General features: G+C 35.7%; 6 protein-coding genes across 7 annotated transcripts; 5 read left to right on the forward strand and 1 right to left on the reverse strand.

Moving 5' to 3' along the window:
- Positions 1 to 4543: 4543 nt before the first annotated feature.
- On the forward strand, positions 4544 to 5988 carry LOC121423302 (fascin-like). Its single transcript, XM_041618644.1, has one exon. The coding sequence runs from the start codon at positions 5091 to 5093 to the stop codon at positions 5958 to 5960; it is 870 nt and encodes a 289-aa protein (XP_041474578.1). The 5' UTR covers positions 4544 to 5090; the 3' UTR covers positions 5961 to 5988.
- Positions 5989 to 6137: 149 nt separating this feature from the next.
- LOC121423201 lies at positions 6138 to 12652 on the forward strand. The gene is made up of 4 exons (XM_041618522.1): positions 6138 to 6168; positions 6219 to 6405; positions 11292 to 11593; positions 12096 to 12652. Exons 1-4 carry the CDS (start codon positions 6138 to 6140, stop codon positions 12326 to 12328), a joined length of 753 nt encoding a protein of 250 aa, XP_041474456.1. The 3' UTR covers positions 12329 to 12652.
- A 3775-nt stretch (positions 12653 to 16427) lies between these two features.
- LOC121422751 (centrosomal protein 20-like) lies at positions 16428 to 22253 on the forward strand. The gene is made up of 5 exons (XM_041617929.1): positions 16428 to 16514; positions 19518 to 19715; positions 19953 to 20037; positions 20829 to 20968; positions 21858 to 22253. The coding sequence occupies exons 1-5, from the start codon at positions 16487 to 16489 to the stop codon at positions 21920 to 21922; spliced, it is 516 nt and encodes a 171-aa protein (XP_041473863.1). The 5' UTR covers positions 16428 to 16486; the 3' UTR covers positions 21923 to 22253.
- A 2892-nt stretch (positions 22254 to 25145) lies between these two features.
- On the forward strand, positions 25146 to 33587 carry LOC121422295 (mitochondrial glycine transporter B-like). Of its 2 annotated transcripts, none has more exons than XM_041617237.1 (10): positions 25146 to 25270; positions 26449 to 26780; positions 27486 to 27707; positions 28212 to 28282; positions 29268 to 29373; positions 29845 to 29914; positions 30355 to 30453; positions 31204 to 31364; positions 31971 to 32063; positions 32760 to 33587. In XM_041617237.1, the coding sequence occupies exons 2-10, from the start codon at positions 26709 to 26711 to the stop codon at positions 32784 to 32786; spliced, it is 921 nt and encodes a 306-aa protein (XP_041473171.1). In that variant the 5' UTR covers positions 25146 to 25270; positions 26449 to 26708; the 3' UTR covers positions 32787 to 33587. The 2 variants fall into 2 exon arrangements, with proteins under 2 accessions (XP_041473171.1, XP_041473172.1); XM_041617238.1 differs by lacking the exon at positions 25146 to 25270 and adding an exon at positions 25272 to 25288.
- A 3947-nt stretch (positions 33588 to 37534) lies between these two features.
- LOC121422296 (ribosome biogenesis regulatory protein homolog) lies at positions 37535 to 49654 on the reverse strand. The gene is made up of 11 exons (XM_041617240.1): positions 49441 to 49654; positions 44344 to 44416; positions 43033 to 43071; positions 42505 to 42543; positions 42206 to 42307; positions 41603 to 41681; positions 41111 to 41218; positions 40221 to 40333; positions 39722 to 39763; positions 39434 to 39532; positions 37535 to 38720 (listed from the first exon to the last, which is right to left on the reverse strand). Exons 1-11 carry the CDS (start codon positions 49596 to 49598, stop codon positions 38553 to 38555), a joined length of 1020 nt encoding a protein of 339 aa, XP_041473174.1. The 5' UTR covers positions 49599 to 49654; the 3' UTR covers positions 37535 to 38552.
- On the forward strand, positions 49599 to 58521 carry LOC121422297 (60S ribosomal protein L18-like). Its single transcript, XM_041617241.1, has 6 exons — positions 49599 to 49691; positions 49816 to 49902; positions 53785 to 53892; positions 55364 to 55586; positions 57330 to 57399; positions 58345 to 58521. Exons 1-6 carry the CDS (start codon positions 49689 to 49691, stop codon positions 58418 to 58420), a joined length of 567 nt encoding a protein of 188 aa, XP_041473175.1. The 5' UTR covers positions 49599 to 49688; the 3' UTR covers positions 58421 to 58521.
- The last annotated feature ends 13568 nt before the right edge of the window (positions 58522 to 72089 follow it).

Consider the following 72089-nt stretch of genomic DNA (forward strand, 5'->3'; position numbering starts at 1 on the left):
ACTGGGAGTCAGATGCTTTGAGAGAGAGAGGGATGGGAGGGATGGGGGCATGGCCCTGGGAAGAGGGGGTGATTAGACAGTACCTCCTGATCAAAAATTGTTCCCCAGACACTGGGTGGGGAGAGGATGCATTTGAAGTGGTCACTTGGGGTTTTGTCTCACCTGCATAGCAGAGCGAGACTATAGGCGCCGCTTTTATAAATATATGAACCTAGTTCATGAAATTTTGACATAGGAATATTCAAGTATTACTAAGCATCCTGCCTGAGTATCAGGTCACATGATCAAGGTCGAAGGTCATTTAGGGTCAATTTACTTAGACCATGTTGGGGGACTCAATACCGAAATCTTAACCAAGGTTAAGTTTTGAAATGTCATCATAACTTAGAATGTATATGGATAGTAGTTCATAAAACTGAGACATAAGGGTGACAGTGTATCACTGACGATCTGAGTTTCAGGTCACACGATTAAGGTCAAAAGTCATTTAAAGGTCAATAAACTTTGACCATGTTGGGGTTATATTTGAGGAATTGTCATCATAACTTTAAAAGTTTATGGATCTAGCTCATAAAAACTTGGAAATAAGAGCAACTATGTATCCCTGAATATCATAATATCATGTGCGAGTTGACCGAGGCGAAAGGTCACTAGGGTTAAAGGAATTTGGTCATGTTGGGGATATTTGAGGAATTGTCATCATAACTTAGAAAATTTATGGATCTAGCTCATGAAACATCGACATAAGGCGTAATAAAGTATGAATAATTGTTTGCACACGTCTTAGGTAACATGATCATGGTCGAAGTTCATTTTGGGTCAATAGACATCATATTTGATTATCATATTAGTGTTTTCTTCTGTGAATAATTATTCATTAGCTGTTTTCAAAGGCAGCTCTGCATGCTGCTATATCGAATTGCGTAATGCAGGCGAGACTGCCAGAGGCGTTCCACTTTTTTTTTTTTAATTATTATCATTGATGTGTGTTTTCTCTAGTCATGATATTTCATATAATTCGTAACAAACCAAAGGGATTGGGGGGGGGTAGGGGCAGGAAAATAAACTGAATGGAAAGGATGAATCGAGGATAATGAGCGTTGTCTTTGGAACTCGATTATCCAATTCTGCTAATGAAACTAGGTAACCACTATTGATCGTGACTATGGCTGAGTTCACGTGACAACCGAAGGCTTTCAGACTCCAGGATCCCGTAACACGACGAAAGTGATTAATCGCAAAAGTCACGATGGCTAATCAAATTCCCAGTTTTATTTCCCTTTCGTTCAACGTAATCCCTACCAACCAATCTAAATTTATATCTGAAACTTGCATCCGAATGTCAGAATCTTTGTGATACTGGTATCTGAACTGGGTAATTTTGTTAATTAGCTCCATTTGATGTTAGACTTCAGACTTTATTGAAATAAAGCTATTGTGACGAGAGGCCTTCAGCCTACTATAATTAACCAGTCAGTGACTGCATTATACGGCTCACAAGGGCACATATCATAGCTATTATAAATATAAACAAATAGCATCGGAAAAGAGTCAACAATTTTGATCGAGACATAATGTGGTATGTAGCAGCACATGATTTGCCTTATTGGGGGAGGGGGGGGGGGGGGGGGTAAAGCAACAAAGAAAAAAGATCAGGTTAACTGGGAAAGAAATGAATCATGTCAACATTATTGGGAGGGTAAAACACAAAATGGGTACTTACACTGGCGTATGCAAGGAGACATTTTGGGGTAAAAAGGCGGAGAGTAAAGAATACCATTGAGTCCACTTCACATCACTGCATGGTCTTACCCTTACAATTTTGAAAGGAAGGTAAAACAGGTTTTTGAAGTACGTCACAATTCCATTCTATGCCGAAAATTGTATTTTTCTCGCTCGGTCACTACACTCCCTCGCGCGAGTCACCAAAAAAGGCCACGTTGTAAGTTAAATATACAACAAACTTTCATTTGTAAGCAGTTCAAATTGTCTTCCGAAGTCAGCTACGCTCTCTCGCTTTTTTTATAGGGATGTTGGTCACAGACCTCCATCATGTCCATAAAGTGTCATTCTCGTCTCCCTACACTGTAAAAACTGTGGTGTTGAAACTGACACCAATTGGTGTTAATAGAGGACCACACCCTGAGGTGTTAAAATAACACCCTATAGATTGAATATAACACCAGAGTGTAAATGTAACAACCATATAGGTGTTGTAATAACACCTATATAGCTGTAAAACTAACACCACCAATTTAACACCGGTGTAAAATAACTGGTGCTGTCCTCTATGTACACCGGTTAACACCACAGTTTTTTCTGTGTATTACTCATAATAACCAAACCACCTCCATGATTTAACAAATTAGTATAAAAACCTGATTTTCCTCCCATGAGAAAATGTTACAAATATCTCTATCATAGGATAGCCGATACACGGCTGACATATCATCATTATAATTATGTAATATTATTTATTTTTATGTCTTTGTGGCATGCTTGATGTTTTTCATTTTGGCCCTGCTGCGTATATGGAGAATGTAAATGTTATTTTATTTTTATTAAAAAAAAAAGACGTATTCAGGGCCGTATAGTCATTTCTTGAGGGGTGTCCTTTTCAAGTCTCTGTGCTTATGACTGTCCCCTCCCATGTAATGATTGTTCTGATATTTAAATATTGTTAATTCGTTTTATGTTGTATGTTCAATTGTTGCATGGAAATAAAATAATCAATCAATCAATCAATATTGCTATCCCCACACACCCTTTCGAGTGTCAATTGTTCCGCTCCCTCAACCACACCATGGACCCCACAAACCCCTCTCCAAGCAAGAGCTAAATACAGTCTACTATTTACCTCTCAGCATGGTCAGAGTCAGGTTGAAAAAAGAAGTATTAATTGAGTAATATAGGCCCTGTACGAATTCTGAATATTTCGGAATTCTTTTTTTTTTTTTAGATAAGCATTACTGATGGGTATTCTTTTCCCTCTTATTGAAAACCTGATTATAACCAGACTTTGACCACGTTGAGAGGAAAATAGTATACTGTATGCAGCTTTTGCTCCGCTCTATTCTACATGTATACTGATAGAGGCCTCGGTCTCGGGGAAAAGTGCAAGGCCTACATTTTGGATTACCATTTTGACAGCAAGTCCATTAATGTAATTGATATGTGTGGGGGTATATGCTGAATAATACATGCAAATGAAGTACCTAGCCACCGCGTAGTTTCAACAAATGATTAATTCAAACGATTTGTTAAATATCATTTATCATTGGCGCATAAGTTGACATTGTTGTCAGCAAAATTAAACATCGAAAAAAGATTGGGCATATCTCTAACAAGTTACGTAATCATCACAGGACTAGATTACGGTCATTTAAATTTCAAATTTTATTTGGGGGACGCTATACGTATTTGCTAAAACAGATCTAAACACAATAATAAATAAATAAATAAATAAATGAATAAATGAATAAATGAATAAATGAATAAATGAATAAATGAATAAATGAATAAATGAATAAATGAATAAATGAATAAATAAATAAATAAATAAATAAATAAATAAATAAATGAATGAATGAATAAATAAATAAATAAATGAATAAATAAATAAATAAATAAATAAATAAATAATAAATAAATAAATAAATAAATAAATGAAAATAATAGGTTCATTATGTGTAACATAAATTGCGCAATATGGTTTCTCTAACTGTTTTATGGACAGAGAGAGAGAGGGGGGGGGGGACTCCATCAAGAAAATAAACCATGATAGGGGAGGCAGTGACTGATTCATGGAAAGGGCAAACGGAGATGTTGGGAGCAAAGGCGTTTATTATATTTTCCCCATTTTTTTTCTCAGAATTTCTAGGGCGGCAAACTGGGGGCGGAGCAACGCTTCTAAAGGGGGAGTGGGGGTAATTATCCCCATCCTCCTTAGTGCCGGCACTGAGCAGAAGGAACTAAAGGAGAAGGGAGAAATAATTGGAGAGGGGAGAGACATACAGTAGTGAAAGATATAGCGAGGGGTGGATAATAGGCTTAAAGAAGACCCCTGATATAACCATCTTGGCGTTTAGAAACTAATTTGTTACTATAACTTTGAAATGATAGACAAATTCAATATACGAACTATGCCGGGGAGTGGGTTACAAAATTGTGTTTTTAGCAACAACAAATATGGGGGGAAAATGGAAATTACTGTAAATGGGTGAGCGAGTGGCGTTCTATTTAGATCCAGATCTTAACTTTAAGAAAAAGAAAAAATGTGGCCTATCCACCCCCCTAGCCACCCCATTCATGTTCCAACGATACCTGATCCAGCTAAAAAATAAAAATAACGAGAAAGTCTTTGTGAGTCTGAGATGAGTGTCAATATTTCGATGTTTGAATAATAATTAATTTATATTTCAATGGCACCCCACGATCTGCTTCGACGCGGATGAACGCTTTCCCTTGTTGATCTCGGCCCGTTTCCCGTTGTCATGACAACATAATACCGCATCCATTGGTACGAGAAGAATGAGATGAGAGTGCTCATACTCTGGGCATGACGAACTATTCCACTTTATTGGCAGCGGAATCAAGAGACTCTTGGGGATAAATTGATTTCGAGTGATAAAAATGATATGTTTGGATTGATCATGTTGCATACCGTCTCGACAGCTTTGAGTACATGAAGTAAAGGATACACCACCGGTTTGTGTTAAAACAAGTCGTTCGGTCGTCTGCTGTGGTATGGTCAATCTTGTAGTGATATTCAAGTAGTTTTATACCATTCTTCGACACCTGATCTTTTTACAAAAGAACAAATAATAGAGAAATAATATCAAACTTCTTGCTTTCAATGGATATTCCTCTTCAATAAACCAACTCGACTGGAACAAGAGTACCACGATGACCATGAGCCAATTGTAAAACTTCGATTCAATTTTCATACCATCCTTTAGATACGTGAAGGCGAGTCGTATCATGTATGACGTTCTTCTATTCGGATTTACGGAGTGACGTTATTAACTGATGGTCAAGTCCACAATCAGTCAAAACAAAGTTTTCTGAATGAGAAATAAAATTCGATAAGGATGGCTTGCCATTTCGGTCTCTTGTCATCAAATACTTCCGGTAAATACTTAACATCTGATTTTGATGGTAAAATCAGTCTTAGTCCTCTGGACCCATCGGTCAACAAACTATCCAAAGGTCAGCTGTGGAGTCTCGAAGTCGACCCCAATCCAGGTGAACAACAGAGAGAACCAGAAGGATGTTCACAGACCCACTATGCCCTCTATTCTACCAATGGGTACCTATCGGTTGATAAGTCGGGCAAGGTATCAGCAGAAGCAGAGCAGATTGGAAAAGAACAACTCTTCGAGATCGACGTGGGAACCAGCGGTAGCGGCGCTTGGGTCATCCGCAGCGTCGCTCATGACACGTACATGGGTATCAAGAGCAAGAAGATATTCTTCAAGAAACGTGAAACGTCGTCTTCGGACCAACGTTGGTATGTGCGACTTGCCATCCACCCACACTGTTGTTTGCTGAACGTCAAATCGGACAAGTATGCCCATGTGCCGCAGTCAGGACGTTACATGACGTTCGACGCTGCCGTTCCATGGCGATCGGACACCTTACTACAGCTTACATATAGCGAGGGATATAGTTGTTTCAAGACTACCACGGGACGATACGTCACCAGGGAAGGAAACTTCGTTACTTCCCTCGTTCCAGACTGTCTCTTCGTCCTCCAAATCACTGGTGATCAATTCGACCTTAAAGACTATAGAGGAAATTTCAACTCTGTCAATACCAGAGGACGATTGATGTGTACGAGTGGGAAGGATAGAGCTTCTTTTAAACTAAAACCCAGCTATCCTCATGTTACGTTCCACACAAAAGTTAAAGGAATGTGGATGAAACTATTTGCTAAAGAAGGTGAGTTGTTTGGAAAGTAATATGGGAAAAAAATACACGAGCGGAAAAAAAAACGTTGGTTGCGTTTTGTCTTTTTTATCAACGATGGCTATTATGCAGTTATTCCTTTTAAGCAATCGCAGCCATTTTTTTTCCATTTTTTTTGCATTTCAAATTCTTTCCACAATATTTTGTTTTCTTTTCATTGCTTGTTATGAATGGCGCCAGTTCAGAAACAAACAAAACATTGTATTATGATATGAAATGCAAACATCCTTAAATGATCTTTTGCTAAATAGGTGGCGGTGAGCTCACAACCATTGAAACAACAAAGATTGATGAACACGAAGACGAAGTGGTCTTCGAGCTATCTCCTCTGTGTTGCTCGACCACGGCCAACTCCAAATGGGCCCTCGTCACCGTCGATGGCCGTTTCATCAATGTAGATCATGAGAGTCGATTAAGTGTCGCGTCTAAAGCAACACAGTAAGTACCCTGAGTTTTCTTATTGCCTTATGCATCGAGATCGCATAGGCAAGAGTATTATCAAATGCCTTCATGGCAATGAACAAGCAATTAAGAGTTTTTTGTCGAAACTTGGTAAAGCAAAACTGCAGTTTTGTCCTGAACTCTGGAAAATGGCATATTTGCACTTTTTTTCCGTCAGTTCCGACACTTAGGATGAAGATTTTTATTTTCGACAAAGACCTCCCAGCTGTTCATTGCCATTAAGGCATTTTCAATACATTGACTGTGTTCTTAAATCCGTCTTGTGTCGCGGAGCAAAATTTTATCCCCATTTTGAAAAGCTCTTTCGTCGAAATCTTTTTCAAGATGAAAGTTAATTTGTATAAGTTTTAAAAATGAAAGAAAGACGAATCTAAAATATCAAAGACATTAAAATGACGAGAAATTCCGAATGACCGTCGAACATTACGATGTTAAAAGGCAAAAGCAAGAAAAGTTTCTAAATAGACGGAAACAATAGATAGGTTTACGTCACAATATGCGTTTTATTTCCCCCTTCTCTGCTTGTTATGACTTTTACCAATTTCAGTGTGCACAATCCCTTACAAAGTCAGTTGCTATAGATTTCAAGCCCCTTAAAAATACATTTTCTATTTCATGCTCAGGTGTATTCCCATGAAATAGCTTCTCATATGCTTTCGAGAACCGACCTAAATACATGAAGAAATTATAAAAAAAACAAAATGAAATTAAAGAAACCTGTTGCGTTGGTATCTCTTTTAAAACGAGCGAAGCCTATGTTCGAGCAGAGGAAGGTTAAACCTGATTATTTGTCATCATATTATGTCATATGTATTCTTAGGTGATGTAATGCAATTATTATCCTTGGTGACCTAATTAGATTAATTGCTGATGGCGTAAAGCAGGTTAATTTGAAATGATCGAGAGAATGGTCATTAATTAGATTATTTATGTTTAGCGAGGTATATACTAAGAAACTGGCGCGTTACTAATTACAACCATGTGATGAACGAGAAACAAAAAGCCAGACAATGTTGACTTCACGGGAGTCTAGGTGTAACATAATATTCAACATTTCTACCAGACCATTACGTGATGAATTTTGTTCGTGTCATTTTATTATTATTATTATCATTTATTTTAATGTCTGTTGTGTTTTGTTTTCTATTTATGCAGCCCAACACGGGCAATGGCAGATTTCCTTAATTGGCAACCCTGTTTGTTTTCATAGATTTCAAAGAGTAAATCATATAGAATTAAACTACTTCACAATAATGAAATTATTTATAATCATGATAGTAATCTCCGGTAGATATCATATACAAACTAATATCAATAAAACAAGCTCTTTAACACCCGAAATATTTGTTTTTAATAATTTGAAGAAAAAAAATATTTCGGGTGTTAAAGAGGTTAATAAGTATGTACATTCACAAGTTTCAATAACTGCATACGATGTAAGAACTTCAGTTCCGCCCTTAAAATATGACACATGTCTAATATTGTTAAAAAGGACAAACGGCTGAGGAAAAGCTCTTCCTAAATATACAACTTCTGCCCAATATTATAAATGTAGGGTGAACCCCCTCCCCCACCCGCCAGTGCTCGGTTATACCTCCTCGCTCGCTTGATGATGCCCCCCCCCCCTCTTTTCAAAATCCTGGGCTTGTCAATGCCTGTTATCATGGTTCAGACCCCGAATAGCTAAACAATCTCATGAGGGCCAAGTTTATTGATAATGTTCAGAAGAGAAGATTAAGAAATAAAAAATATATTTTTCTGAGGCTTAATTGCATCGCAGAAGGAGTTTCAGTTTAAAGGTGGCTCCAAACTGAAGTCGAACGCAACTTTCTTTTCCATCAGAATTGAAAGTGTGCATTTCATAATATATATCGTCCCCCCTCTCTCTATCTTAAAGTACATTTCATAATAGATCATATCAATTGGGGGTAGATACAACAGTTGCATGAAACACTAGATTTTTAAACGCAGGCCCTACCAATAAAATGGGGGGAAAAGAGAAAATAATGGAGGGTCTGCAGGGAAGCAAAGCTTGTAAGCTGCAGACGCCCTATAATAATGAAAACAAAAAATAGTAACAATAAAACACAAGAATATTATGATCAAACCCTATAATTCTTGTAAAGGCATGTAGCACATGAGCCGCTTTATGGTCCCCTTCACCTGACCCCCTTTCAATCAATGTGTCAATCATTGCGAACTTCGATCCAATATTTTATGATCAAGGTCGTCGATTGTGCCTGAATTTTTATCCAAAATAAACCTCATGCAATTAATTCCGACGTATTTCAATAATCGTGATTATCATATAGCAACCAATGGATGTGGCCATTGTCATAGGCCTTACTCGCTGTTATATAAAAGTGAATAATGGACTCCCTTTGTCAGGTATGGTCATTATAATGAGCGTGCGTGCGATGGAAAAACCATAGACATGATAGAGGAAAAAACGATGGTACCGTCGAGGGGGCAAACAAAAAGTGGGTTAGGTTGAACATAATCGAAGAAGGTGGTATAGTCAGGGGCTTCGGAACGGTTTTAAGAAGGAGAGGACTGAGTCAAAACTAGGAGAGGTGACCATGTAAAAAAAAAAAACACATAAAGATTTTAATTTCCTTCAATTCTAGAATCAAATATAAAGAGGACTACAATAAGTAGTATACGTGAACTGACAAAACATCAAAACAAAATGAAATTAATATTTAAAACCTATTCAAAGAAAGATATCACTGAAACTAATTAGTTTAATCACGCTTTTCATTACCTCCCTAGATGTTAATGTCCTTATACCGATTATCTAAATTTATCCGTCAGAGTAGGATTTCTAAACAAAGCAACTAATCAGTAAAAGTAGGACATTGTTCATCTGTTTATCAAATACCACGAAACGTACAATGATTACATTAAAAAAAACTCGGCTAAATATAGTTTTGTATACATGTAATTGATAAATGGGAATGTATAGAGCTGTAACATGCAAAGGCTTTGTACTTGTTTTAAAACAAGAAATTCACATTTTACAATCCCATGATCATCTACTCAGTATTGATTCTATTGAGAAATCATAATCAACAAAGTATTGGAGAGAGGACTTTATTTTTGTTCGAAAAATTGATCAGACCTTATATATATATATATATATATATTGTTACTCATCTCGAATGCGCATAATCGTGAATATACCCATATGCATCAGTGGTGAAATTAGTAAACTATAACCAAGGAGATGAGCTTTGGATACGGCAACCATTTCTAAAACATTGCAAAAAATGTAGCAATCGATAGGCGAAGGGGTAAAGGACCAGACTTTGAAATATCATTTTCAACCATACAGTATAAGGTGTTGTAAAACAAGAAATGCAGTTGTTATGAAACCCCTGGCCCCCATCCCCCTCCTACCAGTACGTCAGTAACCAAAGCAACCATATTTTTGTAATGCTATGGGCATTTTAATTGAAACTAAACTGACTGCTTAGAATAGATATGACTTCTCGTCTATCTGGTTCAGTGTACTCTTCTGGCATGTCTGGCATACATGTACGTCATTGACTATATCGTAAAGGAATGGAGCGATGAACCAAAATAATTCACCAGGGATATTGTTTTGTAAATCACCACGGAGATATACGTTTGAAAACGATTTGATATGAATGATAAGACATAACCACATAATGACATATCTGCGTGATTACAGACAAATCCTCTAAAATTTAAATCAACATCATCAATTACTTCATCATCATTATCATCATCATCATCATTACATCATTATCATCATCATCATCATCATCACTATCATCATCATTATCATCATCATCGCCATATCATTATCACCACATTCATTATCATTATCACTATAATATATCCCTTCTTATTCTCGTCGTCGTCGTCCTCCTCATCGTCATCATCATCATCATCGCCGTATTATTATCACCACATTTATCACCATTATCACCGTAATATATCCCTTATTATTCTCGTCCTCTTCCCCGTCCTCCTCCTCCTCCTCATCATCATCCCATCAAAGTAACAACCACCTCCGACTCTAGCAAACCTCACCGCATATCCTACTACCTCCACCCACCCCTCTTGTTTCATTATTTATTTATAGATTTTTTTTTCTGTGGATGCCAAACCATTATAATTTTTCATTTCAATGTATCCCTTGACTTTCAATATAATCATTAAATACACCAAAATTCTTTCTTTGTACCGACTGAGGTACAGTGTAGCAGAATTTAATCTAATTTGTAACACTTATTTATTCTGGCTATCCGTCATTTTTTTATCAACCTAGCTCGGCCTCGGAGCAATCTCATTAATTACCTTCATTATCGCAACTAAATTTGTTTGCACTGTGAGAAATTCAGCCAAATTATAGAACTGATCGGTGCCGGAATATCTTTGCCAGTCAGTATTTATGGCGAGGATGATGGAATAGAAGCAGAGTGAGTCCAGTGTGTTATACTGAGTGGGTGAAGGTGTTGGGGTGCGATAGCCTTGTTACTGAACGGAAATTTTCACATTTATGATACCCCAAAGGATATATAAAATGTGTACATACATCTCTTTTTATCATATTTAGCCCAATTACAAAATGGGTTTTCGATCCAGCTACTGTTATGACATAAATGATTAAAACACTAAAGTATCTGTAAATAATATTGAGTGAGAAGCCGAAGCGAACGAGAAAATATTCCCATGTATACGCAGTATCACCGGCGTCTTTTAAGCACACTGACGGTAAAAATCTCGTATAGCCTACATTGCACCGTTACCTGGTTGGGATGAAAAAGTACCTAACTGCATGTATATCGAGGTTTTATAACAAAGCATTTTATTTAATTCATTTTATTTTTCAGCACTGCCAAGCAGTTTGAATTCGAATTCGTCAATGACTCGTTCGCCCTTCGCCACTCCAATTCCCAACAGTACGTGTCGATAGATGCTTCCGGTCAACCATTCTTGACCGCCAACATCAACGACATCGCTGGCAAGATCGGCATGGAGCTCGCCAACCGCACCTCACTCATTCTCCAAGGCGAATTCGGATTCGTCAAGCGCGAAACAGGAGGAAGAAAAAATAAAGTCAAATGCAATACGGCGGATTACGACGAACTGAATTTGACATACGAACCGGATACAAGTACATATCGGATTACAGGTAGAACTTCGTATTTTCATTTTAACAATTCGGTCAAGACTATAAAGATACATTCTTTTGATTTAGGAAGATGATCATCAAGGAATATATCAACTTTCTGAACGTAGTTATAAAAGTCAAATTCGAGAGTTGCTGGGATTGGAAATCAGACTATTGTGGTTACGGTGGTCAAGGGGACCGATCTAAAATGAAATTGAGAATAAGATTGACTTCTACATCAATTAGATTTAAATTTTCAATTTACGTTTTGATAGGTTCCTCTTCGAAATCTAAAGAATTTAAAGTATGATTACTTTCAAGAAATCGGTATATCGAGATTGTGATAAAAGTACCGTAGATAGAAGACGAGGCAAAATGATAAGATCCTTGGTCATACAAATTGCATAATAATATTCAATAGAGTATCTATCAAACTCTAATGCCAAGAAGAATTTGGTTATGATGCCTTTATAATGTAATGATAAACGTTTCCCTTTTTATCATCTTTTCATGTCACCACTAGATCAAGATGGGAATCCATGGTGCATGGACTCATTGAAGGAACACGTCATAGCTGCATCCATGGGTCAACCAACATCTTTCATCCTCGAGCTTCACACAATACTTGGTAAAGCCAAGCTGGCCATACGTCCTCTGCACCCAGACAATGACTGTTTCCTAAAAGGCTACAAGAATGGCGCCTTCACTGCAACAGGCGATACGTTGTCAAAGGAAACCCTGTGGACATTTAATTAGATCTTTATGTCCGGTCTTGGGTGATTCTGTTGTAAAGCAGTTTTTTCAACTGAACCGGATACCCGCCACCGTTTTTTACCGATTGTGTTAAATAAAACATGAATAAATCATGATCTGATGAAATAAAGTTAGCCATAAATACGTTCAAAGAGCCAGGCCTGACAACAAAGTTTCACAACTACAACGGGGATAGATTCGAGAACACAATACTATACTGAAAATGTCCTTCAAGTGGCAATTCAAAGAACATCTGGGGTCTTTGTCGAAAATTTGTGAACCGGAACAGCAGTTTCGTCCTATTTAGTTTCGGAGCTGACGAATGATTCCAAATACGTCGTTTGTCCTTGAAGTCCGGGTTATCCAATCCTTCATGGATTTATTAAAAAAGAATCCATGAACCCAATAATCACCCGTCCGCTAAACCAGTACGTTCCATGATTGCAGTGGCGGATCTAGGGAGGGGGGGGGGCGCACATCCGGCCCGTGTCCCCCCTTTTGAGAGCCATAATCAAAATTTGTAATGTAATTATACCGTTTTTATATACCCAAGTATGCCCCTTTTGAAAGTGAGGACGAAATTACCTTCAATTTTAGGCGAACTCCCCCCTTTTTTTGGGGGGGGGGTGGGAGGTGCTTGTCGAATTCTCATCTGGAAAATGTGCCCCTTTTGGAAAATCCTGGATCCGCCCCTGATTATTGTGCATGAGTAAATGTTTGACATACTTCGATACAGGCTGGTATATCGAGTCTGTACCTCCGTCTCGGTTACGGCCATGACAACAGTTCAATGCTAGCCTAGAATCGTTTCCATTACTTAATGGTGGCAGCGGTGGGATCATGATCAGGTGTGACGATTTCTTGAGGTTTATCGTCACGGCCGGGGCGATTTTTCTTTCCAGTTGTACTTGTGTACCCTCTGCAGTAGGTTACTCTTGATGAGGGAAAATATTTTGAACATTTGTGTCATGCATATAATCTACTTTCTATTTTACAGTGTTGAAACATTATTACTATAGCCTGGTACCCTGGTGGAAAACCGTCTTTTTTTCATTTTGTGTAATAGGTACATGAAGAAACTTTTGTGCATACTTTTTGCATTTGTGTTAAAACATGATGAAACGAAAGTGCGAATGATTTTTCTTTTAAAGGTAGCTTTCAGGATAATTATTTCTAGTATGTGAATACATGCTCTTGGAGATGTTTTCGTGTTTAATTAGCTTTACATTGGATTTATTTCAGTGAATAATCTATAACATACTTCAGCAAAAGCATTAATGAAAATTACACGAACAAGGTAGGCCTATATAGCTATATTCGAAACAGTTCCAAGACGCTCGTGACATATCCGAGCAAAATATGTGCATTATTTGCAGGGCCCTGGAAAGGATTTTTGTGGGGGTGCTGATGTAAATCTAAAAAAGCAAAATGAAGGGTTTTCTTTACAAATGGAGGAGGTCAAATTGTTCCTAGAAATTAAAAAAGCAGAAACCAGACAAATGGTTTCACTACAAAATGAAGGTCATTTTTGTTACATTTTTCAAGTTTTACACAACTTCCAGAATACCTGGTGGTGCTGCCTAAAGCATACAGCACCCCCGCTTCCCAGGGCCATGATTAGTTGTCTTATAAGATGTTGATGTGAGTCCTTGCTCGTTGATAAATCATTCTCATTATCAAAATTAAACCATGATTGGTCATACTTGTGACCGTTCAGACAAATGCATATAGGCATTGCATGCGACCAAGACGATAACATCAGTTTTAAGCGCAGTTCTGAAATATATTCTTCAAAGAATATAGTTACATTTCACATGAGAGAAAAGAAAATCGTGATTGTATAATTAAGAACGTTTTACTCATGTCTGCGTACCAATCAGATGAACCTTTTCAGTGATTTAATGAGTTTCATTTTACGATCTATTCCATTATCGGAAATCAATCACTTTATAATCGCATTAAAAAAAACGACTTAAAAGAATAATTCGATTTTTCAAACACAAACAATAAAATAATTTTTTTCCAAAATCATTTAGAAACTAGATCTCAAAGTCAATTTCAAAATCAATAGAAAAATATATTTGAAACGTTACAGTTTAAAATCGATTTTAAACTGCAAAGTCATATTCAGCAAAAAAAAAAAAATATATATATATATATTGACACTGAAATTTTAATAATGGAGCTAGGACATCATTGGGTATGGTTATAAGGCCTTGATTTGCTTCGATATTGATCTTAAAATAAAATATTTTTGTTTAGCTCTTTGATGTACATCCATTCAAGCCCTGGCCGTTTAATCGTAGTCTCATTCTTTCCATACTGCACGCCGTCATTTGGTGTTAATCCACAAAAACATGAAGACTAGAATAACACATGGGCCGCGGAAGCGGGGGGGGGGGGGCGCTTGGGGCAAAAAACGCAAAAACGATCATAATATGATTGTGTTTTTTTGCATGATTAGCCTCCCCCCCCCACTTTGAAAACCGTTCCCTGCCCCTGCTTTCAACTGCTGTGTTATTGTCTAGTATGTGCAATGCATCATGCAATCTATCTATGTTTTATTTGAACGCAGGATAAAATGAAATCACGGTGTTATTGAGCTTGTCATGTCTGTCAGGAGAAGCAATCCGCATCTATTAGTTTAATGAAATGACTTTGACATTCATTTTTCTTTTTGTACTTAATATGCATGTTCAATGTTTCAGTATAAAGCGATCAAAATCTTTGTGGATGACAATCGTGTGCAATAAATGTGATATGAAGCCAATAGTGTGATGTGTGATTTTCGTGCAGTATATTTTCTTTCTTTCTCCCTCCCTCCCTCCCTCCTTCCTTCTTTCTTTCTTTTTTTTTCTTCAAAGTAACAAATAAACCCAACAGAAACTTTTCCATAGATATCAGATGTTTTTAAACGGTGTTATTAAGCTTGTCATGTCATTTACCAAAAGTTGGGGCTCCAGAAAAGGTGGCAGTAAAAAAGAGTAGGAGGAGGCCCGGGGGAGGCAATTGGGGAGAGAGAGTGGGGTGGGGAGGGGGAGTGGGAGAAGAGGAGAGAGGAAGACAACTCTTTCTTCCGTGCATGAAAATTGGTTTTATATTTAAAAAAACAAGTGCGTCGATATTTTTCATTTTCTTCTGGCAACCTATAAATTTTTATTTATAATCGCACAATTTCTAGAAGGAAACTTATTTTCAGTTTATATCCTCCAGATAATAGCACAACGCATTTCATATTGTTGATTTGCCTATGGTCGTATGTTTTTCAAGATTTTCCCGAAACCAAATTTAAATTAGACCTATACATGACCCTATACTGAGCTGCGGAACGGATGTGAAATTGGGGGCATTACCATTCACAAAATCGCAATCAGATTGTCTTTTTCTTACTTTTTGGTACACGATTGTTGGAGAAAAAAGGGAGCTGAAGCCCTCCAATCTTCGGTTCCGCGGCCCCGACGGGGGGGGGGGGCAGATGGTAGAAGACGGCCGGACACGGGGGCTGGGGAGGGGAATCGAAATGTCAGGAAGAACATTAACGGAGCCGACATTCAACCAAACATGATGATTCGAAAAAATAAGTGAAAAGAAAACGTAACACTCTGCATGTTTTTTGTTCTTTCTTTTTAGAAGCACTAACTTACATGTAATATATTTTTTCTTTTTACTACTTATATTTTTTCAATGCATGTATATTTATATATTAACACAATATCAAATGATTGAGTGTTACATTGAAACTTCATATCACACTACCTTTATAATGATAGATATAATAATGTGCACATCAAGTATCCATTTTTAAAATCGACATATAGGCCTATACTAATTCTCTTTTTCGAGTGCCAAATATATTCACAACAAAACAAGAACAAAAGATTTTCCATATACTAAATAACAAAAAGTTAATAAAACCTAAACGAACTGAAGTCATTGGCAAATGGCAATGTTTTTTAAAACCCTCATCACCTCGGCCTCCTTGCTCAAATATTACATGTCCTAACAACGACAACAACAACAAAATGATCCGAGTTCCGCGCATAGAGATGTATATAATTATATATCTCTATGGTTCCGCGTTATAGCTGGCTCCCCATTCGGCGCTCCATAAACAATAAGCCAGCGGTTTTGTTTGAATTTGCTCAGAAGTAAAATGCTAAAATGGCTCAAGCCCAAGAATTAAAAGCAGGTGAATATTACTTTATTTTTTTCCATGAATAATTACAATGCTACTTCCAAATTTCAGTAAAGATTAAAAATTATTGATATAGATACTGTTTAAAGCTATAAAAGGGGGAATAAAAACAATAAATTTCAATTGACTGTGTCCCACCTGTTAATATTTGTGTTAGCGTACCAGGTATAGTGAGTGATTGTATTACCGACCGGCCTTGTATTACCGAACGCGTGCATCAGATGCGTCATAAAATAATCAAATACGCTCAAACCTTTGCAACTTCCTTCCAAAGGGAACTTAAATAGAAAAATTATCAAAAACACAATTTCGAAGTCTTTATATACTCAAAACAATAAAAAATGGTCAAAATAGCTCATCAGTGACTTTGTTGTTTTCCCAACTTTTCCCATAGAAAACACACGTTCGGTAATACAATACCTTTTCAAGTGACCAAAATATTTCACTTGCGAAGAGGGGTCCGATTGGAAGCTGATGTCGTAAAAAGGAAAAACAATTTCGGCAAAATTTCTGCATATTTATATTTTGTAGGTATTTGTGTATTTATGGTGAAAGTTTGGTGAATTTTATTGGAATAATGTGTTTGATATGATCAAATTCATGAAAAGTGTTCGGTAATACGATCCACTACCATACCTCGGGCGGAGTTGGTGCCACTTGTTCACTGCTACCATCTGGCCTGTGGAGAATCTACAGGTAGGACTATGGTATGCCAATGCTGTATAGAGCACACACTCTAAAAAAATCATTAAAATATCACTTTTGTGACCCAAATTACTAATTTTCATACAGTTTTAATTTATTTATCATTAGTAATGTGGTGGGAATAATTTTTGTATTCAAAAGAGCACTCAAAAACTTGAATTTTGGGCATATTTTTGTGTACGCCCTCTATTGGTGGAAAGTAATATGGCAAGAAAATTTTCATTTTTTGATCTCTATTTTTAATTAAGAAAAAATGATATAAAGAATCAAATTTAAATAAGAGCCAAGCAGTATGATTTAACAGGTCTAATGGAAACTGTCAGTGTAAAAAAATCAAGCATTTGCCCCAAAGAAAAAGAGAAAATAAGCCAAACATTGCCACCCTTATTTTGTCACACATGGAGATATAATTGAGGACAAGGTTATATTATAACCTTGTTCATTGAATGAGTGGTTGGTGCAGGCCACTGAGAGAATACTGAGGAGATCATTTGGGTGTGGAAACGACCCACAACGAATAACAAGAACAATAGGCCACTGCCTGGTTCACTGCAAACCATCTAATTTCCATACAGTTGCACTTTATTTTTCATTGTAACTTGTTAATAATTTTGTATTCACCAGAGCACTCAAAAACTTGAATTTTGGGCATATTTTTGTATACGCCCTCTATTGATGGAAAGTAACTAATATGGCAAGAAAATTTTTATTCTTCAATCTCTATTTTTAATTAAGAAAATGAAATTCAAAGAATAAAATTTACATAATAGCCAAGTTATATGATGAATAGCTGTAATGGAAACTGACAGTGTAAGAAAATCAAGCATTTATCCCATAGAAAAAGAGAAAATAAGCCAAACATTGCCACCCTTATTTTGCCACACATGGAGATGTAAGTGAGAACAAGGTTATATCATATTCATAACCCACTCACACAACATGCGAGGTTAGTATGATCATAACCTTGTTCATTGAATTAGTGGTGCAGGCTCCACTCCACTTTACTACCGCTACACTATGCTCCACCTACCCAAACTTCGGGACGGTGAACTCGATCGGATATTCCGAGTGACAAAGGTGGGATCAAAAAAAGGTTTATTGTAAAAATTAAAGAAAAAAAATATAACAAGAAAGAAAAACAGCTTAATTTCTTACTCTTCACCCTTATTTCACTCTGTGTCCATCCTCCGGTTATCCTCAAAATTGGTGATTTTGGGCCAGTATCTGATTCCCCACACGTCATATGTGTATCATTCAAGGCTGATTTCAAAGCATAGTATGCGATCGGTCGCAGGCCAAACAGCATAAATATTAATATTATATTGGATGCGGGCTCAGAAAATACCAGAAATATTCTGGTATTTTCCCAGAATATTTTCCCAGTGTTTAAGTTTTTTTGTTCTAGGCCCTACTATTATTATTGTGTTACTGTAGTGACTAGTCTGCTAGTAGTGTATTAATTAAAAAAAAATATTGTTGTACTTGACTTACTTTTCTATTTCATATTTTCTGCCAAATGAAATACATTATCACCCGTATCAGACATCTGAGCTGGTCATTTACAAAACCGTATTGCCCTACATTTTCTGAATATCGGGAAGGGTAGGTATATTGTTTGTATTTTCCTCGGTCTCAATGCGCGTATTTACTTTGCATGCAGAGACGACGCAAACTATACCTTTGTATTTTCCCTGGTCTCATATCCACGCATTTGTGGATGCGTATAAAGAGATACACTTCATAAGGATCCGCGCACCAACAATATACGTCATAATAAAGACAACACTGGATCCCAGCGCTTGCAAGTACGTCATAATGGTAAAGTGCAGAGCCTAGACCAATATTAACATGACACAATAGAACTCTATTTTTGAAAGAAATTTCCCCATTATCATGATTTTTGCTCTAGATATCTGATTTGGATGATAATGAAAATATTGACTGGCTTTTCTTTCGGGGAACATCAAATATATTGCCCTTAAAAGACCCATATTGCCCTCTTCTAAAGACTCGGGCCAATATGATTCTTCTGCTGGCAATATATTTGATGTTTCCCTCAAGGCCATTCAATATTATATAAATATTAATAATAATTAAAATTTCATAGAAATATTCTCTCATTTCTTTTCTCAATGCCAACTTGATAGCAGGGTGGACTTCCACTAGACAATTAGTCTTGTCTAAATGACTCTGAATCCAGTTGAATTCAAAGTTTCAAACTACACTAATTTTCTGACTGAGTTTTCATATTCATACCGTCTCTGTCCTTTGTTGGACTATAATTTTCCCCAGTTGTCAAGGAGACATTGGAAAATAATGGTGTCCTTGGAGAGATCAAAGCAAGAGTCAGAGCTGAAGTCTTCCGAGCCTTGGATGATCCAAATCAGAGGAAACCACCACTCAGCAATGAAAACATGCTCATCAATGAACTCATCAGAGAGTATCTAGAGTTCAACCACTACAAATATACATCATCAGTACTACTATCAGGTATGGTTGTGAATAGATAAAGCTTAACAGTTGTAAAATTGTCCATAGTCACTCTTGTCAGTAAAATTGTCAATAGTTACTCTTACCTAATTTGAAGAACTTTTAAGTAATAAACCCTTTTCTTTGGTCTTGGGATTTTTAAAATATTTAATCAGGTTTATGTGCATACCAGGTAATAGATTTCATTTACCAAATGGTACAAAGATGATAGGTTTTATAAAAATTCTTCCTTTTCAGAGTCTGGGCAGCCCACTACTCCCCTAGATCGCCAGTTTTTGGCCACTGAGCTCAATCTAGTAGAAGACAGAAATACATCTAGCATGTAAGTATTAATGTACGATTAAATGTAAATGAGTAAAGATTATTCATTTAATGTAATTTTTTTTAAATGTCTTTGACTGGTTATATTCAAGATTTCTAGGCCCAAATTTACATTTGGGTTTTTTACAACGATCGGTTGAACCTATGGTTTATTCAGATTTCCTGTATAAATTATGCTTATTTACCGCGTATATTGGAAATTAACGCCTGTTGACGTGGTTATCCAAGCTATTTTATTCATGAGTCCACTGTTTTTAATTAATGAGTCCACTCTTAAAACAGTGAACTCATAAATAAAATAGCATACTTAACCATGGCAACAGGCGTCAATTTGGCACACTGACAAAAGCCTGCATTAGACAGTCTATAATACATGAAGTAAATAAGCGTAATTCATACTGAAAAATCTGTATAAACCATGGGTTCAAACGACGGTTTTAAAAACCAGCTTTGTGAATTCGGGCCCAAGTGTTTTTTTTCTCAAGTACAAAATAGATTTCTGATTTCTCTGACTGATTTATATTGATTGAAAAATTCAATTTAGTTTCATTTTCTTTCTAGAAAAGAAAATCCTATCCTAAAAAGGTGGTAATAATTCACTAGTTTCGAAAATACCAGTAAAATAGTGGCTATCATTTTGATTTATAATTTATATAGAAATGTATTTTTTACATATCGCAAGAACATTAAAAGTCATTCAAACAGGATCAGCTTTTGGTTTCTGGAGAATTTGTACTGGATCTCTCTTTACTTTGTTGATTATTATCAATATTCCAATATTTCTGTTTTCAGACCTCTTCTGTATGGGATACTTTCACACTTCATCCATGGTCAAGGAAGAGGTTCTTCTGTGAGCCCCGCCCACCAGTCGTCATCACACCAATTTAGATCGCTTCCTGTCAGGTCAGATCGTCACAGGACAACAAGATCAGGTGAAAGTTAACACCTTTTCCTTTTATACAGGGATTTCTTTAAGTCAGAATTAATCAGTTTTATTCCCAAAACCGGCAATAGTGTTTTATCTTTTATGCATAGCTTGAAAAACGAAACATGTCTAAGAATCGCAGAATTCAGTTAAAGGGGAATCCAGCCTTGGCCATAGAATGTTGTGTTGGGAAGGAGAAAAATGAATTAAACAGAATGGTGAAATGTTGAAAGAAATCGGACAAGCAATAAGAAAAATATAGCTGCTTTAAAATTGAGATCACTAATACCATGTAGATTTCAAATTGGCAACTGGGTAAGTAAATTATGACAAGGGGCAAGGACAACTTTCCCATAGGCCATGTACTTTATTATCAGGGATTTGTGGTTTTCTCCTAAGTACCCATTCCCCTGGGGCAGTAATCTAAATATAACCCAGGTAGTATATTGTTTAATGTCGTCACGAAAGAAAAATATAATTTGAAATAAAACTTTTGGGAAAAATGACATTTTAGCCATAATATGTATTGGAGTACATGGAAGAGTAGTCCTTGCCTTACATCACTATGACATCACATAAGTGGCCAATTTGAAGTCTCCATGGGTATAGTGATTACCAATATTTACAACTTTAAAAAATTCATAACTTTCTTGTTATTTGTCCAATGTTGTTCAAACTTTCACCTATCAACTTGTCTGATTTTTCTTATAAAAACAAGGTTTCATTTGGGTTGGATTCCCCTTTTAATGCAGTTTGATCTAGATTTGTCAAGGGTGATTTTTATTATTGCATAGTGAATCGAGACATGGAAAAAGCTTCTATTTTCATACCTTTGTATTTTTTATCAGAACCTTTGTCCCCATTTGATTGTTTCTTTGATTCCTCTTCTTCTATAGATGTTCCTCATCATTCTGATGTGAGGGTAGGAGAGCCGTTCACATTCAGCAACAAGACAAGATGATGTCAAGTCTCACCTAGTTTCAACTTTTGACAAAACTCTGTATGCATTGGTCTGATTAAAGAATTTACCAGTCCTTATGCTGGAAGTTGTTTGTATCATATTGTCAACATGAAATTGAAGACTTGAAACAGGAACTTTTCTTTCTTATGTTTACAATCCACTGCCTACTTTTCATGATGGTCAGTATTACTTAATGTCATCTTGTAGCAAAATTACAATGTGTGGATTGGTTTGTTGATGAACTGAACACAGTTCTAGTTGTTGGAGCAATTAATAATGTCGGATTATAGACATGGAACAAGAAAGACTGGGAATTCCTACGTGGAACAAAAAAGATGAGACAGAAGATACTGTGTTTAACAATCACCCTCGAAAACCCCTACAAATCTTGTAGGGTTTCGAGGCAATCTGGACATCATTTGGGAAAATCTGAGACACTATTTTTCTCCATTTGCAAGTATGAAGAAAACTCAGTACAAAAAAATAGTTCATGTAAGCTACATTTCACATTATAGTCAATGTAACCAAGCATAAAATTCAGTCCTTCAGTCACAGGGCCCAGATCTTCAACGAGGTAGTCAAGTTTTCCTCAAATTTTTACAATTTACTCAATTAATTGCCAGTTTAAAACTAACTAGGATATATTTAGAGATTTATTTTCCAAACATTCATATACTTTTTTTTCTTGTCTGATCTCTGTTTCCTTTCAAACTTTCAAATAGCTTTTGTCTCACCTGCATAGTAGTGAGACTATAGGAGCTACTTTTCCGACGGCAGCAGCAGCGTCAACACCAAATCTTAACCAAAGGTTAAGTTTTTAAATGACAGCATAACTTAGAAAAGTATATGGACCTAGTTCATGAAACTTGGCCATAAGGTTATTCAAGTATTACTAAACTTCCTGCCTGAGTTTCAAGTCACATGATCAAGGTCAAAGGTTATTTAGGATCAATGAACTTGGCCAAGTTGGGGGTATCTGTTAAATTACCATCATAACTCTGTAAGTGTATTGGTCTAGTTCATAAAACTTGGACATAAGAGTGGTCATTCAAATAGCACTGAACATCTCATGCGAGTTTCAGGTCACATGACCAAAGTCAAAGGTCATTTAAGGTCAATGATGGAGGTCCATTTTGGAGGTAATTATTGGATTGCTTTAGTAACTTTCAAAGTTTATAGATATATTTTATAAAATGTGGATATAGGGGTAATCAAGTATCATTGACAAGTCTTGGTCGCATGATCAAGGTCAAATGTCATTTATTGTCAATGAACGTAGTATTGTATCATTATATGAATGGTGTTTTTTGTGAATAATTATTTCATAGTAGTTTTTAAAGTCAGCACTGCTGCTATATTGGATTGTGTGATGCAGGTGAGACTGCCAGAGATGCTCCACTTGTTTTTAATTTCTTCTTTCCAACAAATCATAATTTTCACCAGGTTTTCATTATTGCGTGTAATTAGTTGAAAATGCTCACAAGGTTATTTTTGTTATTCAGTGTACCAATTATATATATTTCATCTTTGTTAGCCTATTGCTCGAGACTGCTTTTAATGTTCAGATGATTTGTCTGTTGTAGCAGATTATATTCTCAAGAAGATTTTCTAGTTCATGTGATCAACACTTTCATGTTATACAATGTAATCAAACAAGAGATCCATGTATATCATATTGCTGTGAGCATGAACTGAGCTGGTTGAGTGTATAATGCTCTGACTTTAAATATGCAATTCAACCATCTGATATGTATCTTCTTGAAATGACATCTCAAGTTTCGAACAAATACATTCTCACACTTTCCAAATAGAAAAAAGGGAAGTTTATAATTATGTTTTTGATCAAAGTTTCAGTGTTGCCTCAATAAACAAGTGATGTGGGGCTATGTTCTAAGGAGATTTTTTTTGTGTGTTTGTTACTAAAATATATAATGATACACTTCATAGTGCCTTTTTTTTTCAAGTGACATTTGAAATCGGGACTCTCTCATCTTGAAATCGTTTCCCAAAATGAGTATTCCAGATAAAGAGTACAGTATTTTCTACTTTGAAATTTAGGATTTTAGGAATTGGCAAATCAAAAGTTATAAAAATTGAAATATATATACACATTTTACAAACGCAAGTCATTTGTTCTCTTTTGTTACAGTGTATTGAGTGTAATGTATGTTTGCACCTTATATGAAAATAGAGACATAGAAAAAAAGATCGAGGAAGGACTGGAGAGAGAGGAGGGGGGTGGTACTAGATTTTGAAAAGGGAAAAAATATGATATTCCACAATATGCGAGAGAGGAACGAACATTTCCTGAGAGTTTTCAAAATGCCTACATATTACATTTTCATTCTTGATAGCATTTGCATAGAGGAATAGACTGTTTCCTAGGGGGTGCTGTGTGTATTATTCTCCAGAGGCAGCACCCCCAGGAATTCTGGTAGGTGTGGCAAATTGGGGAAAATATAGAGAAAATTACACTTTTTTGTTTTTGCTTGTATTTCAAATTTACTTGAGCACCCCAAGCAAAAAAAAAACACAAAAATCATGCCCAGGGCCCTGCTTCCTCCCACGGATTTTGAAAACTAACTTGTTGTAACTGTTCACAAAATGCACACAAAGTATAAAAAAAAGCTTTAAAAAAGAACCCCAAATGTCATATTCTAGGTTGCTTCAATCCCTTGCTTACTTATCATGCTTATGTTTTTCAACATCTTAAGTATCCATGCCCCCTGAGGAAAAAAAATATCTACAGCCTTGCCTCAGAAATTTCAAAAGACATTTTAGTTCTTAGGTTAAATCTACTAGTTTGTAGGCTTGATTGAGAGAAATTGGTTGAAAAGGGAATAAAGCGAGTTATTCAGAGGAGATTAAAATATTGTTCATTTCATCTGTTAATTAATATCCCACTATTCATTCGATCTAGTGTGCGTAAAAGTTATCACACTAGATTGAATGAATATGTTGCCTGTTACCGCATTTTTCATCGTGTAAATAGTAGGACTTTAACTTTTATCATTATTACAATTCTATACATTATGATTGCGAGGACCCATTGGATACAAGCTTTTTCCTATTGATTTGTGTTTTGGTGATATAGCAAATGAAATAATCAGTCGATCGATCAATCAATCAATCAAAACTTTTTGATCAAATCTTGATCGAGAGAGCCTTGAAGACTGTCAAAAGATGGCGCTAATGCAGTTTTCCTACAGTTCTCAGTTCGGCCAAGACAGTTGAGGGACTGTCCAAACTTTGAAAACAAATTTCACTTTTTCCAGTGTACTGTAATGTACGTTGGAGTTGTATTTGCCAGTTGGTCGAAGACAGAGCTGCTCTGATAACGTATTATAAGTGAGTATTCATACCAGGGTAAGAATTAACAGGAATCTATGACTTCAAATTTGCTTCTAATTCAGGACAGAGGCGAGGACACACCGCTGCCCCGTAGCTTGCCCGTCCCGTCGGGGTGAAGTGGTCTCGAAGGCCGGGATTTGCAGGGCAAGAAATCACGCGCGATAAACGTTTCCCATGCAGACTACCGTATGGTAGTGGATCGTATTACCGAACACTTTTCATGAATTTGATCATATCAAACACATTATTCCAATAAAATTCACCAAACTTTCACCATAAATACACAAATACCTACAAAATATAAATATGCAGAAATTTTGCCGAAATTGTTTTTCATTTTTACGACATCAGCTTCCAATCGGACCCCTCTTCGCAAGTGAAATATTTTGGTCACTTGAAAAGGTATCGTATTTAATACCGAACGTGTGTTTTCTATGGGAAAAGTTGGGAAAACAACAAAGTCACTCATGAGCTATTTTGACCATATTTTATTGTTTTGAGGATATAAAGACTTCGAAATTATGTTTTTGATAATTTTTCATCATTTTTCTATTTAAGATCCCTTTGGAAGGAAGTTGCAAAGCCAAAGGTTTGAGCGTATTTGATTATTTTCTGACGCATATGATGCGCGCGTTCGGTAATACAAGGCCGGTCGGTAATACAATCACTCACTATACCTACCGTATATAAGATAGAATCGTGTGTGAAAGTGGTCCTGTTAAGAAATTCATAAATTGAAATGAAAGGGTTGAGTGTTTATTACCAGAGGATAGTCTGTGCAGGCTCCACTTATCCTGAATAGTATAGGGTTGCATGGCCGATATTGGGAGACTTTCTCCAATATGGGAGACAATCTCTCATATTGGAAACTTGCTTTGCAAAAGAACAAACAAAACAACATCAACAAAGATTTTTTCCACCCAAAATATTGCTTCACTGAGGTCAGAATCCCATTTGTTTTGTGTGTGGATGACAACAAAAATCCCTATCAAAACATATGTAGATAGTCTAAACACCCAATTAAAAGACAATTTTTAAAAATACATTAAAAAAGGTACATGTACAGTACTACAATTTAAAAGAAATATTCAGTACATGGGGTCTCTTGAGGCTATGTATGATGCATAACAATAAAATGAACTTATATTTTGTTTTTGTTTTTTTCTTCCTGACAGGCATTTTCAAGTAAAATAAAGCAAGCTGGCTTGTTTTCTTCCACTCAAAATCGATACTGCAGTGCCAGGGCAATTCCTGATCATTGACGATCTATTAAAGCCGATCTCTCTGTCCTAGTTGGTCTTCATTCTGCTACTGGGCGAAATGAATATGTAGGGAAAATCTGTATGATTGACTGAGCTTACGACATAATACTGCCCTTTGTGACACATTCACAGTGTTCTCCAGACACAGGAAGCAGTTACTTCTTGAAGGTCAAATGTCCGACAGGGTGTCGGGTCATGGCCCAGAGGATAATACATCAGTGTCCTTTTCAACTAAGCTGCTAGAAGTAAGTCCTTGAACATTGCTCGTCATCTGCTCTGTCCACATTAAGCTTGTTTAATGATTCATAAGTAAACATTTCTTATCATGTAATTTGATGCCATTGAAGCAGCATTCCACCCCCCACATTTGTAAATTTCCAATTTGTGCTATATAGAAATACACCTGTATGCTCTGTCAAAAAGTGGCCTTGCCCCTAAATACCATACACAATTTAAGACCTGTCAGTGTCAGGTTTTCAAGGTTAAATTTTACCCAAAAGTTAGTAGATACATAAACCCCAAATCCCAGTGTTTCTTTTCATCATACAGGAAGCAAAGGGTTCATTCAGAATTTCCCGGTGAATTTTAGGATTAAGAAATATGGTAGGCTTGTGTATTTCCCCCTTGACTCCTCATGGTGTACTTAGTAATTCTGCCATCTGCAACCAAAATATGAAACTTGGCATTGGAAGCCAGTAGTATCCTGTATATACATGTATCAGAATTCATAGAGCTTTGTTATCTGGGGAGCGTTTCATGAAAGGACTTGTCGGACGTTTTATCCGACAAGTCCTGTTTTATCCGACAGTTACTATAGTAACAGTGCTTCTCAACCAATCACAATCCAGGAAAGTTGTCAGATCTGACAACTTGTCAGACGAAAATATTGATGAAATGCCCCCCAGGTAATGTGTATTTTCTCACAATGTATTATTTACTTCCTATTACAGAGTCCATCAGTGAAATCTTTCCTTGCTGGAGTCATAAGCAGTACCAGTTCCTGTATCCTCCTGCAGCCGTTAGACCTTGTCAAAACCCGCATCCAGTCCGCTCGTTCTACACTACATCGTCAATCGGGGCCTGCCAAACCTTGTCGGAAGGGTCTGCTTGCTACCACAGTTGATGTTGTCAAGAATGAGAGAGTGTTTGGTCTCTGGCAAGGATTAACACCAGTAAGTTTTATTTTATCTTATATGGAGACAAGAGTTCCACAATATTCTATATCACCAGCTGCAATAATGCAATAGACTTAAAACAATCCAAAGTCCCCATAAAAAAGAAAAAAAATATTAATGGTTATAACTTCCATTTTTTACATCTTCATCATTTCTTATATGGCAGTACATATATTGTCAGAACACGACAAGACTTGAAAATGAATGAATTTTATGCTGTGTGTCGTAAAATTTGCTTTTAAAATTCTTGTTGAAGAAAATGAATATTGAAGGTTGAAAGCAGAAAAACAAATAAGTAAATTGTTGAGAAGTGAGACAAAATAATTAACCCATATTTTGAGTTGATTTAGTGAATATTTGTCATATATTTTTATGAAATAAAACATTGTTTGAAAAATGAAATTACAGTAACTCATGGATGTTACTTCACAAGCAACATTCATGCCCATTCGTATGTGGCAGTGTTCAGATATCTATTATCAAGTATTTGTTTTCAAACAGTCACTAGCGAGAACTGTGCCTGGTGTTGGTCTCTATTTCCTGTCCTTACATACCATCCAGACAACATTTGGGTAAGTGGAGTAGTGTTTGATTGAGTTGTTTTTATCCTGGTGGGTATTTCATAAAGCTGTTTGTAAGATACGAATGACTTTACGCATGACTGGTGATCCTTTCTTTTGCTAGATGGTGCATCCCTGTCGTTCATTTAGGACATAATAAGAACATGTTCCATTCGTTCAGAAAGTTGTGCGTAACTTAACAAGCAGCTTTATGAAACACCCACCTGGTAATAATCTCACTGGGAATTTTACACCATATTGGTGTTTTCCTGAAAATGGGTAATGTAAATAGATAACATAGAAAGTGATGGTAGGAAGCTGTAAGAGATAGTAAGTGTCACTCCAGCTGTTATTATTTTCAGTTACTGTATTTGAGTTTGAAACTGTGTTTGACTGTATTAATACATATTGATATGATATTTATGATTAAATTAAATAGTTGTGATTTAATTGTACTTGGGTTTTTGAATACGATTCAATCAAGCTGAAGTAATAGGGCTTTATGAATTGTGTAAGTGGGCAGTAAGGCACCTTATCCAATGCAAAGCCATTTATTTCAAGCAGAAATCCTGCAAGCATCTATTTATCATTTTCCATCAATTCGTCATCAAGAGAACAATAGCGAATGCAGAAAGCCACTTTGAAAGACGCATAGCACCTTTTATTTCCGCGATTTACAGTGACTTTTTTTGCATTCTCCAGTGATTAGTATATGATTTGAGGATTAGAGATGAAAGCATGGTTGCTGGATTCTTGCTAGAATCATCTGGCTCTGACTTTTGGCACAGTTTACTTGCATACTGACAACAGGTGGTAATAATACTATACTAGTACAACATGGATGTGATGCAAAATATTTTGTTGTTATTGTACCGTAAACTTATGCTCCAATTGATGCTTATAAAGGACTGCGTATACAATTGGCTGAAATCAAACAAAAAATGTGTACCAAAATATGTGAATCTAACTTCTTATCAATATATTATTTCTTTCCAAGATGGCCTGAATTAAATGCTTCACAAGGGTTGTTTGTAGGTGCTCTTGCCAGGTGCATTGTGGGTACTGCTTTACTACCTGTGACTGTTGTAAAGACAAGATTTGAGGTAAAATTGAAAGAAATAATTCTTATTAAAAGTTAATGTTCCAATATTCTCATTTTTCTTGAACCAAGATAAATTTACAAATTGCTAGGCACATGTTGTCCCATATATCTAATCTGGGCACACTTCATGATCCTGTACTTGCCTGTCAAATAAATGATTTGTTAAAAACCCAATAGTTCATCTATAATCATGTTTTCAGCCATAATTCATACCATCGGGTACATATATATCATATTATACCGGTAGCTGATTTAAACACAAACAATCAAGTGAACTACTTTTAATATGAGAATTTTTTAAACAAGGATTTGTCAAAATAGCCAATGTTTTACCAAAAAAAACCCAACAGCCTAGCATTCAGACTATGGTTTATAATATTACTGACCTACTAGTATCTCTATTGTGTTTTTTCTGTAATGCATTGATGATTTATTTGAATTTACCATTCTATGTGTTTTTTTAACTAAACAGAGCAAACAGTATTTTTACAGAGGCATTACTAGTGCACTCAGAAATATACACAAAGAGGAAGGATATAGAGGTTAGTATGATGTAAAACATGGAGCTATTCTAAATTTTTTATACTTTTTCTGTGTTTCTGCTATTTTTCCATGATAATAGTTTCGGATATTAACTTCTTTTTAAAGCCTTATTAACCATTGTGTCAACTTGCAAAACTTGTTGAAAAGCACTGCACATATTGTACTACATAAAAAGGAGAAAACTTGATTTTATTATTTTGTTGTTATTTATTGTTTTGTTAATATCTTATACTGTATATTCTATTGTGTTGTGTGAGACCATACATGTTTTTTTTATGACTGGATGTGCTCCAGGAGTTGCTTTCAATCGATTTTAAATGAGAAAATGTGTTTCAAACGGCTTTAGACACAAAATTGTGGTTTTGGAGTTAATATGCAGACTAGTATTTTCATATTGTTTGTACACAAATGGCAAGCTTCTGTCTATGTCTTTGTGTAGGTCTGTACAGCGGGCTGTCAGCTACTCTACTACGTGATGCTCCCTTCTCTGGACTATACCTGGCTTTCTACTCCCAAGCCAAGCTACTTGTACATTCAGGTATCAAAACATCTTCACTATCATAAGTATTAGGCAGTAACATTGAGACGGTTTCCAAACAACAACTTAACTTTTGCCATACACATGCCGAATATAAAATGATGATAAAGTTATAATGCCTGACCCCCATCCTATTCTATTGTTAACGTCAGGTCATGTCATGATAATCTGAAAGCAATGACTGATCATTCCAGAAGAATGTGTCATAGAGGGGTTAGGATGAACATATTTCATGTAATTTGGTCTGTATGTTATTGTAGATTCAGAATAGAGAGGAAATATTTTCCCCCTTTTTTTGTATTACTGAGAGCAATCACTCTTTGCATCTAGCAACTGACCATACATTGTGGTATCATGTTTAACAAACATGAATCTGATAACAAATGAACTAAATTCTTTGAAGTTAGTGTAGAAACATTGCCTGTCGCTATAATAAGGCAAGCTTTTTTTTTAACCATTGAAAATGTTTTTTCCTTTCCAAACGTACGCCCCAATTTCCAATATTGTTTATAATACATGAACAATTTAATGTTTAAAGAAGTTAAATCATGTATGTTATAACATCTCAATTTCAAAATAAAATGTTTTCCTTTCCCATTTGTTACTATCATAAATGTAACATTCATCTAAAGCACTAAGTCTGTATTACTGCTATTGCATGTAAAATCTTGTTGTTTAATTGATATAATAATGCAATTCAAAGCAACCCTTTCCAATGATTGTTCTCCTCCTTTATTCCTACACACCTAGCCTCCAGTCAGATGACAATTCCTGTTCACTTTGCGTGTGGTGTAGCCGCCGGTATTCTTGCCTCCTCCGTCACTCAACCTTTTGATCTTGTCAAGACACACATGCAGTTGAATCCATCCAAGTACCCTGGCTTTACATCTACTTTCAAATACATTGTCAAGGTTAGTTCCAATTACTTTCTTCTTGTAAGGCACTTTACCAAAAATATAATGCTTATGATAATGTGACTGAGACACATGTGGCTTACCATATGCAGGCTCAATCTCAAACTGGTTAAAAGTAAACTTGTAATCAGTGTTAGTTCAATTCAACTTTAGGTAATGTGACTGAAGCACACATTTGGCTTACCATACATGTATGCAGGCTCAGGTTCGAACTTGTTAACATTAAAAGTTGTAGTCAGCATATATTTCACAAAGCTAATGCAATGGAAACACATTTTTGGCTCACCATATGCAGACTCAGTCACCAATGGGTCAACAGTAAAAGTTTTAATTAATATCTTGGTACACCTGTAATTCAAGTTTAGGTGATGCATCTGAAACACATCTTCCATATGCAGGCTCAGTCAGTTAACAACAAAAGCTGTAACAGTAATCAGTCATATCTATTGTGATTGAGACACCCATTTGGCTTTAACTATCTGGACTCAGTCTGTAACTTGTCAACAATGTAATTTTGCTTTAGCTTATGTGACTGAGAAACACATTTAGCTTACCATATGTGTCATTTATAATGACCTTTGACGTTATGCATTTTTTCTTCAGAACCAAGGTGTGACGGGTTTGTTTTCTGGTATGGTCCCGCGATGCATCAGAAGAACACTAATGGCTGCGTTAACATGGACAGTCTATGAAGAGGTTTGTGTAATATTGTTCATTGAATATCCTAACAAAAACCGTAATCCAAATTGAAAGAGTTCATATGCAAAGGTTATTGGTACAATTCATTAGTGTTTGGCAATGAAATTTGGGAAAAAAAGCATTAAAAATGGACATAATTTAGCCTTTCGAGTAATTAAATTTTTTGTGAATATGAAAGAGCAACTCCTCATCTCAGTACAAATGACACCAAAAAGACTGAATATTCAAATCAATATAAAGACACAAGTTACAAATGTCATGTTTTGGGGCAATTAAGCTAAGATAAAACTTTAACTGATGTCATGGGTGGGTTATAGTTTGTCACTGTAATGATAAATTTGAATAGCAATCTTGTAGACTTATTTAGATGAATTCGTTGCGATGGGACATTAGATGTTGATTGAAATGATGGATAATAAATTTGTGATTGAAGTAATTCTCAATTGAATGCACCAATTTACCCCAATATTGCCATTTATTAACAAAATGTGTTATCTCTTTCTCTCTGTCTTCCTCTGCCCTCACTTTTATTAATCACTCTTTCTCCCCACTCACTTTCTCTCTTTCTTTTTCTCTCTCCCACTCTCTCTTTCACTCTGTCCCCCCCTCCTTCATTGTCTCGGTCTTTCTCTATTTCTTACACTTTCTCTTCTGTGTGTTTTGCTATCTCATTCTTTCTTTTTAAAAATACAGATGAAGGTCAGGCTGCATCTGAAGTAAGATATCTACGAAAGAAATTTCTATGAATTAGCGCTGAAATTATTTTCTTCTTTGATAACTTTTAAACTTGTGAAAAAGTATGGTGATCAAAAGAAATGTACATGTATACTATATTGGAGCATGTTATTGGATCCTTTGAGTGCCTGCAGTTTGTTGACTGTCAAACATGCCAAAGTAGCATCATCAGCTGTGACAAATTCAAGTTATTTGTGAGGGTATTGTAATTTATCTTCAGTTTATTACTCTGTTTCAGCTTATGCTGATGCCATCATGCTACAGTATTAAACAACTTTGCATATGTCACTTGTGTATTGCACGATTGCATGCATACCAAAGGATTCCCAATAAAGCATAGTGAAACATGCTAACTGAACCGAAACACAGAGGCTTGTGAGAGTTGCTTCCAAGTTTAACAAGTATAACATGTAATTATCGCAACCAAGTGTAGGGGAAAGTTGCCTATGTCTAGAGCTTGTTTGCTGCGCTTATACATGTACATGATTAACCTCGCTTGTGCTTGTTCTTATTTGTTTATATTTTATCAGTTACACAAGCTATTACATAAAGCAACGTTAACTCCTGCTTGCTCGTTCACTTTGAGTACGAGCTAGTTGCCATCATGATTTGCAATACTGGTGTGATAACTAATCTTAGATATGCTGCATATTAGAAAGGTTGGCAGAGTACAAAATGCAGTAGATTATTCAAAGGTGTGAGACCAGGTGCCTGTTGCATAAAACTTTTTACCTGAGAAAACTCTGGTAAAAATTGAAAACTAAGGTTAGTCTGATTTCTGCCATTGACTTTAACACAGGGCAAAAACTCTGGTAAAAATAACCTGAGTTTTCTCAGGTAAAAAGTTTTATGCAACGGGCCCCCGGCATTATTCTTTGAACTTGTAATTAAGTGTAAATGAGCAAAGAGTAGAGTATAATTCAATAGGATTAATAGCCAATAAAATGAAAACATGTTCAATCTGCCAGTGGATGATACAATAATTTTCTATTTTTTTTTGCTGCTGAATATCGGAAAATTTATCCTCAGAATACATGTACCGGTAAATGTAAGGTGCATCCCAGAAAAAAAAAGAAACTTGTAAATGTTGGTCAAATTAAACAAGAATTAGAAACTTGTATTCGATTTCTGTTCATTAGGCAAAAGATGCAAATCAAAATAGACATCAATATTGTTAGAGTATATTGCAATAAATACCAGGATTGCTAAATGAGGTTAAAAAATTGTCAATTTTAAGATTTATAAACTGATAACTTGATTTGATTCCGTCTTTGTTACTTTGATAATCAGGGCATGAGGCATTCAAAGTTCAGTGAGGAACTTTGTTGGAAAGCATGATATTTATCTTATTAAAGGAATGACCACATATGTCCAGCTTAAACTGATACAGTATCAAGAGCAGGACCTATGGGTGCCATCTCGGCCATGACATTAATTTCAATCTGCAAGGAACTTATCCATATAATACTGCACTCAACCTAGGTGCAGGAGATGATAGTTTATAAAAGGAATCTAAGGAATGTGTAGTCTTTGAAAGACTTATGCACTAGGGTAGGGGCTAGACTGATACAGTATCAAGAGCAGGAGCTATGGGTGCTATCAGTGGGATGTGGGTTCAAATTTCAGCCATGGCATTAATTTCCCTCTGCAAGGAACTAATTCAAATAGTGCTGCACTCGACCTAGGTGCAGGAGATGATAGTATAAGGGAACCTGAGGAATGTGTAGTCTTTGAAAAACTTATGCACTAAGATTAGGGCTTGCTAAAGACAGGGTAGTGATGACAATGGGTACTTTAAGCACTCTGAAGAGTTGATACAAGGTTGAACTTTTTATCATTGATATCATAATCATCATGATCATAATCATCATTATTGTTGTCATCAACATTGCATAAAACTTGTACCACTGTTGGCTTCTTTTCTATCATTTGTAACTTAAATGAAAACGTATTTTGATTGGCCATTGAGTGTTGATACCTGGGTTGATATTATTTGCAGCCACCATTGCAGTTTTAGGAAACCGGGCTCAATATTACATGTGTGTATTTATCATTTTGTACCAGGAAAGTTGGTTTCTGCATGCATAAAGAGGTGGTATAATAGCAAGAGTTACAAGAAAGCCAACCCTAATTATGATTACTATTTTCTTGAAATTTTTGGTCATATTTGCATGCAATTTGGGAGGGGGGGGGATTCCGGAGTTATGAGTTTTGAACATGTATGTGGCTTGTGCCAATTAACGAAATTATCTGCATGTATTTTCAGTACTACATCTGTCATTGTGAAGTAAGTATAACTATTTGTTACAATGTTCATCATTAAAGTGCCTTTGCAAATATTGCATCAGCTGATACATGTTGAATTTGCGTAAGCCAAACAGTCGGCCGAGGTTGATGGTCTATTATAGGTCCACTGTTTGTATATTTTATTGTATATATTACACCTCAAAGAGGAAAATGTCTATATTCTCTATTGATTTCACATTGAAGGCACAGTGACTTACTGTTGTAAAGTGCACTACTGTGTTTGCCCATGTGGCTAATGTGTAGAAATTAACTTAAGGTATGTATGTCATGAACAGTAATCATTTGAAAATGTAATATTCGATTATTGAAATGCTCCATATGATCTTGTGACTGACTTTGTTTTGAAAATATAAAGACAGAAAGATGTTTTCTAAAAAGTTGATAGAGATCAATTGTTTCTTTATGAAATATATTTTGTGCAATTTTTTATGTATACTGGTATTAACTTCCAATTTACAGAGGAACGAACAAAGTGTGAAAAGAATACATGATTTAGAGACAACTCAAAGATGTAGTTGTTATATTCTGTTCAGTTTCCTAAATAAATAAAAGATTAAATATTGTTATTACATGCACCTTCTGTTTTCTTTATGTTGAATATCATTGATTGGTAGTGCTTTTTTTACCCGATTGCTAAGAAAGCATGAATGCTTATAAGCAACCAACCAGAGGACCAACGGCTTAAGGTCCTCTCTGAGGGACCTGGTAATGAGGATTTAAATGCCTTACTAAAGGACACTAGCCCACCAATTGGGAATCAAACCTGGATCATCGGAATATGAAATCCCCGCTCTAGCGACTGAGCTATTGTTCCTCTTCATGTGTTCTGATCTCTGGTTTAACTCAAGAGTAACTCGTCTAAAAGTAAAATAATAAACAAATCACTAAAAAATTTCATCAAAATCGGACATGAAATAACAAATTTATGACATTTATGTTTGGGTTTTTTTTTTTTGCATTATTTTGGTGAAATAGTTCAATGCATGTCTTCATGAATATGCCATGAGCAAGCTAATGATGTTATTATATTTCCACTTATTCTTTTGTATTTTATTATATGAAAACATCTTTATTAAATTTTATTTTCCAAGAATGAAAAAAAAAGGATTGACTATTGATTTAATGTATAAGACAATCATTGCTACAACTTGTGTTAAAAGAGACATATCAAGCATGCATGTATGAAAACATAAAGTAACTATTCCACATAAAACAAAAGACAACATGGGACAAATAAGCCAACCTATTGTGATGGCGTGCATACTACAGTTTTTACAAAATATTGCTAAAATTTGAAATTAAATATCCTTGATATTTGGTATCAGATTTTGTTGAAGTTTTCATTGTTTTCTCTTGGGCGATTTTAATGCATTTTTTCACAAGGAGATATACTTTTTTCAGCCCGTTTGAACTCATCAATCTTTGGTCTAATGATATGGTTTAACAACGAATGCCAAATATCTAGCATTTTCAGCACATTTGGCATTCAAATTCAATAACCCTTTTGAAAAATACAAATTGAAATATTTTTCTCTAGAGAAGAGTAGAGATATGAAACATACAGAATAAAACAAGTTTTTTCCTCTTTCTACTCTCCAAGCTTGCTCTCTTCCACCATCTTTCCTTTCAGTTTTCTCTCATTCTCTCCATCTTTCTTTTCTCCCCTATTTCCTATCCATGTTCAGATTTCATCTTGTGTTATCCAAAATATCCACAGGGACAAAGGAAAGAAGATATGAACATTTTTGTTGAGATAAAATATTTTCTCCTTGAAATGAAATAAAATATTGGTTGCTTAAAACAATGTTGATATGTTTTAACAGTTACAAACACCTACATAATAAAATGAGAAATTATTTTCAAAGATTCTGTTGAACTTTCATTGGTATATTATGGTAATTCCACCTCTTGGAATAGCCTAAAATGTTGATTAAATGAACCCCAAAATAGAACATTTCTCACCCATATTCTGAAATTGAATTTTGGTTTAACTGTGGTGTAAAGTTGTGTACATCGGAGGCTCTATTTATATAGAAAATTATCGCTCAAGTCTGAATTATTAATTAATCCAGAAATTATCATTAAAATATTTTTTTCACAAGTATTCATAACGGCAATATTAAGTATACAGCAAGTTTTATATATTTGGCTGCCCTCACTTTCGTCATAGACTTGGTCCACAGCTTCAGTTAAACTAGATTACAGATGGACCTTGTCTTATTAAAACAGCTGAGTGAAAGGATTCTGTTAATGTACGTTTCTTCTTTGTTTGTACAATGTATACAAGTTTCAACTTCACATCTTCTTTGTCAAAATATTTTGGAAAATTTGGCAGCAAACTTTTACAGTGAAGGAGGCTACAATCTCAAAAAGGATGATTTTTTTTTCTTAAAAAATACAACATTGCAAATCAATTTGTAATTTGCGGTATTTAAAATGATTATTATCATTTTATTATTAAAACTTGAAAAACATATCTTATCTTAGATGTTAGTTATAATTAAAATCACTTTTCATCAGTGAATTAAGAAATTCAAGTTCAATGAAAAATGGTCAATTAGAACCATAATTTTAAGAAAAATCATGAAAACAAAAGCTACCTTTACATGATTTATTTCACCAAGCAATAAGCGACAAGTTTTTTTATCAAGTGAAACATCATATTGAGTGATCTGTTATAAATACAATCAGCATTTGATATCCCTCTATAAATATTCCTGGACCCGTTTTACCAGATATATTTAGTTATTTACTACTGCTGCAAAAAATCAAAATCTGAAGTTGAACAGGCCCTTGCTGTACCTTGTTTCCACAGTAGATATCATGACCACAAAATCATCCTTTTTGAACCACTTGCCCCCTGTGAAATAAATTGCTACCTTGTTGAATTAATTCCTCAGTTACAGAAAGCACCTTTCCCTTGTAATGTAATTTGGATGAGGCATACTCTAAAGTGAAAATGAACTTGACAAGACTGTGTGAACTGGTCTGCCATCAACAATGATTAACTAGTCTTCAAATATTAGCAAACTTTTAATTAACAAAACAGAGAATAAATTAGACTATAATTTTACTTGTACAGGGAAACTAAAATGTTTTAAGGAGAAAGTATTTGTTTTGCTACTTGTAGTATCATAAATGTTGCTGTATGAATGTAATGAGTAGTGAACTGACATGTTATTTTTCAAGTGGGCCTGCATTATAAGACTACACTGCTTAGAATGTTGTTGCATTATGGGTTAGGAAGCTGGCCTGATCTGAGAAGCCGAGAACTTCAGGTGTTGCTATACTGGCTGCTGGTTTGTACTGGCCGATGATTATCTGCAGGCCTAGTTTCTTCAAAAAGAATCGGTGCAGCTCATTTACGCAAATGACTCCACCGGATCGTAATCATAGGTACTATATATTCAGTCTATTAGTTCAAAAGCATTGTTTGGAGGAATCTCATCGCTTCTTGCCCCGCCCACCTCCTTTGGTTCGCTTCCTTCCGGCAGTCTTTGGTGCTGCTTTCCTGGATCCCTTTCCTTTGCCTTTTCCCTTTCCACCCTTCTTTCCTTCTCTCTTCTCTGCTGCTGCACTCTGTTGTTCCTCCCTGATCTGCCTGTTTACAGCCTGGATGGTCGTCAAGAAAATGATGCAAAATAATATTTTAGTTGAAGGCATGTAATGAAACATAGATCCGCATAAAACAGGTAGATATAAACGTCATGAAATGCATGTTGGTGGGATAATCTCAAACTTTGAAGAAAAAAATGAAGAGCAGTTTGTACAGTATTTATGAATTGTATGATTGTATTATTCTTATTCAACATGCCAGAGGGCAAGGAAATCAAAATCAAAATATTTAATAATTTTCAGGTTTACTTGACCTTTTTTTTAATTTCAACAATGTTGAACTCTTCATTTTAAATATGAGAATACATCATGAAACAATATCAGTGAATCTCTTGGGAATGTAGAAATAAAATCTGTTTGACTTTATTCATAGAAGAAGTAAATAACACATGCTTTGCATATTTTGATCTTAAAAAATTATTGCAGGCTCTAAATAAAAAACAGTTGTAAATATCTAAATTCTACATAAAATTTTTGTTGTATGCATTTCAGCTTGCAGAGCAATTGATTTGGAGTTGGATTTGCTTTTTCCGCTATTAAAAGGGAAGCTATAATTACACTGGTATTTAGAATTTAATATTCATGTGACTATTTAGAACTTTGACTGTTAAGATTTTATATCAAATGCTATTACAATTTAACTGAAAATAGGATCACGACAGATCATATAGTGTGGGCCGGGCTCAATAGACATTAATGGCACAACATACCTTGGTGACATTTATCTCTGGTTTTTTCCTTGATAGTCCATCTAAAATACTTTTCTGAAGATCCTGCTCCTTCTTCAAAGAACCCATGACCGGATCAAACTAAAGAATAGTAAAATAATTCAATTGTAATTTCAATCAGAGTGCAATTCAGTAAAGAATTAATCATTACAAAAAAGAGTTGGGTTTAAATGTTTACATTTAATCTTTAAAACAGTTTGCATAATCTGATAAAAGAAATGGTATTTATAGCATGGGGATAAAATGGGGATAGAAGGGAAACTTAATTACCTTTCGCCTTTTTCCAAGATTCTTGATCAGTGGTTCTTTAGGCTATAGGAAGACAAGAATGGGAATAGTGAATATTCAAAGTAACATGGGCGCAAGCACATCATCTGCGTTGCAATGGCCAGATACGCGATGGGTATGTGTACGCAGGCGTTGTTCTGTTGCGTATCATTTGTAGATACGCAAGATAAAATCTAAAATTTTGTCTGAGAGATAAAATCTCATCTCAGAATACCAATTTCATTTTAAGAGATAAAATAAAATATTTTAAAGATAAAATGACCTCAGAATACCACCCCTTGTCATTGAAAGAAGGCAATTTCATAATATCTCAATTTTTACAAGATACAGGTGCAGTAATGCATCAAAAAATGTTGTGCTGCACCCTACATGTTAACCCAGTGCTGAACACAAAGTGTACATCTGGGGGGGTTGCCTAATATTAAACATCAGCACATGACTGCAATAACCTACACATCAAACAAATGGGTATGCAACTTACCAGTTTATTTTCAAACTTTCCTATTGATGCTGTAGAATGTTTGGATAAATGAATGGACTTATTGACCAGAGATTTGTCTGGTTTCTCTGTCGGTGTGAGCCCTACTCCTGGAACTGAATTGATAAGATACACATAGAAAAGAAAGAAAATAAAAACATTATCACTGACAAGAATTTGCAGTTTGAACATGTATATTTTGTCACCAGCAAGGTTTAAAAGATAGTTTGATTTTAAAATCACTTCCTTTTAAAATAGTGATTCCAATGTATATGAAATAATTTTTCAAATAGCATCGCAAAAGTGCTGATTCTCTTCTTTCCAGTAATAAATTTTAGATTCACCCATTATTTTACTCTGTTTTACATTTGTGAAATGTGGTACAGGTAGGCATACTTCATGAAAACATAAAGTAAATTATCAAGCATTGTCATCCAATTCATGTATGGGTTTTTACGTTTTAATGAACTACATAACATGTATGCCTTTGAGGACAATGTGGCGCACTGGTGGACACTGAACAAAATCCATTGATGCACAAATATATAGTGTACTTTTAACTATTGTGCATGGTGAAAAGGAGTAAAAAAGGAATAGTTTGTCAAAGCGATTGAAAACAACCCCAGTGTGACCAAGATTTGTTTAATTCCAGTGATGCCATCAATAGCCATTACCACACTCTGAAAATTGCCAAAGTTGAAGATATCAATATGGACATCTTATTCTTGAATAGAAATGAAACTCAAAATTGAAAATGTTGACCATTCAGGTCCAAATGAATAATGTTACATGTGTGAAGATTTCTTCTATGCCAATCTCTTTGGACTATATTTCCACTTTGAAAATAAAAACACTTGATTTTCAACCAATCAGAAGCAAGGAAAACGTCTCACCTTTTCCTTTCTTCGCTCTGGCAATGTTACGTAACCTCTGAAGCTCATTCTTGGCAATTCTCTCCTGCTTGGCCTTCTTCTTCTTGGTAAACTGGTCCTCCATAGGATCTGATAAAACAAATACAAAACATTAAAACTACAAAGGTGAAGTACAGTTACATTACACTTTCACCAGGAATCTTTTTTCAATGTTGGATGAGTTGGATACTGATAAAATCTTGAGCAATGCAAATAGTCAAGCAAGCAAAAATTTGTCTGTTTTAATATCAAAATGTAATTTAATGGCATAATATACCATAAAATCCAGAATGTAATTAAATATTGCAACCTTTTTTTCCTTTTATACATTTCCTTTCTTTTTCTTTGCCTTTATTTTCCTTGCTGGTGAAACTTGCCTTTTTTTGGTGGGTGAGGGGAGGGGGGGGTGGAATGCCCCCTCCATCTGCAAGGCAGTGCTGGGAAAAGGAGGGGAGGGGCATCAAAACAACTAACCTGCATTAGCTGGAACTTCAAGAAGCCAATCTTTCTTGAGGTCATTCTTGCTCTTGTAACCATATCTAGGAATCCATTTCTGCAATAAAATATTAAACATAGTAAACAAGTGTTTCATGGCCCAACACCACTTTCTCAATACAAATAAGGTATCAGTAAAAAAAGTTGTAAAATTATGATTATCTAATAAGAATACAATCAATTAATTTGCTTAATAATAAATTAAATTTAAAAAATCAAAAAGAAAAAAATAAGAAATTAAAATATATCAACAAACAAATACAAATATTTCAATAAGAGAAATCAATAATTCATAGCAATTCCAAAAGGCCATACATGTAAGTAGTCCATTTATTATTGGAATATAACTAATATTTTACTTGGTGGCAACACACCCAACTTATTTTCAGCACTTATTGCACACTACACGGGTTGGATTTTTGGGAGTTGGGATATGGTGTCCATTCAATCTACCAGAAGAGAATGCAAAAAATCTGAATGGAAGACACATTCTAGTACAAAAAAAAGCACAGTAAATGCTATTTAAAAAATTGAAATTGACAAATGTATAAATTACAAAAATAAAATGATCAAAATATTTACCTCTTCTTCTTCACTCCAAACTTTACCAGTCCTTTTCCTCTTTTGAATTCCTTTCTGCTTGGCATACTGCTCCCATTTGGTGGCTGGTTTATCCTTTGGTACCTGTATGTTATAAAATATAGTAACTGCATTATTTGCACTGCTCTGATCATTTCAAAGATAACTTTCATATCATGGAGAAGTGAGACTTTACTGCACTAGAAAAAAAAATCACTGATATGACCGGGGGATTGGGAAGGGTTAAAAAAATTGCCATAGCTTCAGGAAAACTAACTTCAGAGAAATCAATTACAACTCACCCTTTTTTCTCTTGGCAGGACTGTAGATGGTTCTGGGAGCTGTAAGTAAAAAAAAAAAGGAAGAAAATTATTATGTAGAACTACATAGGCCTATAGGGTTGTTAATTTACTTTAATAGAAAGAAATAGCCATTAGCATTCTGTGTCAGTTTGAATCATCCACCATTCAATATTTCAAGCCAACACTATCTTCAGCACTGACAATGAAGATGATCTGAAAAATATATAAGACTCGCTAGTTTATATCTCCCTGAAACCATATCGCAAGGTGTCAGGCAATTTTCTGACTACCAATAAAAAGTCCTTGGTAACCGCCCTACTACTACATGTAAAGTACAACCGACTTTCCCTTTTTTATCATATATCCAGAAAAAAAGCTTGTTGTAAAGACGTTTTTCAGTCGGGACCCATGGAACACAATTTTGATGGTTGATTTTCAAGTTCAGAGCAGTAATAAATAATTGGTTTCTACAGGTTAACACTCTATCCTTAGATGACAATATTTGCAAATTACAATTTACAGTCTAACCTTGACAGTGATGGCATCCTCAACTCTGTGCACAGGAAGCTAATTCAATTGGAAAAGCAAGAAAAGAAAAGTTAATTCATAAAGGTGTTTTTACACCAAAGCAATTAAAAGTCAGGTTAAAGTCTAGACAAAACTCGAAACTAAAAACAGCTTTGGTTAGTGTCCTATAATTCTCAACGATTGTATCACAGCCTACTTCAGGTGTATAATGGTCCGAAAATGCAAGATGTCATTTACCAAGAAGTAACCACCAATAAGATAAAATTAATGAGGATAAAAAAAACCGAAGACAAATTACAACGGACCACAAAAATAAGTTTGACTTCAGCAAATTTTTAAGATGTAAATAAATCATACTATGCATATTTTGGTGTGCTTCAACTTTTTTTTACCCAAATAGGGTCAATGTATGCAGATTTACATTGTAAATCTACAATTTACATGTAGGTTGTAAAGGGAAAATTTCAAAATGGTGAAATATGAACATCGGTAGATTATGTCAGAAAAAAACCAAAAGGATAATTCCTCTTTTTACAATGGAAAAATTATGCTAATGCCACATAACATCAAATAGTTTTTCCAAGTTTATACTCGTCAACAATGAAGGGATCTAATGGGGACATATAATTTTTTCTAAATGTAAAAAAAATATTTTCAATATTCTTTTTACTATTTACGATTCTTCATCATATATATGGTTTTTGGATTCCTAATCTCTTAAAGTTGATTATATAACTGCCTGAAAAGAGCTGGAGTAGATTTCCTGTGGGCTCTGGATTGATATAATCTACTTGTGCCTGATAAGATTATGCAATGCAGAGGGTCTGCTGAGCAAGGACCATTTTTATGGTCTGAAGTGCTACAGAACATCTAATAATAGTGTGGACCTGTCCTTCATTAAATTTACACACTTTCCAGGGATGTTCATAGCGCCAGCACAGCAACAGTGCACTCTACAAGTCAAAAATTGTTTAACTTTAAACAGGGCGTACACCATGCGAATCGTTGCGATCCGAATTTCAAAGATATTGCAATAACATTCCAACCAATAAAATCTTAGCAATCAAACAGAGGGCTTGCCGAAAAGCAAAATTATGATTTTATTATTCCTAACATTATGCCAAACTTCAAATTAATAATTTTGCTTCTTGGAAATGTCACATTTAATGTGAAATGTGATTTATCAAGAAAATGTGTCACACTGGATTGCATAGCTAGTGTGCGCTGGGCTTTAAATTAACTAAAAAAATATACAAGGACTTGTGTAATCTAATCCAATTTTTTAAATCAAATTATAGTGACATAACTCACCTTCCAAAGTTGGTTGAATAATAGTTGCGTCGCATCCCTAGCAACGGAAGCAAGATATTCTTCTTTTTTTACTCTGGCAAAAGAAATATAAAACAACAATCATCATGTATCCAGAATCAAATTGTTAAGGGTAACGTTTTGTTTCCGAAACAGTTTGTTAAGTGTAGGGTTTCACATGCCAATACTTATTAAAGGTTGCAGAAAATGGAAAATACTTAAGGTTGCTTCTCAAAACCCCATGGTCGCACCTGGTATCCACTCATCAATGGAAGCGCCCCCCCCCCACCCCCGGAAGTAACAATTGTGCAACTCTTTTTGTAACAATACTCAGACGATGATGACACAACCACAAAGTAAATTTTTCTTGTGGTTCTTTAAAGGTCCAGTCCACCTCAGAAAAATGTTGATTTGAATCATTAGAGAAATATCAGACAAGGATCATGCTGAAAATTTCATCAAAATCGGATGTAAAATCAGTAAGTTATAACATTTTGAAGTTTTGCATACTTTTCTCAAAATAGTTATATGCACAATTTAGTCACATGCAAATGAGAGAATCAATGATGTCCCTCACTCACTATTTCTTTTGTTTCTATTGTTTGAATTATACTTTCTTTTTTTTCACAGATTTGAAAATAAGGACCAACTTGACTTTACCATCATATGTTAAACAGTGGTATTTCCACATGTTCAGGGAGAAATAAAACTTTGTTTCAAAGGACAATTAGGAGAAAATTAGAATTAGAATGCTTCATATTTCACATAATAAAATACAAAAGAAATAGTGACATAGTGATGTCATCAATTCCCTCAATTGCACACCGCTCGGGATATGCATAACTGTTTCATGAAATGAAGCGAAACTTAAAAATGTCATACCGTAATTTTCTTATTTTCAATCCAATTTTGATGAAATTTTAAGTGTCATGCTTGTTGGATTTTTCTCTTTTTATTCCAATCAACTTTTGCTGAGGTGGACTTCACCTTGAAAAATATTTTGGTCTCATATTTTGAAGAATTTACAGAAAAAAATCAGAATTTGATAATCAATTTTTCAATTACCATATTTTTACAAGTTTTCACCGCAGTAATCAAGGATCTTTGGACGAAGTATCTTGGCTGAGATTTGGAGGTAAGCGTCAAAATTAAAGGCCAAGTCCACCTCAGAAAAATGTTGATTTGAATCAAAAGAGAAAAATCAGACAAGCACAACGCTGAAAATTTCATCAAAATCGGATGTAAAATAAGAAAGTTATGACATTTCAAAGTTTCGCTTATTTTCAACAAAATAGTTATATGAACAAGCCAGTTACATCCAAATGAGAGAGTCGATGATGTCACTCACTATTTTTTTTGTTTTTTATTGTTTGAAATATACAATATTTCAATTTTTACGAATTTGACGATTAGGATCTCCTTGCCTGAAGCACAAAATGTTAAAATAAAGGAATTCCAAGTGTTCAGGGAGGAATGAAACTTCATTTCACATGACAATGATGAGAAAATGAAAATATTTCATATTTCATATAATAAAATACAAAAGAAATAGTGAGTGATGTCATCAACTCTCTCATTTGGATGTATCTTGAAATTATTTTCTTGAATATTCAATGCACTGCCTGCTGACGTTAGTAAACTCGCCAGAAAATCGGGCAGAAAATTCAATTCATTTCACAAATTCACATGTTGCGCCAGCACAGTCAATAACATCATTCCAGCACACAAGTCATGCATTTAGAGTCACAACAAGCACAGTCAATCACCGTAACACACATCGAATTACAGGTGCTATCACTCACCAAAAACCCCGCCGAAATACAAATTTACGTCATTAAAATTGATTTTTCTGCTCCATATTTCCAAAGCAAGTCCCCGAAAATGCGCTAAAAATGAAGAAATCCGTGATCTTCCCCGAGTTTGCAAACTTTTTTTTTTGCTAATTTATGATGGTATCTTCAAAATTCCAATAGAAAACCAAATCAGATATTTTTTTCTTTCTTGCAGTTACGGCGATATCGGACTTTGCAATTGTTTTTGAAGTTGCGAGAGAGATCCCAAAGCACATGAGAGCAAATCGCTCGCTAATTTTGTGGGTTTTTTTCGCTATTCAGCAACCATAACAATAGTAAACATCAAGAAAATTGATGCTGCAATGAAAAAGGGAACATCAAAAAAGGAACATCACGATTTTCACGATTTTTTTTTTTTGGGGGGGGCCAATTTTTGAAAATAGTAAATATCAAAAATTTCCATGCGGTGGCCAAAACAGATGCACGCGAGGATGATCAACTACTTTCTTTTTTTACTTGGCCTAAACCTGTTTCACGAAAGGCTTCCTAACTATAATACCTTGATATCGATACTATTGGTAAAAAGAGCAGACGAGACATAGCCTTAATCCCAAAATAGCATAATTTTCAAGAAGAAAAATTATGACAAAATTGCAAATATTGTGATGAATTGGGAATTACATCTTTTAAAAATAATAGCACAGGTAAATTATGCATCATACATACTTAGACCATGACGACTGGGGCATTCTTGCTGAAAAATTGAATTATGAATAATTTATTTCATGACTAAAAAAATCACACGTGGACGTTGAGATGGGTACCCCCAGGATATCCAATTTTAATAGTTTACAAAAGTAAACCATAATGGTTTTATTTGTAAAATTATGATAATTATTCAATGTTTTACGATTCCAAACATCATCGAAATATAGTTTAATATTTTATTTTATAAATCTTTGATATCGATCTTACGATTTGACAAATTCTATGCATAAATTAGAGATTAGAATTTATCCAAATGTCAATAGGGTCTGAAAGCGACAAATACAAGTCCAGTTATGGATGACGTGACGTGGTAGAATTTTTATTGATTAAAATTTAAATTATTTTACTATTTGAAAATGAATAGTTTTGTGGCGTTTTACCAACAGTTTTCATAGTTACTTTGTATTACAATGATCATTGCACAACGAACAATTGTCCATAGACTGTGTACAACGGATAGATCGTCTCCGCACAGCGATTCGAAGACCGCTGATTGGTCAATCGGGCAGACCACGTCATGACCACGTGGTCCCAAAAATAATTCCTTTGGACTGCGTGCGGAAGTATCGATAGCGATAACGATATCCGGTCACGTTGTGTACGCCGTAAATAGTTTTGGTTCGTGATCGGATCGCTCCGGTATCGATCGAAAATTATCGAAACTCTGCAATTTCATGCATATTCACGCGACGCTCCGAAATCCGGAAGCCAATTGACTTTGTGCACGTTGCGATAGACTCTACAAATTCCAACGAACACGATGGCATATAGACGCTAATTCGTAAGATTTTGACGGAAAAGCAAGAAGTAATCGAAATTTGCTTACCTGTGCAGTATCAGTGAGAAAATAGATCCTCCGAGAATACCTTTCATAATTCATATAAAATACGGGAAAGTGAAATTCTAGGTCGATTTTGGTACGAGGTGATAGAGAATTGCACACTTGTTTTGGTGGAATTCTGTGTGGGGAAATAAAAGGCTTGCACTGCGCATGCTTACTATATTTTCATTCATAAATTGGTTCTCGGCAGGGGCTGGATGACGTCATGTAATAAGCAAAAATGTACACGACCGCTACGTTCACGCTCCGCTCACTCACACATTGTACGAGGTTAGTATGTACTAACCTCGTACAATAGACCGTGTTTGACCCTGGATTTCGAAGTAGTCGGCAAACATCGCTTCATTGCTGAAGTAATATTTGCCGAAGCTCCTTCTCGCTACGCACCGGGGCTCTTGCCGGTAAGTAGCAAGAGTTTGTTGAATATAAAATAATAATAAAATAATAATCCGATAAAAAAAAGCACATTTTGCTTACCTCGGCCTCGAAAGTGACTTCGCTTGTCTCTTCCACGGAAATACAAGGAAGCCCGTTGGTGGCGCTAATAATTTCACAACCTTGATTCAGCTCCTCGGTAATTTTATAACTGTATCTAAATTCTTTGAATGCGCAATCCTCATGATTAATTTACTAATTATGGGCACCAATTAATGAAATGCCTTCAAAAAACATAATTAATGATTATTATTGGTGATGATAACACTCATTTGCATTAATTTAAAAAGATGACTGATAAAAAAAAAATGAAAATAATATACGTGCCTGGAAAGAAACCAGCAGTACAAGCTTTGACGAACGTCAATAATACGTATACGGTGTACCAAAGTCTATACAATGAAAAGATTGGACACTTCACGGACTTTGCGTAATGCCTTGCGTCGATATGCGTGTAAAATAGTGTAGGTGCCTATTCTTTCCCTTGTCGTGTCTTTGATATGAATATAAATCGCGCGCCCTCTTCAGGAGAAAATTGATATCAACGCTGACTGATTTCTATCTCCGTAAAATCTTCACTAAAGATCAAGAAAATATACATATTTTTAGAAAGAAACTTCAAGGAGAAGTCACGGAAGGATCTAAATGATTCGGTAAGTGTCATAGCAGGATGTGGAATGTTTATTTAAACATAATATTTTATGTGGGCAAAAGCCCACTGTATTTTCGAAGTGTAGTGGTGTGTCGCGTGCGTATGACTGATAATCCTTCACTCGCGAGACGATATGAACCCATGGGTGCGCTCCGCTATCCGTTGTACACAATTGTTCGTTGTGCATTGAATGCATTATCCCACTTGTTTTGGGATGTAATTTCAACCTCTATGGTTGATTATGTAAGATTATAATTTTCAAATTTCTCGGCACTATTGCATGTCATAGTCTACCCACGTGATGCCAGCCCACTACGTCATTAAGAAAGAAGTTGACAGGTTCGGAGGTGTCATAAATATTTAGTGAGGTTGTTGTACACGAACTTGGTAAATTTGTAAAGAGGGCTTCATGAAACAGTTAGCGGACAAGTAGCTCACTATCTCCGATTTAGTCAAGAAGTTAGACTTATGACGGTGTTGAGAAACGGGCCCCTGAATACGGCCCTAACAAACTTCCTAAGGTTTAGAGACCGTACAGTCTTTTATCCACAGTCCCGCCTACTCATTTTTGTGTTTGGAAAACATAATCTTCATGGAATCATGATCCTTACCTATATTTCTTTACATCTAATGCATTTGGATCACAGGTCAGCAAGTTCCCTAAGTCGATGCCGACTTCCACATCCCGTTTAACTTCTATAGACTTGTATTTCTTCTCTTCCTCCGCTGCATTTCTCAATACTTTGTCCACTATTTCAGAAGTATCCATCTCGTCATCAAAACAACACGTGCAAATTCATAAATTGAAACAATAGAGGGCGCACACTTTCTTAGTTCTTTTTGGTCGTATACAGGCAAAATGGTGAGACGATGAATTAAATATGCCCACGAAAATCGTACAAAATCACATTGATCGTACACTTATCGAATTTTAGTTAAGAATAATTATGATAATAACATGGAACTCTTTCTTGTTTATACCGTAGGGTATCGATATCGACCACTCAAAGCTACGGAAAGTCCACAGAACTGAACCCAGGAGTGAGGATATCTACCTCCGACTGTTGGTGAAGGTGTGTATAGTCAGTAAATGATTGTTAGTATGATCGTATACATGTACGCCTTGGCTTGGATTTTATGCGTGGAGAGAGGTGATTCTGCTGGAGAAACGATCCCACAGCTGACCCACTCCCAAATAGGCCCTAGTTTTGCTAGTTTGCGAATTTATTGATACTGTTATTGAAACGTACCGGGTACTAATAGAGTTCTTTGATCTCTCCCATTATGCCCATAAACTTTATTCTTGATTTTCCCATTACTGTAAATGTTTAAAATGGCCATGATGAATGCTAGACAGCTGGCAGCCGTCTGTTTCCAGGAGTTTTTTAACATTAAAAAAAAAATTTCTCCTCGTACACAGACGGCTCGCTATCATGCAACCACCATTGGCATTAGGGGACTTGCAATGCAAAATCCCCCATCGGGGCTCTTCAATTTTTGTCTTTAATGAATAAATATTTTGAAAATTAATGCGACCAAAATGCAAATTAATATTCCCTCTTCGCATTAATTGCCAAGAAACAGAGAAAAATCAAGTTAAGGGTCATTCCATGCCAATTCACCCAATGAATGTGCAATTTTGCACCCAACCGCCTCAGAATTCGTTGTAATTTGGTATACATAAAATTCAACATGGCCCAAGCACAAAAAAAAAAAATTAGTCCAATCGGTCCGTCGGTTCTCGCGCTACGGCCCGCCCTTTTCTCCTTGTTTTGACAAAAATGGGCGTGACCTTCAACTTTCAATGGCCACTGCATCGTTACGTGTTGACCAATTTTCATGAAACTGGTACCATTTGATAGGAAATTCAGAGAGGAATCTAAAACATGCATCGAATAATGTATTGGAGCAATTTATAAGGTCATGACCTTTGACCTTAACTTTGACCTTGAGTTTGACCCCCGGACAAATAATTTTTTAACTTGATTTTCGTGTATGTTAATTATTGGTATGATATTGACAAAATATGTTAAAATCAATGATGATATTTTATTTCTTCACCTTTAAAAACTTCCAAAGATACCATGAAATTTCACTCTAGTCCCACACACTGATATTCATGTTAGTAAAGTGTTTACCAGTTACATGATTTCTTCCAATCTTCAGTTACAGCATGCAAACACATGAAAAGAAATTAAGCTTAATCAGTTTACAAATAAAAGACTAAACCTTTATGCTAATGAATAGGTATCTGTTTAGGCATTTTATGATTCAGCAATATATATCTTATACATATATATATACATGTATATATTTTGATGATAAAAGTGAAGACTTTACTACTATGAATATATATGATATATATTGCCGAACATCAAAATGAATATATATTGATGAACATCAAAATGCCTAAACAGATACCTATTCATGAGCACAAAGGTTTAATCTTTTATTTGTGAACTGATTAAGCTTAATTTCTTTTCATGTGCTTGCATACTGTAACTTAAGATTGGAAGAAATCATGTAACTGGTAAACACTTTACTAACATGAATATCAGTGTGTGGGACTAGAGTGAAATTTCATGGTATCTTTGGAAGAGTTTTTAAAGGTGAAGAAATAAAATATCATCATTGATTTTAACATATTTTGTCAATATCATACCAATAATTAACATACACGAAAATCAAGTTAAAAAATTATTTGTCCGGGGGTCAAACTCAAGGTCAAAGTTAAGGTCAAAGGTCATGACCTTATAAATTGCTCCAATACATTATTCGATGCATGTTTTGGATTCCTCTCTAAATTTCCTATCAAATGGTACCAGTTTCATGAAAATTGGTCAACACGTAAAGACGCAGTGGCCATTGAAAGTTGAAGGTCATGCCCATTTTTGTCAAAACAAGGAGAAAAGGGCGGGCCGTAGCGCGAGAACCGACAGACCGATTGGACTAATTTTTTTTGTTTTGTGCTTGGGCCATGTTGAATTTTATGTATACCAAATTACAACGAATTCTGAGACGGTCGGGTGCAACCACTGGGTGAATCCAGATGGAATGACCCTTAAATGGAACAAAAACAGTGACTTACCTCGGCTGTCGCGCAAATTCACTTCCCCGTTTTATCCGATCTTAAGACAAGTACATAAACGTGGCCGTTGAGTCCCCTGTACAGATCGCGCTATGACTTCGGTCTCTGTCTTTGGTGAGTGAAGCCAACGAACCTTATTTCGTTTTCGGATTAACAAACCTTCGGAACAATGAACCTTATTTCGTTATCAGATTATCGAACCTTCAAAATAATGAATCTTCGGAATAATGCCACAAATGATTGGATTAACGAACCCTTTTACGTTTTGGATTAAAGAGAAATGCCAGTAGTTGCAGTAAACACTAATTTCATGAGAAAGTCTGTAAAACAAGGCTTAATTGTCAGAATATCATCGAGGATCTAGATCTGGTACAGTTACATAAACTGAACTTTGTGAAATCCTGAAATCTACACTGAAAAATGTTCACACTGAAGATCACCAACACAGATAGGCACACGTGGGACAGTGTATTATTATTGCTGGAATAAAGACCCGACGGAAGTGACCGAATCAGCGCTTATTTTGCTGATTTCTCAGCAATTACACAATTTCTCCCAGAATCCTTTGGCACATATTTTTTATTCATACAAACAGACACTTAGGTGGTCATTATATTAGATTCTGTAAAAAGTCATTTTTAGATCATTACCAAAACTGGAATTTATCTTTAACAAACATCGAGGTGTAGGAATACTTGTTTCGGAATTACGAACCTTCGGAATTATGAAGTGTAACCCAGATAGACTGCCTTTGTCATGAATTTTGGTATCCAATTTCAGAGACAGTTTCTAGTTTGGAAGACTAATATCTTTACATTTGCTGCAAAAGGATTACCTTAATGGCAAATGGAAATGTGAAAAGCAGATTTCTCATTAAAAATTACCCCTTTTCGGAATTTCACTGCTTCTAATAAAAATTCACTGTCTACTTATGTTTTAATAAGGATTTTTGTTGTCATCCACACACAACAAATGGGCTTCTGAACTCACTTTTGGGTGTAAAAAATTCGCTCTTGTAGGTGGTTTGGGAAATTGTCAACCATATTTACTGCATGCCTCTATGTGTTCACCTGCACTGTTTTGTGTCATTTGCTTTTCTGAATATCGTGATAGGGATTCTGAGAACAGAGTCTACAGCTCAATCTCGAATTCCCATTCAGACATTGCGTTGCTTGTATTCACCGCAGTTTTGATATGGACTGAAGTTGGCGATCAAAAGATCTGCCTGCAGCTGCAGGTCACACCCTTTCGCTAACTTAACTTGATATCAAAATTACACTACAGCGAAGCGATGTCTGACTGTGAACGTGATTAGGATTCGAACCATGACGTTGAGATCAAAGTCGAAATATAGCTGTTCCTGATCGGGATATTCGGAAAAGCAGTGGGTATATTGAGCTAGATATGTAATTGAGAGACTTGCTATGACATCTGCAAACAATTACTGATAGAGAAATTTGCTCGAAGTCAGCTGGTGCGAAACTGCATTTGTGCCGTCAGATGCTGCTTTGCCATGGAAATCCATTTTCTGGCAGCAGATGCATGTATGGTCAATTGGTAAAATGTTAATTGGGGTCTAAATCAAAATTTGAAGTGGGATAATCATCCTGCTTGTTTTGACAATGTCGAAATCTGAAGTTCACAAAACATTTTATCATCTTGTCTCTTGTCTTGACTCGTGAGAAATGATTGCGTGATAAATGATTGCAATGGCCGATCGTCAGCCAGACATAGAAACCATGCAGTGTTTTGTTTGTTTGGGTAGGCTGAAAAACCTTGATGTATTATGATACAAAAGTAAACGAGACCTTGAGGTCTACTTTTGTTACTCATAGTAATTGATGAATTGTGATTTTTCTTTCTGCAGCTCTACAGGTTTCTGGCAAGGCGTACAAATGCCAATTTCAACAATATCATCCTCAAGAGGCTCTTCATGAGCCGCACCAACCGTGTTGCTATGTCTCTTGCACGTGTGGTAAGTAGAGCCTTGGGCAATTCCAAGCAAAAGTGGACATTTTCTGAAAATTTATATTGGCTCTATTTCAAATCTGGATCAAATTTTTCTATCAAAATTCATATGGAATTTCATAAATACAAAAGGGGAACTTAATTAGCCACAATTTTTTTTCTTTCGCGTGTCCTTAAAGGAGAATCCAACCATGCAAGAAATTCCATACATGGGACTACATATGTATTGTTTCTTTCTTAAAGGAGTGGTCCAGGCTGAAAGTATTTATAGCTTAATAAATAGAGTAGAATTCACTGAGTAAAATGCCGAAAATTTCGTCAAAATCGGACAACAAACAGCAAAGTTATTGAATTTTAAAGTTTAGCAATATTTTGTAAAAACAGTTGTCATGAATATTCATTAGGTTGACTGATGATGTCACGTCTCCACTTGTTCTTTTGTATTTTATTATATGAAATTAGGTTTATTCAAATTTTTTCCTCCAAGAACTAGAAAAATTGGATTGACAACTGATTTAGTGCATTAGATATTTATTGCTGCAACTTATTTCATTATAAGGGAGACATATTATTCTCACAAGTATGAAATAATGAAAAAAATATGATTTTATGTAATAACATAAGAAAATGGAAAGTGGAGATGTGACATCATCAGCTCGCCTAATGAATATTCATGAGGACTGTTTTCACAAAATATTGCTAAACTTTAAACTTCAATAACTTTTATTATTTGTTATCCGATTTTGATGAAATTTTCGGCGGTTTGCTCAGTGAATTCTACTCTGTGTATTAAGATATAAATATTTTCAGCCTGGACCACCCCTTTAAAATCATATTATGAAAGCTCATGTAGTCAATTGGTCATGTTATCTAGAAAAGGCCATAACATTTGGGGGTATTTTTAAACGGATGCCTGCCAATGATATTTTAGGAGAAACTAGTGGAATAGTGAAATAAAGATATACCTAAGAAATTCAGGTACTAAATTTCATTTGCCAAGAAGGCTGATGAATACCAATATGTAAAACGGGTACTCTGCAACAAATAATGTTTAATAAATAAATTTTTCATTCATAATTTAATTTCATTCATAAACGTGTGCATATTTCTCCATAGTAACAAAATGAATTGCATTTGCAGCAATGAATATCTTATCCATCAAATCTGTTGTGGATAGAATTTGAATGGATATACTTTCATGTAATTAAATACAAAAGAATAAGTGGGTATATGACATCAGCTTGTTATTTTTAGTGTTTTGTTCATCTGATTTTGCTTTATCTGTTCATATATGTTCAGCCTGGAGTACTCCTTTAGATTGAGCACCTACAGCTCAAGATATGTGCCACTGCTAACTATCCATAGTCAAACAACTGATACACAGTGGTTTGAATTAAGCCAGAGCTCAGAATAAGGGTCAACGAGATAGACAAGTGCTAGAATGGTTACAATTACATCTTGCGTTTTCACTTCCATAGGTTCGCTACATGAACAAGACTGGCAGGGAAGGCAAGACTGCAGTCGTTGTCGGCGCCATCACCGATGACGTCCGCATCCACAAGCTTCCCAAGCTGAAGATCTGCGCCCTTAGGGTGACTGCCCGTGCTAGGGCAAGGATCATCAAGGCTGGAGGAGAGATCATCACCTTCGACCAGCTTGCCCTCCAATCTCCCAAGGGACAGAACACAGTCCTCATGCAGGGTGAGTGTACATTAGTTATTCCACCGGCCTGCAAATGATGGGAATCACAGTTTTTGTATTAATTCAATTTGTCTGAGAAAGACTGAAGCTGTGTAGCAGGTCTGGGCCCTTTTGTTAAATAATTTATATTGACCATAACTGGGTATTCAAGCATTATAACTAGGTTAAAATTGATTTGTGGCCCAGTGGATTAGCCTCTGGACTTTGGAACAGAGGGTCATGGGTTTGAATCCCAGCCATTGTGTAATTTCCTTCAGCAAGAAATTAATCCACATTGTGCTGAACTCCATCTAGGTGAGGAAATTTGGTACAGGACAGGAATTTATTCCTTGATCCACAGTCTGTGTGTAACAGCTGTTCTGTATAAGCCAGGGTAATTATGTTACAATACTGTAGAAATTTTAAACTGAAAGACATCTGATAAAGTGGTAAATGTTATAAGAGCAAGTATAAATTTTATTAATATTATCATGTTAATTTATACACTGACAGCAACACGACAGACTAAGGTACAGTCCGACCTCTCTTATCCAGCCTCCCCTTATCCGGATCTCTCTATTATCCGGACGCACACTTGCCGAGATTTTTTTTTTTTATCTAGTACCGGTACGTGAGGAAATGAGATTTCAATCTAAACTCAATCCTGTACGTAAACTCACATTGATTACATATATTTCCCAACATAGTCACCCTACACCAAACATATTTTTCATGAGAATATCTCACCCAAATCACCAAAAGAACTTTAGGAATGATAATTTCCAGTAAATCAGGGTGCAGCGCAAACATTTCATCATGTTTCTCTTTTTGCTTCGCGGGAAAAACAACACGTCTTGCTAGCTAACTTTAGGCCTCAATACGGACAGCGCCATCTATCATGTTTGAGCCTACAGTCAGTGTAACAATGGCTGACATTGCGAAGCTGCGATACCCGCCGCAATGATAAACTTGGTTTCATCGAGTCATTCTCTTTCTTTCGAGGTATGCTCGATATATACCTCAGTCATTTTAGCAGGTAAATTATCCAAGAGTTTTGGCCATCGATCGATTTCATTTCCATAAAAACACTGCCTATAATTTGCACTGACTCTGCAGTGAATATTGTCTTTACCGTACGCCCACTACAATAGACTAGTGTAGCTACCGCCAGTGGCCTGGCCGGGGAGGCAGCCGGCAGCACAGCTGCGTGTATTTGATATTGGGTCTCCCAGATCCGGATAAATCCCTTATCCGGATTGGTGCTGGTCCCAACGTGTCCGGATAAGAGAGGTCGGTCTGTACCTTGTCAGAACCCCCTCTTCGTGCAGGAATCTTACCCACAAGCATCCTCTCATTGCAATGTCACTCACTTCTTCATGAGAGATGATACAATGGGGAATGCAGGAAGCCGCTATGAGAAGATGCATAGTGCTCTTATAGCAGGATTCCTGTCACTGGACAGACTTTAAGAAGCATTTTATCATTGATTACCCAGCTAATTCTCATAACACTTTTCATACAGAAGATAATAAGATTCTTAGAATAGGAATAGAAATATTGCATCAGAATTTGTACAGAACAATTTCTATCCACATTTCTACACAGATGTTTGAAGTCATCACACTAATGTGATTAAGTATTATTTTCTCTTTCATATTAGTGCAATAAATGCAATCGTCTGTGTAGAAATGTGGAGAGAAATTGTTCTGTACAAATTTTGATGCAATAATGTGATAAAGTATTATTTTCTTTTTATTTTTTTAGGATGCCGAACCTCTCGCAAGGTCTACAGGCATTTTGGAAAGGCCCCGGGAACCCCAGGAGCACACACTGCGTACGTCTTTATTTCAAAAGTCTCAGAGTTCCTTCTTTGGTTGCATACCAAATCCCTCGCATTTATATGTGCAATTTTAAACTAAGTTTATTGTTCAAATTCTGATTTTGCAATCTGCTGTTCTCCCTTTTCTTTCCCCAAGTGTGATTGATTCATCAGTAATTAGAGATCTTTACCTGATCCAACTTTGGAGTTGATTGAAAATGAGATTAGTTATTTAGGAGAGCAAGCCACCTTAGTGCACTCATTGACTTTTTTGTGACCTCTATTAAACTTGGATAAATACAAATTTCGGCAACGATCTCAAGATGAGTTCGAAAAGAATAAAATGAAATTACCACCTAAGGGTTCGCATCTATGCATAAAAAATATGTGGCAAATGGCTTTGAAAGAAAATGTGTAATTGCTGGTCAATTAGCAAAATATGCACAGAATTCATCAAATTGTTGGTATTTTTCCAAGCAATGTTAATACACCGTCCCACATACGCTTTTCTGTGTAAGTGATCATCCAAATTGTTGGTTTTGAGCTAAGATTTCATGATTAAACAAAGATAAGTTTAAATTAATGTGCCAGATCTATATCTATGATAATATGGTGACAATTAGCCTAGATTTTAAAGACTTTTTGCTTTGAAATAATTGTTGCAACTATTTTCTTTCACCTTTAATACCCCTATGACAAGTTGTTGTCATGCCTGTGTACATGTGAGAAATGATTTTAGCTATGAAAAAAAAAGTCTGTCACAATTTCCTTCCGTAGCTACATTGTATGAAACATATCACTGAATATACACGGTTGAGATATGATTCTTTACTCAATTTCATGTCTTAAAAAAAATCTAGATTAAATTATTATCAACAGAAAAGCACTAGTTATGATTCAATTTTCATTACTTGCATGCTGGTTAAAACCAAACCTTTTTTCTCTCTTCATTTCTTTCAGACCATATGTACGCGCCATTGGCCGCAAGTTCGAGACAGCTCGAGGTCGCCGCAACCGATGTGGATACAAAAACTAAGAACCAGGATACCCAGGGTTGCCTGCAAAAACACCAGTGTCATCTTCATTGTCTATATGTCTTTATCATAGCATGAATAAAAGAACATCACAGATACTGGATACATTGATTACTTAGGACTGGTTTATAAGTGTACAGTGATTCAGTTCCCTATCTAACTGAGAAAAGGTCAGAGAAGGAAACGGTGAATTTAAAGAATAGGAGAATTTGTGGAAAATGCGAGAGAGTGAGAGATGGAAGGGGAGGGAGAACATTCATGAGTTTAGTGGAAACTGGTTGGTATGAGAATTTATCCACTTTAGCTATTAAAATTACCTTAATAAAATTGAAAAGAAACAGATAACGGATGAAAGAATGAGGACAGAGATGATACAAAGAAAGATAAGAGAAGGAAAAAAGAATGAAATAGGCAAGTAATTTCAAAACATTCTGGTCATAAAATTTTGCTTGTGCTCGAATTGCTTGTCAGTAAGATAATCTGCTTAATTGATTTGTGTTTTGTATACATTTTCAAAACAAATTGTGTTTTCAGCCACAATATATATATTATTTTTTTTTTGCCTTTAGTGATTCAAAGAACATGATTTTATGCTGTTTGTAATCGCATACGTATCACTGACAAATTTCATCAAAATTGATGGAAAAAAAGGTAAAAAAACAGCATAACACATACGAAATTTTTAAAAAAGGTATGTATGATACTTAAAGGTCAATTCCACCTCAGAAAAATGTTGATTTGAATCAAGAGAAAAATCAGACAAACACAATGCTGAAAATTTCATCAAAATCCGATGTAAAACAAGAAAGTTATGACATTTCAAAATTCTCTAATTTTTAACAAAATAGTTACATGAACGAGCCAGTTACATCCAAATGAGAGAGTCGATGATGTCACTATTTCTTTTGTTTTTTATTGTTTGAATTATACAATATTTCAATTTTTACGAATTTGACGATTAGGACCTCCTTGCCTGAAGCACAAAATGTTAAAATAATAGAATTCCACATGTTCAGGGAGGAATGAAACTTCATTTCACATGACAATGATGAGAAAATAAAAATATTTCACATTTCATATAATAAAATACAAAAGAAATAGTGAGTGAGTGATGTCATCAGTTCCTCATTTGCATACCGACCGAGATGTGCATATAACTGTTTTGTGAAATGAAGCAAAACTTTAAAATGCCATAACTTTCTTATTTTACATCCGATTTTGATGAAATTTTCAGTGTTATGCTTGTTGAATTTTTCTCTTTTTATTCAAATCAAGTTTTTGTTGGGGTGGACTTGTCCTTTAAGAAATTTATCTTGTATGGCAAGTTTTTTAAGAACTTTTGCAATGAACAATACAAACAGTACAGTTTCTACTCCAAAAATGAGAAAATGTGTAACTTTATTTTGGAAGTAAAAGGAACAAGTATGATTTTGTATACAAATGCACAAATTATCATAATTTGCACAAATTATCATAATTATCATAATTTGCACAAATTATCATATCATAATTTTTTATGAAATAATTCAATTTTTTAGATTAGTGGGTCCACGGCAAGGTGTGTGCCGAATTCGGGGCGGTTGATGGCCCTGATCTCAAGGGGGGTGGGGGACTCCCCTAACCATAATGATCTAAAATTTCCCCGTCTTGTTAGGGATTAGCTAGATACGGGTCCATAGTTACAAAAAGTGTCTAATAGAATGCCCAGTTTCACATTGAAAAAAAATTCAGCTCCCCTGGATAGTTTTGTTAGATGCCAATCATGTTCAAGTCTACATAAAAACTTTATAGAATATCCAGTTTTCAGGTGGGGAAAATGAATAATCGGCTCGCATCAATTATTAGGTTATATAACCATCCTGTTTATGACTTGCGGTTAGGAAAAGAGCTTGTCCAGAAGACAACATTCATGAACCTGGCAAAACTACTATGTGCATTGACATGATTATATTGAAATTAAAACCAACGCCATTGTAGGCCATATCCAAGAATCGTAACAGAAGATTAAAGTGAATAAAATAAGTGTATAAATTCAATATTTTTTTTATCTGGGAAAGATGAAGATTCGACTATGCTTGCTGACTTTCTGAGTTTTTTAAAATCATTGTGCATGTACTTCAGTTTAATGTGATTCGTCAGCTTGATGAAATAACTTGGCATCTGCATGAACGGGTGGGGTAACAGGGAATAGAGGATCGGCCCCTTTTTATTTTTTAAGTTTCAAAAGGGTGATGGTTGGAGAGGCATGATACGTTAGCCTATAGGTTGTCTTGCTCGTCCACTCTCCCATCAAAATACCATGGCGCCGTTCTTGTCCGCATGTTAGGGTGGTGATTTTGCCCTTGCAGGACAATGTACTATTATCTGATTATCTTTTTAGTTGAACGATCATATTAGTATTTATCTTAAACAGTTTTACTCTTTCGTATGTTGTTTTTATTTCTTCATTCTTTGTTTCAGCTTTGTCTTTATGCTTCTCTTTCGCTCTCACTTTTCTCACTGTTGTTCATTCTTCTTCATATCCCTGTTTCTTCTTTCATTTTTTTTTAGTTTTCATTTAGTTCTTCTTATTCCTCCTCTTATTATTTCTTATTCATCTACGGCGTACTCTTCCGTTTCCTCCTATTCCTCATCTTCCCTTTCCACATTTTCAAGATTTTAATCTCTCTCCATGGATATGAGGTCGCCGCGAAATCGGTGAATTTTACCACGGCATCGATCGTGGATTAGCGCCAGCTACAGTTCGTGTTTTATCAAGTCGACTTGCGTTGTGACGTGCGCCTGTCATCCAAGCTGTGGGGAAGTTACAAATTGATGCAGAGGTTCGAAGTTCGAGCCCTGGTCACGTCTTTCGGATGGTGACGTTAAAGGTCAGTCCCAGACGTAAATAATCATTTCTGATTTATACACGTCTGACGAAACTTAAGCACACATATCTCTATGGCACACACACACTTTAGATTTCGAGGAAAACGATATAACAAATACCAATACAATGATGAATATGCAAAACTCAATTATGAGTGAGAAAGCGCACACGAAAACAATATAACGCATACTAATGCCTGTGTATGGATGGATGCATCAGTATGGACTTATTCGCAATATGTCCATGATCTCAGTCTCAGCAGCTCGTAACATTGATGAGATTTCGTTCTCTAGTACCCTTTTTAGACAGGCTAAAATTTCCTTAACCCCGTACTATTGGTGGGTAATTTAGCCCCACCTATAGAACGGGGTTAAGCTTAGCCCACTTTCGTTTTACACAGCGTTTTTGCAAAGTGGGCTAACCCCACCTATAGTACGGGATTATTTGGCCCTGCAAAAAAGCAGGGTTATCCCACCAATTGCGGTGCTAAGAGCAATAGTACGGGGTTAAGATCGCATGTGTAAAACGAAAGTGGGCTAAGCTTAACCCCGTACTATAGGTGGGGCTAAATTGCCATTTAGCCCCACCAATAGTACGGGGTTAAGGAAATTTTAGCCTGTCTAAAAAGGGTACTAGAGAACGAAATCTCATCAATGTTACGAGCTGCTGAAACTGAGATCATGGACATATTGCGAATAAGTCCATACTGATGCATCCATCCATACACAGGCATTAGTTGGCGTTATATTTTTTTTTCGTGTGCGCTTTCTCACTCATAATTTGAGTTTTGCATATGCATCATTGTATTGGTATATTGTTATATCGTTTTCCTCGAAATCTAAAGTGTGTGTGTGCCATAGAGATATGCGTCAGACGTGTATCAATCAAAAATGATTATTTACGTCTGGGACTGACCTTTAACGTCACCATCCGAAAGACGTGACCAGGGCTCGAACTTCGAACCTTTAAGGAAATTGTAGCGTGTGTAAAGAGTGTACGAGTGAAGCACTTGTACTACGAATGATCGACAAAAACCACTAGTCCGGGGTTAGCGAGTTTCGTGTGTAAAAAGCAAGCATTCCTTATCCGGGGTTAGCAATAACAATTTGGCATGTGTGAAAAGGAAAAAAATAGTACGGGGTTAAGGATAGTACGGGGTTAGCGATAGTCCGGGGTTAAGAAAATCCTGTGTAAAAAGGGCATCTGATACACATGGTATTAATGTAGCTGCGGTTGGTTCGAGTGGATTAGCGCCAGCTTGAGTCAGTATGTGTTTAACTTACTCTAGCTGATGATGAATGTCTTATAACAAATACTAGTTGTAGACACATACACACTGACAGATGGTGTTAGCAGGTGTGTTTGGATCAAGCTGATTTGTTTTGCCCTTTTAGTTTTTGTTTGCCTTTACAAAAAATGAAAGGAATATCAAAGTAACTCCATGAAATATGGTGCGATTTGGTTGATTATTCACCCAAACTTTCTACAGCTCTCTCTATCTTTTCCATTCATACCAAAAGTTCTTCGCTTCAGTTCACTCGATCTCCTCACTTTGTTTTTCTCATATCAGAATTACAGGCGGATATACACCCCACTGCCTGTGAAATTGGGTATAGCTGTAAAGGAAAAGGGAACCTAGTGATCAGATCTCTGAATCTGCATGAACGATCGACCAAAAAGAAATACCCCCAAACTTAAAATGTCTCCCTATATCTCTCTCCCCATCTCTGTTGCATTAAAGTGTTGATGAAATGGGGAAGTGAGTTGTGATTAAACTGTCCTTATATTTTTACAAGCAAATACATTAAAAAAGGAAAATTCACACATTTCGTTCAATCATCATGATCATTTTAATCAAACTTTTTTTCCCGGGCACATTCCTCTTACTCCTCTTGCTCTTTCGCGCTTTGATCGTGCCATTCTGGGGAAAAGCGCTTTATAAAAATTGGCTATTATTATTATTTGTTTTCAATAGATCATTTTTGATATATATTTGTTGTTCTTGTTTTTCCTATAATCGTGATGTGAGGCTCGTTTCCCGGACCTATATTACACTCTAAAAATTCGAATGTTAAATCAACATTTGAAAGGTTGGAGGAGTGACAACCTTTTCTAAATGTTACATCCAACCTTGTATAAAGCTGAATCCAACATTTTAAGTGTTGGGTAGAACCAAAGTGGTAAATGCAACATTTGGAAAATGTTGTCACTCCTCCAACCTTTCATATGTTAAGTTAACATTTCTTGTTTTTAGAGTGTAGCAATCGTAACGGGTCATGAAACATCATCCGCATCAACGGTTTTCACGGACACAATCGCTTTCAGCCAAGCTACGACAGGAGGAACGCGATGTGCCGTGAAACCCTTCCCCTTCAAGTTTACATTGACCTGTATACACTTACATGAAAATTCTCTATCAGCTAAGCTCCCGTCGAGAGACACATTACACCTCAATTTTCATATTGATGACTCACGCACGTCATGGTACTCTGAAAGTATGTTACCCTAGCAACCAAATCTATGGTTTGTTTCTTAATTTTTTGCTCAGGTAAACCGAATCCCAACCCCGATTTGATCCTACGATTATAGGCCTATATATGACTGATGAAAATACACAATAACAAAACTAAACACTCCTGTATAAATTAAACAACTTGGTTTTATTACCACACAAACTCATCTGTTCTTTTAAACATTTATTTTGATTTAAAAATGTAAACATAAATGTTCTGTTCTTAAGCAATGAAAATAAAAATGAAACATTTTAGTTTAAATGTTAATTTTTTTGGAAAGACCTATTCAGCTCATAATAATAAACAAGTTTATAGGAAAGTCAAAACTGAATGCAATATCATAAATCGTTCAAACATCATTGAACAGCAATGAACATTTTTATTTCATTATACTGTACCACATCTATTTTTATTTCACAATTAGTCCTCGGCGATACATTCTCCATCTGAAACTATAATCTACGGTGACTCTCAAAGTCAGGGAAAAAAAATATATTATTTTCTCCCCACGGGCTATGTCAATATTCTATTATTATGGGGCGGGGGGTAGAAATCAAAGTTGTATTAAAACAAACAAACGAACGAAAAACACGCTGTTAAACATGTCGACGGGGATGGATCATGAATGAAGTATTATAGCATCCCTTTATTTACTCTGTTGAATTTTTTTTCGCGCGTTTTTTTTCTTCTTTTTATCACTAATGTGAGAAATCATGAAATATAAAGTGGATAAACATGGATATTTCCCATAAAGATTGAACACACAGCTTCTTACGATTGAATGTGGGGACGGGATGGAAGTCATTTGGGTTGTGTTTTCAAACATAGAAAAGTCGATTTCAAATAATGAAAATCAAACAAGCGCAATATTACGCTGACAAATCTTTATCAACATTGAATGTAGAATAAAAATGAAGGTAAAAGAGTGACATCATAATTTGGCAAAGTATAGGCCTATGCGTGCACATCATTGGTCCTCTGCAAAATGACTGGGTCAATGACGTCATATATGACGTCCATATAGACTAACTAATTCTGATCTCTTGCATTTTATTCCATGACGCGAAAAGGAATCCTAATGTGGAAGATGCCTTAATATTGACTAAGTACTAGGCGAATATGTGAAAATGGTATTATTGCAACATATAAATGTAATTAAAAAAACATTTTTTTTTTCAATCTACAAAAAGGGAACATTTTCGTAGTTCCTTAAAGCTATTAGTGAGTGTGGGATGCTATCCACTCCTTCATCATTTTCATATCATCTCGGTTTCCGTGTGTGTAATAAAAACAAAAAACTTTAAAACATCACAGCTTTCTTACTGATTTTGATGTAATATTCAGTGTTACACTTGCTTCATTTTCTCAATTCATAATAATTAATAAATGAAATTATACAAATTACATTTACATAGGAAAAGACATTAACATTTCAATGCGCTTTGTTTTCAAATTATTCATTCAATTAAACTTGTTTTTGAAATGCACCTGGCCCTCTAAAAGTAACTTCAGGATGAGACCCATGATAACCCGGAAAACAGCCCGCCTCCATATTTATCTATGATCATCATGAACATCATGTATATGTATATATAATACAACCAATACTGTTCAAAACAAACTAAACATGGCCCCCAAAAGGCAAGATAGAGTATTCTCCTTATCTAGGAAGTATAACAAAAGTCAACGACATTATGATCAGGGTCATGACATGATAGCTACATAAAGGTTCGAACTTAAAAGGCAAGGTCTATCCCAATACAGGGAACCATAAACGCATGACAATGCAAATTTCATCAGACATTAATGCAAAATAATTTATGAAAGTTATCATATTTTAGTTTTTGTTTTTTGCACTTAACAGACAGCTGTTATAAAAAATCCAGAAGGTATAAAAAATAAGTGAACCAATACAAAGTCATCCACTTTTTTTGTTATCATAATCTAGATAATTTTTTTTCTCAATTTTGCAAAATATTTTTAAAAGTCTTCTCAACACAAAATGCATCTTACCATTCACAGGCTTCACGCGTCATTCAGCAGATCTTCACCAACGTCGACGAAAAGCTAAAAGTACCCCGAATCCACGTTGTAGAGGAATCAAGCTATGGAATGATTTCAATAATAAACTTAAACAAAGTAAAACTGTAGAACAATTTGAAAAAACTTTGAAAGATAGAATTTGTCTCAGTATAAAAATCTTGCCAATAGCACACTTTAGATCACTATGAATTTATAATTATAATTTCTTGTTTGATTGTTTGTTTATTTCCTCAATTTTCATTAGCCCATTGTTTTTTGCATTGTCAATGCTGTAATTTCGTTTACTCTTCATTGCACTTCAACATGTTCAAGGGGCTCATAATTCCGTGTTTTTATCAAATTTGTATATATTTCGGTTTTGTCATGATTGACTGATTGAAATAAACTTTGAATTGAATTGAATATAAAACTTGGTTTCATTCTATAGTGTACATTGTCGAATCATCTTGTAATGTAAACTGTAAAAATGAAGTGCTAATTCAGCACTTACAGTGTAGTAACTGCAACATGTGCAACACGAGTGCTGGTTTTCTAGTTTAAATTTGAACTAAAAATCAGCACTCGTAGTGGAGTCACTTTACAAGCACTGTAAGTGCTAGATTAGCACTTCATTCTTTTTTTTACAATGAATCAAGACCCTCTTACTCAATGTCGAAAGGCACATACAAAAATTGAAATATGATTGTATGGGTCTATTTCTTATGTCGAGTATGTGACATCATCGGCTCTACAATTTGCATAATTTATCATGGGTGCCGTGCTTTTTTGATCAAGTAAAAATTTAATATGACACGAATGTCTTATTTTACATCGAAATTTGATTGAATTTTCAGTATTTTCTATTGTACATACTCTAAAAGATATTGGGTAAAAATGCTCCATGAGGGTAATTATGTGTCCAACCAATTACATTGGGCATTTCCTTTGGGCATTATTTATCCATTGTGGTGAAAATTTTGCCCATTCCAAAGTAATTGCTGCTTATTTTGTTAATCTTTCTCGACATTATGCTTCCTACATTGGGTAAAATACTGCCCATAATTGGTTGGACTCATAATTACCCTCGTGCTGGTTAAAAATTTACTAAATAGTTTTTTATACAGACAGTAATCCTTTCAACTTACCCTCTTTATATTTTTTTGCTTGGGTTGCACTTGGCCTGTAAAGGTAAGTCCAGTAATTATAATCCGATTTTTTTTTTAGCCTGCCCACTTACATTCTGAAGATAAACCGATGTGTAATCGGTGCTCTTTAAAACGACCGAAAGGTCATAAAGCAGTCACTATCTCACTCCTTATAAAAATATTAAAGGTCAAAGACATGGGATTATAATTATAACTAAACATGATTATATTGATGCGGCCCCGAAAGTTCGAAGGACTATACTTACGTCATCACACACCTTGGGCCTGATTTCTAAATACTATATAAAGGGGAAAATCCAAGCTCTTTAAGGGGTTATTATAGATAGGATTAAGCATACCCTTTTATTATTTGCAAAGTTAATGATGATTTTTATCGACCAGTTGCAAATCATCCAATATCCATCGGAGACCGTAAACTCAGTCCATTTCGGTCGGGATATGCTCCGATAAGGCTTCGCGACACCCCCTCCATCAATACTATACTATATAGGGCCTATATATAGACGGATAAGAACATTCTAAAACCCCTCCGAAAAAAGACGGTTTCCAGTCGGATGTGCCCCCCCCCCCTTGGATCCGCCAGGATGGGAAGACATGTTATACGTCACATCGCCAATATGAACAAAGTTCGTCATACTTAATTACTTCATGAACTTGTAAGCTGATTATTTAGCCGTGTCAAGACAGTGCAAAAGAAAATTTATATCGTATTTGGACCATTTCCAATATAACATTGCAAGCTTTCATTACCGCAAGGTTATCTTGTAATTAGACCCGTTTGTGGTTAAGCTCGTGTTGGCGAACCTCACCACGTATTTTTGTTTCTTCTCGGGTTTTCTTATGATTCTTTCTTTCTTCTTCTTCTTCTTCTTCTTCTTCTTCTCCGTTTTCTTCTTCTCCTCCTCCCCCGCTTCTACCCTACTCATATTATGTTCTCTTTCTCTCCCCCTCCTATACTTTTCACTTTCCCCTTTTCATTTCTCCCTCCTACTATTCCCTTTTCCCATTTTTCCTTTGTATTTTCAATATTTTTATTTTTCTTCATTTTCTTTTCCTTACATTCTTCTCTCTCGGGAGTCTCAGACTATTGTTTATAATTACACCCTTTTAGGAATGTTACAAAATAATGAATGTGTTGGTGAATACGACCAAGCCCGACCAGAATTTGTGAAATTTGACAAAATTTGTGGTTCGAATCTATTCCAAATATTGGTTGATTTTTGACTGGTATTTTAGTTATTTTCTGGTCGGAGATCATTCAGCAAACATATAAGCTATTGGGTCGATCCAATATCTGATTCTTCTCACACCCATGGCATTCAAACCTCTTCATTCTCGACCAAAGACCTGCCACGACCTAGGTCTGTCCATCCTCGCGATAAACTGCGGACATTGGGGGGGGGGGGGGTAATGAAAATGCGCTCGCCTTTCAATAATGTGCAGGAAATGTTGAGTTTCTGATTCTCTCTCCTTTTCTATTGTGTCTCCTATTCCTTATCATACATTATTTCCGTGTTTTGATCCATTTTCATATTATCAATCTCAACACCTAGTTTCATATTATCAATCTCAACACCTCGCTGGTTTGCATATGACGATGAGGGACTTGGTGAAAATTCTAAAAAGAGAAAATAATATTAACCGCAATGACAGCTGAAGATACCATGGATTATCATTAACATCGGCAGGCTTCCTCTGTCATAATACTACATAATAATATCGATTACCGCAACATACGTCAGAAGCAAAATATTACTGGTAAAGGACCATGCAGGATTTAACTCGATCAGAAGTAATACTAAATGATTTCTTTAGTATGTTCTTTGTACATGAAGTAGAGTCCATGGTACCAATATTGCTCAATGCAGTTGTGACGTGCATGGCCACGGATCGAACCCCGGAATTTCATGCGTTTATTGAAGCACCTTATAAACCACTGCCCCTAGATTGATGATTATTTTGCTTTACTTGATATTGGCTTACCCCTCCCCACCCCCCTCCATCCCATTCTTCTTCGAAGAAGAGGAAGGAGGAGAAGAAGAAGAAGAAGAAGAAAAGAAGAAGAGAAGAGGAAGAAGAAGGAGGAGGAGGAGGAAGAGAAGAGGAGGAGGGAGAAGAAGGAGGAGGGAGAGAAGAAGAAGAGAGTGAGGTAGAGAGAGGGGGAGGGGGGGAGAGAAGATTTAAATGAGGATACGATTCCAAACGAGGGGACATGAGAGGCTGGGAAAAGGGTGAAAAGAGAGAGGTTGAAATACACTTCCATGGTTATAGACATCATTCTAACACGAGATGGGGGCGGGGAGTTATGCATTAATTACCAGCTGTTTTCCAACTAAATCAAATGAACACACGCATATAGGTGTGGGTTCATAGAGGCGTTGCCTTGTATTGCAGTTGGGAATGTTGATTATTACATCTAAAGCCTGTTGCATAAAACTTTTTATCTGAGAAAACTCTGGTAAAAACTGAAAACTAAGGTTAGGCTGATTTCCGCAATTGACTTTAACACAGGGCAAAAACTCCGGTAAAAAAACCGAGTTTTCTCAGGTAAAAAGTTTTAAGCAACAGGCCCCTGATGGTTGATTATGTGTTGGGGGGGGGGTTACACTTGTTATGATCACATTTTTCTTGAAAATGATCTCTTATTGAGAAAATGGGAGAAGAGTAACTCAAACTACTAGTATATTAAATATAAACATCAATGAAAGTGTTTCATGGTAGATGTTTCAAAAAATGGAAATAATAATCATTCCCGCTTTGTCTATAATCTGCACCATGATCTCGCGATTAGAATTTTATCCTGAAAAAAATCCCTTGGTTCGATGACGTCACCGGCGAAATGTTCGTGTCCTGCAAAAGAGAGGAGCCTGGGGGTAATGACGTCATAACCCATTTGCTGAATAGTTTGATCTCGATTAGCAAAGAAATGTTTCACCTTTCTGCGTGTTTCCTGGACCTGGCGATAGAATTCATGTCAAAATGTTAGGACTGAATGAATATTGCGAATATTGTTTACAGATCAAGTTTCATACACGTCAATGATCTGATCTTTTTCAATCCCTATACCTCGCGGGGTCAAAATAACATTTGGCTAATAAACGATGGAAATAGGAAAAAAAATGTTTCTTTCATGTCGTTGCATATGTTGTATGACATGTATAAGCATGATTTCGTCAGTGTGGGTACAGGCATGATAATAGGGGCCGACTTAAATTGTCGAGTCCATAACCAAAACAACACTGACAGCTATATCGAAATTGGATGTAAAACAACGGGAAAAATCATTTTATCGTTTTCTTTGGTTTAAAAAAAGAAGTATTACATAGACACAAAAGGATGGTTTGAAAGAGGAGGAATCCGATTACGTCACACACTTAAATTTCTTTTCTATTTCATCGTACGAAATTTTAATCATTTCAGTTCATATCAGTAGATAAACGCAATCAATATCACGTCATTGTTGTCACCACTGTCCTTTTTTCAAACCATCTATAGACAAATCAATGGAAAATATTTGATTGAAAAAATAAATTGGTGAGAGTCTTTCATGCATCGTCGATCTCTAAGTGCACACATGCCAGTGTCAAGCATGATTACATCTGTTTACTGAAAATGGCGCGAAACTAAATAATGATCCCATAAGTTCCGGGGTCCGTTCCATGAAAGTTGTCTTTCTCCGACAGTTACCATAGCAACAGACAGAGGCCAGTGCTTCTTAGCCTATCAAAACCAAGGATTTCACTGAAATAGTCAGCACTGACCATTAAGTCAGTGCTGACAGCATTGATGAAACAACCCCCCCCCCGGTTTCAATGAAATTTGATTTTTACATTAAGGGAAGCTAGATTCGGGATTTGGAAGGGGTGTACAAAAATCGTTCTGACAAGCAAAAAAAAAAAAAAGAAGAAGAAGAATAAATCAACAAAGATAATAAACCAAAGGAAAAAACATTAACAAAGGCTATCAAAGCCAAACTTGGGCTCCTTTTTTCTCTCTCCACTAAAAAATACTCAATTTTTCTTGACTTCTAAAAAGGGGCACCATAGAGAGCTGGTGTGAATATTAATACTGCATCATTATTTATGTTAAAGTTTGGGTAGGAAGGGGGGGTATCGCACGCTCCCCCTCCATGTTTGATCAAATTCATGACAAGGGACGTTTCTCTATTTCTTAGTGTAAACTTATTGTTGGGTTATTCCGACCTTTAAGTATGAGACGAACGGCATCAGCAGGTGTTTTGATTTATTGTAAATGTCAAAAACGGATGCAATTGGAGAAACCACGTCCTTGATTTCTATTTTCTTGTTCTCAAGGGGAAAAACGAACCTTTTTCAGGTGAAGACACAATCATGCACGAGGGAATAAAATAATGTTCGTCACTGATGACCTTAGAAACATGAATAATCTAATAATGACATTACATAAATAAAACAGATATTGTGCATTTAAGTGCTTGTCTTATCAAGATTCAGGTATTCATTTCTACAAGATATCAAGGGTTGGGAGGAGGGCTGAGAGAGAGAGGGAGGCGAAAGATCGAAGGCGTCGGGGTTGTCTGGCAAAATGTTTGATTCCATTATATTCATCATCCGTTTGGAGTTTCCTTGGACCCCTCCCCGGACGACCACCCCCCCCCCCCCGAGAAAATTCACTCAACCTTTTTCTTTACTATGATGGCTGCTATATGCTTCAAGCATATACTAATATTGGTTTATATAGTTTGCCTCTGCATTTTGCTCAATAATTTTTTCTTTTCTATTATGTCTTTCTCCAGTCATCATTATTAAGATTGTCACTTGGTTATGTAATTTATGCTAAATTTATATTATGATGTCTCACGCGTTGTAAATTTGTTTTGTATATTATTCCAATAAATGCAGAAAATCCTGCAAAAAAAGGTGCTTCCTTTAATTCATTTATAATGTGAAATATTTAAAATAAAGGGGAAAATCTGACAATTTGTGTACAAAGCAAATGGAGGGTTGTCCACAAAATCATCCACTTTGAAGCATGTTTGCCAATTTGAGGATCATCATAGAAAGTACAACAAGTGTTTTAAAACTTCTCTAACTCGCTTATTCTATAACTATTATAATGAAAC

This window comes from Lytechinus variegatus, chromosome 10 (assembly GCF_018143015.1).
Source record: "Lytechinus variegatus isolate NC3 chromosome 10, Lvar_3.0, whole genome shotgun sequence".
In the NCBI taxonomy this organism is placed as follows: domain Eukaryota; kingdom Metazoa; phylum Echinodermata; class Echinoidea; order Temnopleuroida; family Toxopneustidae; genus Lytechinus; species Lytechinus variegatus.

What these genes read in the sequence shown, in the direction of transcription:
- LOC121423201 (XM_041618522.1), top strand. Translation starts at nt 6,138, where the DNA reads ATGGCGCCAGTTCAGAAACAAACAAAACATT. An exon ending in GTCGCGTCTAAAGCAACACA is followed by an intron (nt 6,406 to 11,291) that starts GTAAGTACCCTG and finishes TTTATTTTTCAG; the next exon opens with CACTGCCAAGCAGTTTGAAT. An exon ending in AAGTACATATCGGATTACAG is followed by an intron (nt 11,594 to 12,095) that starts GTAGAACTTCGT and finishes TGTCACCACTAG; the next exon opens with ATCAAGATGGGAATCCATGG.
- LOC121423302 (XM_041618644.1), top strand. Translation starts at nt 5,091, where the DNA reads ATGGCTTGCCATTTCGGTCTCTTGTCATCAAATACTTCCGGTAAATAC.
- LOC121422751 (XM_041617929.1), top strand. Translation starts at nt 16,487, where the DNA reads ATGGCTCAAGCCCAAGAATTAAAAGCAG. An exon ending in AGCCCAAGAATTAAAAGCAG is followed by an intron (nt 16,515 to 19,517) that starts GTGAATATTACT and finishes AATTTTCCCCAG; the next exon opens with TTGTCAAGGAGACATTGGAA. An exon ending in ATCATCAGTACTACTATCAG is followed by an intron (nt 19,716 to 19,952) that starts GTATGGTTGTGA and finishes CTTCCTTTTCAG; the next exon opens with AGTCTGGGCAGCCCACTACT.
- LOC121422296 (XM_041617240.1), bottom strand. Translation starts at nt 49,598, where the DNA reads ATGGATACTTCTGAAATAGTGGACAAAGTATTGAGAAATGCAGCGGAG. An exon ending in TCCTGCCAAGAGAAAAAAGG is followed by an intron (nt 42,308 to 42,504) that starts GTGAGTTGTAAT and finishes TATAACATACAG; the next exon opens with GTACCAAAGGATAAACCAGC. An exon ending in TTTGGAGTGAAGAAGAAGAG is followed by an intron (nt 41,682 to 42,205) that starts GTAAATATTTTG and finishes ATTTTATTGCAG; the next exon opens with AAATGGATTCCTAGATATGG.
- LOC121422297 (XM_041617241.1), top strand. An exon ending in CTATGTCTCTTGCACGTGTG is followed by an intron (nt 53,893 to 55,363) that starts GTAAGTAGAGCC and finishes TCACTTCCATAG; the next exon opens with GTTCGCTACATGAACAAGAC. An exon ending in GAACACAGTCCTCATGCAGG is followed by an intron (nt 55,587 to 57,329) that starts GTGAGTGTACAT and finishes TTATTTTTTTAG; the next exon opens with GATGCCGAACCTCTCGCAAG.
- LOC121422295 (XM_041617237.1), top strand. Translation starts at nt 26,709, where the DNA reads ATGTCCGACAGGGTGTCGGGTCATGGCCCAGAGGATAATACATCAGTG. An exon ending in ACCATCCAGACAACATTTGG is followed by an intron (nt 28,283 to 29,267) that starts GTAAGTGGAGTA and finishes TTTCTTTCCAAG; the next exon opens with ATGGCCTGAATTAAATGCTT. An exon ending in CAAAGAGGAAGGATATAGAG is followed by an intron (nt 29,915 to 30,354) that starts GTTAGTATGATG and finishes GTCTTTGTGTAG; the next exon opens with GTCTGTACAGCGGGCTGTCA.